This window comes from Ambystoma mexicanum, chromosome 6q (genome assembly GCF_040938575.1).
Source record: "Ambystoma mexicanum isolate Mex_15411 chromosome 6q, UKY_AmexF1_1, whole genome shotgun sequence".
In the NCBI taxonomy this organism is placed as follows: Eukaryota; Metazoa; Chordata; class Amphibia; order Caudata; family Ambystomatidae; genus Ambystoma; species Ambystoma mexicanum.
In genome coordinates, this window is record NC_090937.1 from 1,411,054,899 (window position 1) to 1,411,126,987 (window position 72,089).

At 46.2% G+C, this 72,089-nt stretch overlaps 1 protein-coding gene across 1 annotated transcript; it reads right to left on the minus strand.

The window, feature by feature from the left end:
- Positions 1-30,613: 30,613 nt before the first annotated feature.
- LOC138515343 (general transcription factor II-I repeat domain-containing protein 2-like) lies at positions 30,614-32,419 on the minus strand. Its single transcript, XM_069630226.1, has one exon. The coding sequence runs from the start codon at positions 32,417-32,419 to the stop codon at positions 30,614-30,616; it is 1,806 nt and encodes a 601-aa protein (XP_069486327.1).
- Positions 32,420-72,089: the final 39,670 nt, after the last annotated feature.

Genomic DNA, 72,089 nt, shown 5'->3' on the forward strand with positions numbered 1-72,089 from the left:
GTACAACCACATACAACACGGTTAGGCAAGAGTGGAGGTGGCTCAGCCTGCAACGACGAGTCTGCTGAATGCCAGCGTGAAAGAGCATCCGCCGTCGCCTGCTGACTGGCAGAACTGTATGTGATTGTGAATTGGAATTGGGAAAAGAAGAGATGCCACCATGCCTGTCTGGCCGTCAGACATTTAATTGACTGGAAAGCCAAAAGACTCAGATGATCGGAGTATACCGTAACCGAATGCTTAGCCCCCAGGAGATGATGTCTCCATTCCGTGAAAGCATCTCTGATAGCCAGTAATTCTCGTGCAGTAATGGTGTAATTTTCTTCATATGGTGACAGCTTCCTAGAAAAATAGGCAACAGGATGGGCATTACCTGATTCAGGACAGGTCTGCAAAAGAATGGCCCTGACGGCAATATCCGAGGCATCGGCTTCCACCACAAAGGGCAGTTCGCGGTTAAAGGGGTAGTCCAGCAAAAACATTTATTTAAAAAATAGATAGGCAACATTAAAAAAAAATACTAGCACTTTTTTTTTTAAACTTCCTATGTAAAATTTTGAGCTATTCAAGCTCAAAATTCGCAAAAGCAAGCACATGGGCGCATCCATTTTGTGAAATGGAGGCCCGCCTGTGCTGGCTTTTGCTTTTGCTTTTGCTTTAAAGCTGCGGTTTTATTTCTAAGTTTTCCGGGCTCCTCCAGCCTGGAAAATTTAGAAAAAAAACCGCATCTAGTGCTTATTTAAAAAAAAAAAAATAGCACTTACCGAGATTCAGCTGCAGCTTTCCTGCTCTGGTCTCCGGTCCCCGTCCTCCGCGTACAGCACCAATGAAGGAAAAGCCACTCAGCGGTAGCTTTTGTTTACTACAGCTGGCTGGCTTTTCCTTCATTAGTGCCGCAAAAGCCAAAGCCAGCACAGGCGGGCATCCATTTCACAAAATGGATGCGCCCATGTGCTTGCTTTTGCGAATCTTGAGCTTGAATAGCTCAAAATATTTTTATTTTTTTATTTTTTTTATTTGTATATAATCTTTATAGATTTTTTAACAAAATATCGAAGTGCTCGTAAAACATATCGAACTGTCCTGGGTGCCTGCGGGGCGAAAGAAGGTCTAAAAGAAGAAGAAGAATTGTTTCAAGGATGCCGGTGGAACATTGCATTAGATCTGCGTCGGGAGGAGCACGTTGAGAATGTGTTTCATGATGTTTATTGTAGCTAGCTGCCATGTCTGTTTATCACCGTCTAGCAATTTGTTCCAACACGATTCTTCGTCTTGAAGGGTGAAGTTTGAGAAAATGTCTTTCAGATAAGTGCGGCGAATGTGTGTCGTCGCAGGACAGTTCAGAAGTAGGTGTCGTATGGTTTCCTTGGCCGCGGCAGGATTGCAGAAACGGCAGCAGCTGGTCGAAGATAGCTGTCTAATCGCCAGGATTTCGTTGGTTTCCAGAAGATTCAGTCGGATTTTCAAGAAGTAGTTTCGCGCCAATCTGTTTGGGAATAGTTTCAGGTATGGTTGAATAGAATCTAGTTTCTTGGAAAACGGAGGAAGATGGCTAGTATGTTTATACTTGGTAGCAGTTTCGTTGGTATTGATCCAGTCCAGTTCTTTGATTTTTTTGGTGACTCTGACTGGATTGGTGATAAGTTCTTCCGTGTTGCAGGCGAGTGAGTCTAAGATGGTCAAGATTTTGGTTTCCCATCGAGAGAGCATTTGACAGGTACCGAGTCGAATTTCTTCGCTTATCAGTCGATAAGTGTATGGGGCGTTTTCTGTATGCATTTCCGGTCCAAAAAAACACTGTTGCAGTCGGTAGTTGATTTTAGAGATGACAGGGTAAGTTCGCGTCTGATTAGTGTTATCGGAGTTGTTTTTGGGAGACCAAGGACTGATCTCCAGAAGGTAGCTTCTAGTGTTGGCCACAGTTCTGGGGGGAGGTTCGGCATTGCGTCAACGCCATATGTCAAGGATGGTATGACTTTCTTTTTGTAGAAGTCTCGTACAGGGATGATTGAGAATCTGCCAAATTTGATGTCAATTGCTTTTCCTTGTGTGGCCAGTTTGGTAGTTTTTGCGTACAAGGCCTCTTGCATCGCTTTTTCTCTGAGCGAGCTGTCTAGGATAACTCCAAGATATTTGAAGCTGGAGACTTTCTCGATGGTAGTCGAGCCTAGTTTTCGAGGTAATGTGGCTTTCTTTTTTGAAAATTTCTCGATAACCATCATCTTTGTTTTTGATTAGTTGATTTCCAAGTTGTTTGCCATCATGTATTGTTGTAGGTTTGTGAGTTGGCGTTGTAGGCCTATTGGGGTGTTATCCAAAGGGATTAGGTCGTCAGCATAGAGAAGACGACTAATCTGGTCTCCTCCGAGTTTAGGGGGGAAAGCTCGGACCACATTTTCAGCTTCTTGAAAGTCGCCTAAGTAAGACCAAAACAGTGCCGGGGCCAGAGGGCAGCCCTGTTTAACACCTCTGGCCGTAGTTATTTCATCTGTTAGAGCTCCTTGTTGGTTGAGGCGTACCCGCATGGAAGTATTGGAGTAGAGAGCTCTGATTGGGTAGAGTATGTCAGGTGGACACTTCCATAGGTCGAGTTTCTGCCACAATCTGTCGCAATCCACTTTGTCGAACGCCTGTGTAAGGTCGACAAAGGTGAGGAATAGACGTGGACGTCCCTCCAAGATTTTGCTTTTGAGAGTGCTCAGTATTAAGATGTTGGCGTTTGTCCCCTAGTTCTTTTTAAAGCCAGTTTGTAGTTTGTCTTGGCACGGAGCTTCATTGGCCCAAGTGGTGAAGTGTTTTAGGAGTAGAAACCCAAACAACTTGCCTATTGGGTCGAGGAGGGCGATGGGGCGGTAGCTGACTGGGTCTGACCTGTTTCCCTTTTTGTAGATAGGCACTACATTTGCGCATGTCCACGATGGTGGGATGGATTTTGTGGCGGAGCAGCGTCTGAAGATTTGGCTCAGGAGAGGTGACCAGACTTTGGGATGGGATTTCAAGTCGAGGTTCGTGATGCCATCAGGGCCAGGAGCACATGATGGTTTTAACTTTTTGATTAAAGCTGTGATATCTTCAATGTTGTCCAAACAGATCCAAGGAGTGTCGTTGTTATCCGTCATAGGAGCTACGGTTGTGGTACTCTTAAAGAGGGTTCTGCAGTGAGCTTCCCATGCCGATTGGCCAATTCCATTTAATTGACATGGCCGGGCACCTGGCGTTGTTGAATGGAGCAGGGACCAAAAGTCTCTGGCATGGTTGCCAGTAATAGCCTTAAGGATATCTTCCGCATCTTGTTGGTAAAGCGTGTGGCGATGGCCCCTTAGCCAAGATTTGTAGGTTTTGACAGCGGCTTTGATGATGACGGAGGACTGTGGCAAATCGAGTTTCCAAGCTTGTCTTTTTGTTTTTCTCAGCTCCCTCTTTTTTTCGGCGATCAATTTGTCATAAGTATGTTTTTGGTCTGATGTAGTTGTCTTCTTTTTTCTTTGTGGGACTCTAAAGGTGGTCATTAGTGGTGTGTAGTCCACATATGTCCTAGGAGATTGACTGCTGCAGTCTATGTATAGTGCTGTTATAGTGGTTATTGCCTTTTCAGTTATCCTTGTTCCTTGCGTGGTAACTTCGATATCTGCGCTCATGGTGTGGTTAGACAGTGAATTTGAAGACCAAGTAGTTTCAAGGAGGTTATGGTCGCTTTCCCTTGTTTTGATCACTTTAAAAGAATTGGTGTGCAGTAATAAAGAGCGTGATACAAAGATATAATCAATTGTGGAATTAGATTTCGCTCTTTCCCAGGTTGGTAGTCTGTTTGGGTCGGAGAAAACTTGATCCAAGTTGTCGAAAGATCTGGACATCATAAGATTTTGCCATTTGATTGACCTCTGGTCAGTTGGTGGTTTTTTCAATTTAGACCCCTTTGCATTAACAGAGGATTGGCAGGTGATATTGAGGTCTCCACATAAAACTACGTGATCCGGTTGATGTGTGACTTGCGCTCAATCCAACTCTTGTTCAGTTATGCTGATAAATTTGGCGCATTCAATGGTGGCAGGGTTCCAGTAAATAGTGACGACTATTAATGTCTTCGTCAGTATTTTGTTCGATTTTCCATCTCTTGTTACCCAGTGTAGCTTTACCATCAATATGAAATGGTTTTCCTTTAGTTTTTGTGAATCGATTAGGACTCATCCACTGCGGATTGCAATCAGAAGACCCGATGTTGGGTGGCCTAAAGGCCCCTTCTTGGCCAACACTGTATGAATCTCGTAGCCATCAAGGACTGGAGGGTGAAGAAGCCATGTCTCTTGTAAACAGATAATATCGTTGTCAGTTAAGTTTGTGGAACCCGGTGCTGTTAAGTGAAGAAAACCTTGTGTGTTCCATGAACACATTTTTATTTGGTCTTGCCCGTTCGGGTTCCGACTGTCAGATGCGTTGCTGTAGATCATTTTCTCGAATGGCTATTTTTATTGGTTTGACTTCAGGGCTTTCGGCAGCCATGACCAAAGGGAGTGCAGAGACCAGCTTGGGGGTGGAGTTGCTGCCGCAAGGCGGAACTCGTTCTGGACTATCCTTTGAAGCTTTAGGTCTTCTTTTAGGTGTTTGGGTCTGGCGTGCGTCTCGGAAGCTTTTGTTATCTTGAGCGTTGGGTTTAGGTTATCAGATCTTTTAGCAGACCGAGTAATTTCTTGTTTCTGGGCCGCTTTGCTAGTACTCGGTTTTCGGTCCAGGGCGGTAGTATTGATTGATTTTTTCGGTGGAGAGCGAAGTTTTTGGCGTGAAGATCAAGGATAGTCAGTTACTTTTGTGTACTCCTGAGAATCTCTATTTTCTCGATGGTTGCGTGTTTTAATTTCTCTCGAGGATTCGGTGAGGTCGTAGCCCATTATTAGGAGTTCCTCAAGGGCAGATTTTAGGACGTTGTTTGTTGTTTGTGACGCTATATATAGGTGTGAGATCGCCCTAGAGCCTTGGTGGCTTGGGTCGACAATCTGGAGGTCGGCAGATTTCACTGAGCGGAGTTTCGGGATGTAACTGAATAAGTCAATGACTGCTCTTCTATTTAATGTCACTTCATCGTGGTTCCCAGGGATCTGCTCTAGTTTTAGTATCCATCGTATTTGAGGCTTTGTATGGTAGTTAGCAGTTTTAGATGTATAAGTCGTCCTCGGGACTTCCTTTGTGAGGGCTCTTGATGGAGATTTCTTTTGCTGGGCTTTTGGCCGGTAAGTATGAGGGCTGCTATGTGGTCTGTGGGCCCGTCTCGATGGCTGCCAATGAGGATGATTGTCGCGTTTTTCTCTCTCTTGTTTTTGAGGGTTGGGTCTAGGCGTTGCCGGGAACTCTCCGGATGGGTGGTCTTTTAAGTTGTGGCTGGTCATAATCACTCGCTGTCTTCGTTCTTCGAGAGTGAGGAAAGGGGATTCTATGGTCTCTATCTCTTTATTGGAGGTTCCTTGTGAGTGTGCAAGAATTATGGTGGAGTCAGAGGTTTCTTGCAGCTCCAGGTTAGAAGTTGTTGTTAGGTCTGAGATGTGTTGAGTAATGTTCATCATGTCCTCATTGTTTAGGAAAGCTTCAACCCCTCTAGGGGATTGATTAAGTGTCTCGCGCTCAGCCTTATTTGCCTCCTGTGTGTCTTTTGCTTTCCCTTTCAGTTTAGGTGGGATTGTGGAGCTTTTTTGGGCAGCTAAAGCTTTAGAACTAACTGGTTCTGGTTGATGGGAAATTGGTTCTAGTAATGAAGTTCCTTTTCATTTAAGGTTAGCTTCTTTCACTCCTTTGGGCGACCTGATTTTTTCTGTCGAAAGAGTTGATGTAACAGTTAGATCAATAAATGGAAGAGTTTGTGTACCTTCTGTGTTTGTTAGTGGTTTGTCTTGGGAAGTAAGACACATGGGCGGAGCCGATTGTTGAGGTAGAAGCGTAGTTGGTTCTTGGGTTGATTTGTTCTCAGCCACAAGAATCTTTGCTTCTAGAGCTGTAATGTAGCCCTCCTGAAAGGTTAATTTATTTAGCATTGACGTTTGAATCGATGTATGGTCTTTCATCGTATCTCCGATTGTTTCGTACAACTTGACAAATGGGTTAAGTGCTATCGATAGTGCTGACATCAGAGTGCATGTGTCAAGCTTTTTTGGCTGTGAGTCGTTCAAAGTTGTATAGCAGTGCGGGCCTGGTCTACCTCTTGTCGGAGATGGTGGGCGTTTAATTGGCATAGTTACAGATGATAGCCTTCTGGGGGGATGATCTGAAGAGTGTCTTCTTTGATTATTATAGTTTTCTAAGTTTGAGTAAAAGGGGTCTAAGGTTTACTCAAACTGGAGTCTGTTTTTAGATTTTGCAGGATGCTTGCTTCCAAGGTCCTTTTCCAGGGTTTGTGGGTTGGGTCTATGAGACTCTCCTGGTGACGGTGATGAGGGCTCAAGTGCCTGTTCTTTGTAGTTGACACTGTCACTTGGTCGATGTATTGAGTCGCAGTCGTGTGACAAATCTTGTGGCAGAGGTTGAGTAGAACTGATTATGGTAGGGCCGACTTGCTTCGGTGAGGTCGGACTATTTGAAAGAGATGTAGGTCTCTCTACCTCAAGTTGTTCTTGACTGTGAGTCTGTGGTTGGTTCTGTGCTCCGTGGTCGATGATGGTAGGGGTTTGTTGAGGAACCAGGATAGGAGCAGAGATTGACACCTTTACGATGTTAGCACTTGGCGTAGATGGTGTGTGGATGGGTGTTGATGGTAAAGCCGGGTTTCGGACGTACTGGGCCCCCGACTCTTCCGACATTATTTGTGTAATTATTGGAGTAACTTAGCCTGAAAAGTGCCATTTTGACGTGTCTATGTTGTAAACTAGCCTATTATCTTCTTTTGCAAGAGGAAGAGGAGATTTTCGTTGGGCTTGTATCAGCCTGCGATGCTTACAGGGTGGTGTAATTGCGTCTGCTGCCTCAGGGATTTCCGCGTCTGTCAGTTCTTTGCACTTCTCTTGAATGGCTTTAGAGTGCTTGTGGAAAAAGTCTGATAGTAATTTCAAAGGGCGTGGGGTTTTTTGAAGCCCTTTTTTGTGCCTTTAGGGCCCGCACGGGGCGTTTTGATGAGGTTGGCCTGTTTAAATAAGGATTTGACAGAGCTCGAAGATTTCACTTGTTTAGTTGTTGGGTCTTGAGCAGGGTTTTTCTTGGTAAGGTCTTCAACGGGCCAAGTTCTCTTTTTTTTGTATTCTCAGGTAGTATTGCCCTGGTTTCCTTGGGCAATAGTTAACTTAATGGAGTCGTCACACTTTAATCTTGGTTCGGATTGTCAGGTGGCAAATTGGTAGGATTTTCGCCATGGATTGTTGCTATTGCCGTAACTGCGGCGGCAGGTGGCGCAGCTGTTGTTTCACTTTCACTTGGAGGAGCCGGAGTCACGCATACGGCTCCCAGCCCGCTCTGGCACCCCTGCTCTCTCTCCTCGAGCTGGGGCCTCCCGAAGGGATCGGGCACCAGGACCTCTCTCTTCCCCGAAGGGAGAACAGATGTGTCACTCTCCGAGGTGGCCTCCTCCAGTTCCCCCGTCCTTAGGTCGGGTCTCGCCTGCTGCGGTACCGCCTGCCCGCTCAAAGCCGCCTCACCTCCGGGAGACCGCTGAGCTGCGGCCGCAGCAGGGATCGACCCGTCCTGCACCAGGGGAGCACCAGGTGGCGCGGGCACGGGACTCGCAGTGGCCCCCTCCGGGAGGCCGCTGAGTGCCGGCTACAGCTGAAGTAGCTGATACACGCCCCGATGGAAGGTCAGTCGGCTCGGCCGGAGGACTCAACGCGGCCCCCCCCTCGGGATGCCGCGGAGCTCCGGGAAGTGTCAGGCCGGCCTGCAGGGGAACGGCGGTTGCAACAGGCATGGAGGTCGGAGGAGGCTCAATGCCACGGGCAGCCGGGGCTGTGACATTTTCCACGGGTAAGTCAGCTTCGCATTGGTTTGGTAAATGTTTGTTGTTGAAGAAATGGAAAAGCTTTTCAGTGTCTTTTTTGTAGGGACACGAACGTTAGCTCTGTGACCTTTGCATTGTCCTTTTCCCAGGTGTGGTGGTAGATTGAGACCTGGACTCAGATGGATATGCCGGTCATCAGTTGTTTCAGTAGGAATAAAGGAAGGATGTTGAAAGTTTGTGTAGGTGTTGTAATTGTGTTTTTAGACAACGACTTTGCGTTACTTCTTAAACAGCGGCCTGTAGAATCTTCTGGATCCAAAAGCTGTAGCGTAGATGGCGAAAGGGCGGCCGAGCCCGTCTTGCCTGGCATGACTGCAAGATTGCCACTCACCGCCACTCCCCGTCCGCTCCGCGGAGTAGGTGAGGCTTTGTATTGTTGGGTGTAGCAGGAAACACACCTCCAACGATAGAACTGGAGAAAAGACTGGGTGGTGGGAGTAAACTGCAAGACTGCCACTCACCGCCACTCCGCATCCGCTCCGCGGTGTAGGTGAGGCTTTGTAGTGTTGGGTGTAGCAGGAAACACACCTCCAACGATAGAACTGGAGAAAAGACTGGGTGGTGGGAGTAAACTGCAAGACTGCCACTCACCGCCACTCCGCGTCCGCTCCGCGGAGTAGGTGAGGCTTTGTAGTGTTGGGTGTAGCAGGAAACACACCTCCAACGATAGAACTGGAGAAAAGACTGGGTGGTGGGAGTAAACTGCAAGACTGCCACTCACCGCCACTCCGCGTCCGCTCCGCGGAGTAGGTGAGGCTTTGTAGTGTTGGGTGTAGCAGGAAACACACCTCCAACGATAGAACTGGAGAAAAGACTGGGTGGTGGGAGTAAACTGCAAGACTGCCACTCACCGCCACTCCGCCTCAAAATTTTACATAGGAAGTTTAAAAAAAAAAGTGCTAGTATTTTTTTTTAATGTTGCCTATCTATTTTTTAAATAACATTTTTAGCTGGACTACCCCTTTAAGATGGTGTAATATAGACGCCGACGGAGAGGCAGCCTTCAGTGCATCAAACGCGGCCTGGACTTTTGGAGACCAGGCACATTTTTTCTTGGCACTAGCAAGAGCCGTGAGAGGAGAAGAAATTGCAGAAAAGGAATGAATGAACCGCATGTAAAAGTTTGCAAAACCCAAAGAATACTGTAATGCCTTCACGGTCTTCGGTGTGGGCCAGTCTGGCACCGCCCTTACTTTGGATTTACTCATACGGATACCGGAGTTAGTCAAATCGTACCCCAGGAACTCGACTTCAGATGGGTGAAACAAACACTTCTCCGCCTTAACAAAAAGGTGGTTCTTGCGAAGGCATTGCAGTACCGTACATACATGTTGTACATGCTCGAATGCAGATGTTGAGTAAATAAGGATGTCGTCCAGGTACACAACGATGTATTGATCCAAATTATTGTGGAAAATATCATTCATAAAGGCCTGAGAAGTGGCCGGGGCATTGCAGAGCCAGAACGGCATCACTAGGTATTTGTTAAGGCCGAACCTGGTTTTGAACGCTGTTTTCCACTCATCGTTCTTCCTAATGCGCACAAGATTGTAAGCGCCACGGAGATCCAACTTGGTGAAAATCCGTGAGGAACCCAGCTGATCAAGGAGGACGGATATAAGAGGCAATGGATATTGATTTCGTATGGTGACCACGTTAAATGCTCTATAGTTGATGTAAGGCCTCAAATCCCCTTCTTTTTTCGGAACAAAAAAGAGGGGAAAGGCCGCAGGAGACTTTGATGGACGTATGAATCCCATTTTTAGGGCTTTTTCAATGTATTCCTTGAGGACTTGATCATCTTTCTGTGTCAATCAATATACTCGATACTTTTGCCCCAGGTATAAGGTCAATAGGGCAATCGGAAACCCGGTGAGGGGTAGAGTCTCCGCTATGCACTTATCAAAGACGTCTTAAAAATCAGCATAGTCATGAGGTATGCAAACCGATGAAGCTGGTGAAACAGACCCAATCAAGGAAGTATTCACCAGGAGTGCTTGACAGGGTGTACCTGTGGAGATACCATTCATAAGTATACATTGACTATTGCAGGTGGCTGATGGGAATTGGATAGGACATAAGGCCCAGTCAATAACAGGATTGTGGTATTGAAGCCATGGAAGACCTAGGATAGCTTTGTACTGCAGAGCATTAATGATATTGAAAGCAATCTCTTCTGAATGCCCGTCCTGGGTACACATGGACATAGCAACGGTTCTCTGGGTAACTGGTCCATAAATAACGGCTGACCCGTCAACTGCATTAATGGCCTCAGGGTGGTCTTTGGGTACACAACTTTCCAAGTAACAGCATGCACAATGAATCCACAATCAATAAAGGCATCGCATTTGATAATAGCCATACCAAAGCACACAGATGTCCCTATTCAGCAAAATGAACAGATGCATATATGTGCAAGGTCACTGTTCAGTGCAGATATATGTCCATATACCAGCACGTCAGCAAAGTGCATATGAGGCTATGGTGTAAAAAGAACCCCAACATACATGCTACCACCTGCACCAGCCCAATAAATGTACATAGCCTTATGACTTGTAATGAACTGTGTGCAGGGCCCATAACATATCCATAAACAGCAGAGTGAATAGCACCCAGGCAAGTGTGCTACTTCTGGTCTAACACAGTGAACTCTTCCATTAATACCCCTCTATGTCTCACTTATCCTTGGAGCATAAAGAAAGAGGCACAGTAGCACCGTATTTGACCATATTCCTGAATCGTCATTGTAGAGAATTCATTCAGATTCATCTTAGTTTACACTAAAGAGGTTCTTCTGAGAGGTAGAGAGAAGGCCTTCTCTCGCTTTTGTAGAGACATTTACTGATTGACTGTACTACACCTTTACCCCCCGAGAGTGACTTATTTTAGGAAATGAATTGCTGATTTAAATTGTGATGATGGTGTTTCATTATGGATAAGATGTTTGGGTGCAGGTCAAATGTCTGTTGGAATAGCTGTATCAGGATATTTGCAAAGTTTAAAACTGTATTTTTAATGTTATTCATCTTGGGATTTTAAGGTATTTAGAAGAACTTTGTATATGAATTTTTGTATTTTTATAACAATGAAGTAGCGGTATGTTTTCATAGAGGGAGTTTGGTGATTTTAAAGGAATCCCTTTTGTATTGATTGATTTTATGTATACATATAATTGTTATGAACTATTAAAGGATATTAAAGTGAATATTGTAATTATGCTTCTTTGGTGTAATTAGTGAGTGATATGAATGTTTGATGTAGTATGGTTTATGTATTAGTGTATAAGTAGGTATTGTAAAGGTTTGATTAACCCAAACACAATAAAAATAAATTTAAAAAACAGTACCCAGAACTAGCCACTCCCCTAGTTCTGCACATGACCATTAGCATTATTGCTATGTTGAACTATGTGTACATATGCACAACATGCCACCACCACCATAAGGCCAGATAAGTGTGGAAGTGTTGATAGCTTCAGCTAGGTATACTGGAACACGCCAAGTCTACACGTCGCAGCCCCAGAGATGTTGGTGGCAGCCTGAGGAAGAGTGTGATGACATCAATGGACAAGTGTTCACACACTCATCCAAGGAAATACTGAGAGCAGCAACAACTTATTAGAAAAACACAAATAAGGCAAATTAGATCCTCAGCAACCATAAAACATTCACACTGGATCACAATGACGCAGTAGGACAGAGATCCACATCAAATGCATACATGCAACATTAAGGGGTACAATGGATAGGCGATGTGTCAAAGTACCGAGCCTATATCTGTGGGTAGTGGATGGGGTAATTAAAGGGCCAATGTACTACCACCCACTCCATATGGTAAATACCCTAAACCACCCAACCATGACCAAGCTCTGTAACAGAGAACTGTCACTGAGAACATGCCATATTCTGGTCCATTTAAAGGATGCCCCAAGGGGTAATGATGCTGCTCCCCACGAGTTTGCTGTGCTAATGTTACATCTTTGGACCAGTCTGTCGGACAAAGGAACAGTATGAATCTTACTGTAGCTAAAAGACTCCCAATGCCTGATTCAGTACAGTACAGTGATGCATAAATGCCACAGCAGTAGCAGTCTGAGGGCTTCTGCCTGGAAAATCATGAAACATGTATGTCCCTTCCAAGATTGCAGACAAGCTCTTTGAGTGCTTGGTCTGTTTCCCACGGACGTCGAGTGCAGTTACATTGCCATCAGGTATGCTGAGGCAAGAAAATCCAGTAACCAAATCACAGTCCCAAACCATTATTATCCACAATTCCACAGAGCGGAGGCTGTGGCAAAGGCAAGGATGAAGAAGGAAGGACTGTGGAGGACGAAGACTGGTTGGAGGTATGGAGAAGGAGGAAATAATACTAAGAGGCGGGTTAGAGGAAATTTGATGGAGTAATTTGGAAGGTGTTGTGAGGTGGCAGTTGGGAGAAGTTACAAGGAGGATGGTGTAGAAAATATTGGAGAAGTGGTGGTCTGGAATCATGAGGAGGAGGCAGATGCTACATAGGGCAATGGAGAGAACACCAGAAAAGAGACTGTCCAGAGTTGTGAGGAGTTTTGTAGGAGATGTGAGCAGCAAGGTGGAGGGACCACCAACAAGGGAGTTTTTGTGCATATCCAGAGGAAGGTGGAAAGGAGCGCAAATTAGGAGGCTGTAGAAACCATAAGAGAGAAAGAAGAGTGAACCACAAGAAGCATGTTAGAACTATTGCATTAGATGCTGAAGATAGAACCAAGGAGCTGTGGCCAATCGGAGGATGTTGTCCCTTCTACCCTAGGGGAGACCTTTCCCATGACGCCAGGGCAGTGCGTCCATAGTACAATAGTCCCCCTGGGGGTGGTGACCGAGGGAGGATCACATGGGGAAGGAATCCCCCTATGGGATTGGGAACGATCATCACCAGAGAATGCAATATCACCCTGCTTTACCATACCCAACCTCTTTCCCATCTCCAAATCCTCCTCCCCATTCTGGATAGAGCTAATATATATTGCTGTCAAGTTAGCCAAACTAACCTACATGACACCACTGAAAAAAACTGATAATACAAAGTGTTATGCATGTAGCTTTAAGGCTGATACTGTGACTAAGAAGGTGGCCAGGAGTACAAGGATCACTCGTGAGAAGCAAAGTGAGCCTTCTAGGATCCAAAGGCCAGTGATTGGCTCTAAGAAATACATCAGTCCGACACAGGAGTTCCAAGAGAGCCCAGGTTCAAAAGAAGCCGAATGCGAAGAAGGACCAGAGAGTGCTCGGAGAAACCAGGGAAGACATCACAATGCTGGTGAGCCCACGGTGGAGGGTTGGGATGCCAGCTTGTGATCTGAGAATGTAATCCTTACCGAAAGTGGGAAACAAAGTCCCACTGTTTGCATCCTAAGTGTTCCTCATAGTCGCAGTTATTCAGGAAGTTGTAAGTACAACTACACACGTATTAATAACATTAAAAGATAACCAGAAAGAGGAACTTGGAGAAATACAATACCCCCTTTTGTTCTTGATATTGATTAACATTGTGAGAGGCCAGACAGGAGAGTATACCAGGCGACCTGCAAGTCGGCGTCCCTCCATCAAAACACAAGTTAACATAAAGAAAGAAAGGCCTGACAGGAGAGTATACCAGGCCACCTTCAAGTCGTGGACTCACCCACAAAACACAAGTTAACCTAAAGAAAGAAAGTCCTGGCAGGAGAGTATATCAGGCACAGTGAAGGTACGAAGACGCAAGGGCAGATCCATGCCCCTGGGAGCTGTGTATGTGAAAAGACCTGGCAGGAGAATATTCCAGGTATGAAGAAGAACTTGGGGAAGTACCATACCGCCTTTTGTTCTTGATGAACATTGTCAGAGGCCTGGCTGGAGAGTGTACTAGGTCACCTGTGAGTCTGGGACTCTGTGAGAAACCGGAAGGTACTCTTACTTCTACTCCCCGGAGATCTTCTATTCAGGTGGCCAGGGAAGGGCCATCACTCTTGGATGCCAACCCTGGGGGTGGACTAGCGAGGGAGGATCACCTGGGTAGAGGGTCCTTAGGGATTGGGGAGAGAGTGCCAGGGGAAGAGACGCATTATCCCCCTTTTCTGACAACAATATCATTTACCCTCCCTCAGCTTTTGTAGGATATTGTCGTTCTTATCCTATTTCTCCCCCTAAAGTGAATTCCAGTACTGGAAAGAAGAAGATCATCCCAATGCCAAGAGTAATGCAGGTTACCTATGATGAGTGCCATTATAGAACTGGGAAGAAGAAGATCATCCCAAGAGTAATCCAGGTTACCTTTGAAGAGTACCATTTATAGCACTGTAACGAAGAAGAGGGAGATAGAGAGTTACAGATCTGAAGGTCAGGCACGTCCCAATAATTGGCCTGATTGTGGTCTGGCAAACAGGGAGCATTGTGCACTCCTGAAACAGGTGTTGAAAAAGAGAAGTGAAGCAGCAGCAGTAGGAAGGTCAGCACAGCTTGTGGAAAACCAGAGGAGAACGGGACGCTGAGACGCTAGAGGAAGACCCTGTGCAGTTAAGTGTCAATGCGTGGCATTGGAGCTGTGTCTCCATGAAGCCTGAGTACGAGAGCAAGAAGTGCTTGTTCCCCTGAATGGAGGAGTCCTTCAGGGTTATCTGAGGGCCAGGCGATAAGACCCTGGCCTCAAGTCCCAGAAAGTAGCTGACTACAAACAAGAACGCAGCAACCAGTGAGTTTCAAAGAGTTGTGTTGAAACACGGTGCACGTAAGCAAAGTGAAGACATTACAATGTATCAGGAGCGCTCGCATGCATTCCGCACATCTCTGAAATCCTCTGCATGAATTTCATTGAAAAGCGAAAACACTAGTTCATATCAGGAGTGCTCGTGTGCAGCCGGCACGTCTTCAAAAGACTCCAATTGAAATAAACTATTAAGACGCTGACAGTGTAAACGTGAAGCCGAGGGGAACTATCGAAGTGGGTGCAAAATACTGAATTAACAGACAGAGAGAGACTTCTAACTTAAAAGAGTTGCCAAGGTTACAGAAAGTGGGCAAGAACTACTGGTTGCGTGACCTATGTGGTTGGGTCGTGCATCTCATAAACTGCGCCTAAACCAGGGAGGTTCCAATTTATTCAGAAGGAGGCTAAAGCTTGGGGAAAGGGAACCCCTGGACCCTTTGTCATTTGTGTTATGAACTAAGGCAGGAAGCTAAGGGAAGAGCCCTGAGCACACCTGGAAGAACCCGGAATTCCCTTGGAACTGTGTTCATTGTGCATCCAGATTGGGGAAAGTTCCTGAGCGCCGTTGGAACTGTGGTCATTGTGCATCTAGCTTGGGAAAAGGCCCTGAGCTCTCTTGGAACTATATTCATGGTGCATCCGAAATTGAAGCTTGGGGAAGGGCAGCCCGGGCCTCTTGAGAACATTTTCCATTTGAACTGTATCCCGAATGTGAAAAAGGGAGCTAGAGATTGCTCCAGTCTTTTACTTTAAAACACTACTTTAATTTAGAATATCCCTACACTACATTAAGGTGTTGAATGTGAGGGCAAACATAGGTTGTGACATAGACAGACTTTTGGTTTTGGACGTTTAGGCACTGATGTTCCCTAGTTTCTTTAGGTAGGGCAATTTCTGCCATAGTTATAGGGCAAGTAAAGTGTTACACCCATCCTGATATTTTAATAAAGGTTTTTGAAACTGTTACGTTTGTTGTCTGTGTCATCTCTTGATACCATGCCTGTCTCACAAACGCTCACCCAAAATACAAGCTAACCTAAAGAAGGAAAGTCCTGACAGGAGAGTATACCAGGCACACTGAAGGTTGGAAGGTTCAAAGGCTCAAGGGAAGATCCATGCCCCTTGGAACTGTGTAGATGAAAGACCTGGCAGTAGAGCATACCAGGTATAATGCGAGTCTGTGACCCACAAACAATTGTGCTGAGGTTTACTGAAATATTAAGGAAAGTGTACATTGTTGATCCTTTTGAAAATGTAATGGAACTCAGGGGGCCAGAACAGAGAACCCCCCCCCCCCCCGAGAGTCTGACCTGTAAGAACTGAGAAGGTTTGAGGGAAGACCCATACCCCATGAGGCTGTACATTTGAAGAGAACAGAAAAAGATCATAGTGGAAGGGAGACTTTGATGAATCCAATGGAGTCATCACGGATTCTCCGCCGGTGACCTCCATCCATGTGGCCAGGGGACAGCAGCCTCTACCTGTTCCTGACCCTGGGGGTGGGTTAATGAGGCAGGATAACATGGGAGTAGACAACTACCGGGGCAATGTCATGACTTAATTGCACAAAACGTGGTATCACCCCTTTTCCCATAAGGAAGACCCTTTAATACCAATAGCCTTTTTCCTTGAGGAAAATCCTACAATACCCAAGACCCTTATGGCTTATTGTCAGCTACTTGTTCCCCTCCAAAGAGGAAGTAAATAAACCTCTTATTTGTATTTTTCTGGTCAAATACCCTCCTATGAGATAAACATACAAAGCTCAAACACAATGGGCCTCATTACGAGTGCGGCGGTCCAGAAACAAGCGTTCCAGTAAGTGTCTGGTACATTTGTTTCCAGCCGCCACACTACAAGTCTGCCTGCAGAGGCCGTTGCGTCCGGCAGGTCTGGCACTGCCTGGCGCAACGGCCCCTGCAGGCAGAGTTGTCACAGAATCACTGGCACCGTTAGCAATGGTGCCATTTCTTCCAAGTCCCCATCCCCATGGAGTCCTCCAAGTGAAGTCCTGACAGGAGGGTACACCAGGCGGTTGGCATTATACAAAGAGTCCTGGCAGGAGAGTAAACCAGGCTGTTGGAACTGTATACAAGGTCCTGGCAATTTTCAAAGCTTCCAGAGATGTGAAAGAAAGACTGTGTTTTCTAAACCCAGGAAAAATGTGTGTTAAAGAAAGACTGATACCGAAATTGCTGTTTAAATAGGAAACTTGTAAATCAAGGAGAGCCACAAAGGAACTGTCAGTAAAAGAGACATTTGCCATTCTCCTTAAGAATCCAGGGGAAGGGGCTCACCCTCTGGATCCAAGGACTTACACCTTGGAAAACATGTGTGCTGGAGTTATTCTATTTTTGTTTAGGAACACATTTTTATAGATGCCAGGTCATAAACATTTCCCTTATCACTTTGTTTTGTTTTGATGTGAGGGTCAGGATAGATTGTTTGGACACAAGGACGACTTTTAATTTGCGACATCCTGACAATGACAGATCCTTAATTTTGGCTTTTTGGTAGGGTCAGGGAGGTAGTTTCCCAACCTGTTTAAGCTGAATAAAAGTTTATAACCAAAATATGACCACTTTGTGTCCGGCTTTCATTTCTGCCCCCTCACAAGACCGCTTTCCTTTGTGGAGATTGTGGAACTTTTGGTTTGATGAAAAGAAATCATAGGGGAATGGAGACTCCTATCTGTTGTTGAGTTTGTGGAACTTTGTTTAGTAGCTGCACATTTTTATTTATTTATTTGTATTTGGTTTTTCCAAGAAAAACCTTAACAAAATTTAAAAATTAACATTGATCTAAGCAAAGACAATTTGTACAAAATTTCATAAATATGTTAATACATATATTCATCAAATCACACAAAATACTAAATAAAACAGCAGATAAAAGGCACTTAAATTGCAAAATACCTAAAATGTATAAAATATCCAGGAGAATAAGCAAAATGTAAAAGATTTTTTGATTACAAAATCTAAAAAAACATGCTTAAAACGTCATATCATTTATCAAATGAGCAAGAGACGTAATTTGATTACAGAACTCCTTTAAATAATTGGTCTGCATTTTCATTTCTGATATAAGATTTTCCCGTAAATTTACTATGGCTGAGACAACTGCATTAGGGTCCTCCTCTATCAGGACCGGTGAGCTAACTTGTTTATTTTATTTATTTGTTAACGTTTTAGTTTGTATTACAAACTTTTACATTATATTGTTTCTCTACATGAGTGGCATTCGTTCTAATTTCTTTCTTTAAAATGTGCAAGTTCCTTTAAAACATGATACATCTTAGTTTTTTTGTCAGGTTTCTTTTGTCACAATGACCGTCCAGAATTGAATATTCGTGATGATTTGTTTCCGATTTTTACCAGAGATTATTTGGTACAATGTATCTTCATCTCCACGGCTTATTCTCTGCGGGTTTAACATGCTAGTGTATTGGTTCCGTCGTTCTGATAGCGATGGACACTTCATTAGAATATAGTGTATTGTCTCTGTTTGGTCAGTTTCTTTGCAGAATCTGCAGAAATGTTCTTCATCTGTTATTTGTTTGGTTGCTGCCAAGTATTCTTTTGTGTGTAAGATGTTGAGACGAAGTCTGAGAAAAAGGTCTCGTATTGTTCTAGAGGGAAATATTTCTAAGTATGGAGGTAGTTTGTTAAGCGCTCTGGATTCTAGATCAGAGATTATGTTCATCTTGTACAAGGCTTTGTCCTGTATAGATTTTATCCAGTCGTTCTCTTTGACTTTTTGTTTTGCTTTCGTGGGTCTGTTTGTTAGCATCTCCGTTGTGATGCCATTTTGATTCAGGAGTAGTAAGCATTCCTCTTTCCATAGTTCTAGGATAGGTGAGATAGTTGTTTCCGTCGCATTAGTCAGAATCCTGATTGCCGGGATGTCCTTGTTACTGATGATCTTTCGGTATACATCCAATTGTTTCCAGCTTCTGAAGGAGTCTACGGATTGAAGTCCCAGTTCATGTCGAATTCTGGGCATCCGGAAGGATGAAGCGAGGCACAGTATTCTATGCCAGAATAGACCTTCCACCAAGGACCAGATATTGCAGGCAGGGTTGAGTAGCATCTCACTCCCATAAAAATGTATTGCACTAACTTTTTGCTTGTAAAAAGCTATGATGGGTTTCATAGTGTATTGTCCGTATTTCCTGGGGATGATCAGGCCTTGTCTGGCTTGAGTGAGTGCTCTGTTCCTTAAGTAGGTGGTCCGTGTCTGTTCGACATGGGATTGGCTGAGCCAGACGCCAAGATATTTCATCTCCTTGGTTACTGCAAGTTGTCCCACTAGATGTAAGCATAGTGAAGCGTTTTGCCTAGTAGAGCAGTGTCCCAGTGACATGACTTGAGTTTTTTCCACGTTCATTTTCATGTCGTTTTTTTAATGAAATTTTCGAGATTGTTCAGCCTTTTTTGAAGGCCAGATTACAATGTCGTCTGTATATAATATATATGGAACAGGTGTTGTATTGAGTCTCGGCGGGTTGTTTGAAGCGATTGTTTGATTTTCACTGATGTCAAAGAGGTAAAAGTTAAAGAGTGGCAGCCAGAGGGCATCCTTGTTTGAGGCCGTTGGTCGTATAAATCACGGAAGACAGGAGTCTGTCGTTGGTCAGCTGGCCTCTTATGAGGTGTTGCTGTAGAGCGCTCTGATGGGTTCCAGCAGCTCATTCGGACAGTTATGTTTTTGAAGTTTTTCCCACAGCTTGTCTGTATTGATACTGTCGAACACCATTTGCCCAGGCTTTGGGTTGTGTTTTAATGATGTTATTGCTTAAGTCATCAGGCCCGGGTGTTCAAAAGATGTTTAGCCGTCTGATGTGTAAGAGGATTTCATCGTAATCCCATTGTTTGTAGCAGGCTATGTTGTTAGTAGTGTCTATGTTAGTGCAATCAGCTTGATCCGAGGCTTTATTGTATAATGAGTGGAAGTGATCTGCCCACACATTTTCGGATACGTCCATGATCAGTCGCTGTAGATTGGGTTGAGTTGGGTTGAGTATTGACCACACGTCTCTAGCGATTCTCTTGTGCAAAGAATTTAACATGGATTCAGCGTCATTTTGAGCAATTATTGCTGTATTTCAGCTTGATGCTTTTCATTTTTCCCATTTTGTCAGGCAACTCCATTTTCCTGGCTGTTCTTAGAGATTTTCTTAGTTCTTTATTGGCAAGCGCAATTGTCTCGTTGTAGGCATGTGTGTGGGTTGTCTTGTGCGGGGGACCCTGTGCATTTTTCTAGAGATATGGTGCCAAAAGCTATTCATAGCTGATTTTCTCTTTATCTTCTCTCGGCGATGTTTTGAACATATCTTCTAATCCTCCCATCTTGTGTTCAGGTATGCATAGTCGATTGAGACTGGAGGTAACGGCTATTTTCAAATTGTTCATCTTGTCCAGGTGTTGGTGTATGGCACTCCATGTCATTATGAGTTTAGTATGGTCGCTGTGTTTGTCGACTTCGATTTTGAGTTTCAGGATATTGGGATGCAAATTTGGAGAGATATAGATGTAGTCGAGGTGGCCTCTCGAGTTACCACAATGCCAGGTCGGCCTGGCTGGTTTGTCTCCTGTGGTGTCTCTGTCGAAGATGGTAAGATTTTGCCTCCGTAGAGCGGCTAATCACAGTTTAGCTTTGAGATTCAAGTTGTCGCTGTTGATCTTGATCCCACTTTCCTCGAACAAGTGGAGATTGAGGGCCCCACATATAATTAATTGCAGATGTTTGTGCTTTATGTAGAGGTTATCAATGTGGGTTAATATCTCGTCTTGGAATCCCTCGTCTGGCGGCAATGATGGGCTCCAATAGATATTTAGAATAGCCAGGATGCACAGGTCTTTTGCTTTGTGCATTTTAAAGTTCTTGAGTTGGTTTGGCCTGAGAACGTTTTTTTTAAACCAGTGGTTTGGGGACAACATCTCAATGGGTTCGTAGTTGGCTTTGATTTTCCAAAACGTTAAGAGGCCGGATTGAGGTCAGCCTCTTGTTCCTGTTTTAGCTGGGGTCATGTGGCTCAAGTATCCGTCGCATATTGGAAATTCGGGAAGCCAAGTTTTTTGAAAACATATATTTTCATAGTTTGAGAAGTTGCTGCTCATGTTTTCAAACAAATATGCGGATCCTCTGGTGTTCCGAGAACAGAGGCTGAAGATCTTGGTTTGCACGTCTGTTGGCATTATAGGTAAGTTTGTCATTCTTGTTTGCAGTAAGAAAATATTCTCTATGTATGTTACTTTGGTTTCCTTGGTCCTGCCGCAGGATTTTCTGCTCCCATGTCACTTTATGCGTTATTTCGCAGTGGTCCGAGACTGAGTGGTTTTCCCATCTTCTGCCTATGTTCCCAGGCCTTGTCATTGGCTCTTTTATTCTGTTTCTGTTAATGGAGATATTCGCTGTGTCATTGCTGGGTTCGGCATTTGAAACCAAGCACCTTCATCTGAGTAGCTTGTTCCATAATTTTCATTGGTGTGTTGTGTGAGTTGAGTTCGATGGTTATGTCATCTGTTTTGTCGTTGTCTGGAAACTCAACCACTTTTATCTCTTCTGAGCGGATTCCTCGTAAGGCGGGGATGGCGTGAAGCAATCTCAACAGGTTTGTCCTGTTCAGGATTAGATCGTTTTGTGTTGGTTCTGGTCTGTAGATCTCAATTCTGTGTTTTATTTTTTTTTCTCGTGGATTAACGAATATTGGTAGTTTTATGTTTTTTTTGGGTTAGTGGAATTGTGACATCAGGTAGAGGAGTTTTGTTCTCGCGTCCGCTCTTGTGAAGCCCCTTTCACTCGCTAAGAACGATTTTCTGATTGGGATCGTGTGGATTCATGGTCCGCGCTGTGTCTGCCGAGTTTGTGCCCTATTGGCAGTGCTGACCAATCTCCTTCTTTGTCGGAGATTTCTTCGAATGAAAGTGTTTCGTTTTCGCTAATTTAGGTGTTTTTTTCTGTACTCTCGTCGACAATATATAGCGATGAGGTATCACTGGAGACATCAAGTAGCTGGGAGGCTGTTGTTTTTTCGGAAAGGTTTACGTTGTTTACTATTTGAGGTTCGAGAAGAGGTTTGTTGTGTGTAGTTACATTTACCAGCAATTCCAGGATTTCTTTGTCTGAGGTTGCCTGCTTCTTTGAATTAGTAGTTTTTTCTGTGGACCTGTTTGGCGGAGGATGTTTTGTATTTGTTTGAGCATTTGTTTTGATCGCTCTTGTTGTCACAGCTTTGCTCAGTGTTAGAGGTTTCGTAAGAAGGCGCGAGAACATTTCCTGGAAGGCTTGGTGCAGATTTTAGTTTTTCCCTGTACGTTATTGTTGCTCTTTCCATTGGTGGTCAGGAGATTTCTGGGCTGATCTAAAATTGGGAAAGTGTCTGTGGTTGTTCCTGTTTGTTGCATTTTTTCCTGTTCAAGGTTCCTGTTAGGACACAGTGCCGGTGGATCAATAATGATGTTGGTTTCTGTAGTTGTCCTGGTTGGAGCAAGTAGTATACCTGACATTGGGGTTTGTGCTACGTTTAAAGGTGTAGTGTTGGTAGTCGTTGCAGCATTTTCTGGCTTACCCCTGGTGGTTGGTTTGTGTAGGTTATTCTTTCTTGTGGTGTGTTCTTGATTGTTCGATTTTTCTTGTTGTTTTGCCAGGAGTAGGTTTGTTAGCATGGTAGTAATTTGCCCCTTTTCCCTTCGATCTTGCCTGGCGACATCGAATAAGCGGTTCTGCCAAGTACTACTGATTTCAACATCTGTGTCCATTCGAGTTTGTATTTTATTGGTCAATATCTCCATGTGTATTTGTTTTGTGTGGATCCTTGCAATTAGAATAGCTTGGTCGCGTATGGCCTCATTGATAGATTCATATAGTTTGATGAATGGTATTAAGGCCAGGATTGTAGCGGTAATCATTGTGCTTTGCAGTTCAGCCCTTCGTTGTTGGCAGTGGATTCGTGTATTCTTCCTTGGGGTTGTCACATAGGCATTTCGATGTCACCTCTTTTTCGTTGCTCATTTAATGTGAGGTTTGAGGTTCGTGTACAGTCGGTATTTGTTTGTGTGTTCTTTTGTGTTTCTCATTTTGCGTGAGCATTGCAGTGTTGTCTTGTGGGCTAGGGGTGATTATAGTTTTGTCAGGTTTGGGAGTAGAAGCTCTTTCGGGTTCACTGGGGATGTGCCTGGCGTGTGGAAGGTTTCCAAAGACCTCATTTCGCTTTTCTTGGTCATTCATTATCGACTCAATCTCGGTGATATCCAGGGAGAGTCTGGCGGCATGTTGTTGTTTCAATTTTGTTGAGAAAGGGCCGCAATTTGTGTTGTTCAGTTGTTGTATAGCGTAGTTTTGGAGGGCGCTTTTTTGTGCCATTAGAGGTGTGCTCATAGGGTATATTGTGTTGTAGGTTGCTGTTGTATTTTTTTTCTGGCTTTCCTTTTTAATGTCGAATGTTAATTGGCTCTTCATGATTTCTCCTGTTGTGCTGGTAGCACTGTAAAGTAGATTCAGCTTGGTTTCCTCGCTGTGTATCTTCTATGTTAAAATGAGATGGTGGGAGAGTCTCCAATAGTTCATCGCTGCTACTGTGTTTGCATCCGTTGTTGTCATATTTGTTGTATGGAGTTACTAAAGGGTGCGATTAACGTTTTCTGTGGTTGGTCTGGAGAGGCTCTTCTTGTGGGTTATTAGTTGCGATAGAAGTTGCTGTTGTTTGTTTTATGTCAGCATTTTTAGGGAGATTGTCGCTCAACAGAGGATTAATTTCCGCCTCTACGTCGTCTTGGGAGAGCATCACTTTCGTAGCAAGTTCATTAGCAGAGTTGTTTAGTTTCAAGTTCGATTTGCATCCAGAGGGGGGAGGTGTGTCGATGAAGGTTCAATGGCTTAACCATTATCCATGTTGGTCTGTTTCTTCCGTAGCTCTGAAATGTCACAGCTTTTTTTTTCTTGTCCAAGGTTGGTGGGACCTGGGGTGGCTTTGTGCTTGCCAATTGTAAAGGAAGAGTTCAAATTCATCATGTGGAACTTGCCCTTCTCCATTAGAAGATCGCTCTTCAAGGCATTGGGGTGCGATAGGAGTTTTGCATGTTGCCTGGTGCGTGAAGCCGGAAGAGCAGCTATGGTCTTGCAGTGGATTTAGAACAGGAGGAGGGAGAAGAGAAGGGGGAGGGAGATACCGGGGGATGGCAGATCAGATGAGTCGGGAATCAGAAGGGATAAAGGGAGGACTGGTAACAGCACAGGAATCAAGGTTCGAGTTGTGAGCGGGATCAAAGGGGAGGCCCCCCGCAGTCTCCCGCTCACGCTTCTGGCAGGCTGCAGATGCAAAGGTTCAAGAAGCGAGGTTCAGGGTGCGAGCGGGATCAAAGGGGAGGCCCCCCGCAGTTTCCTGCTCGCGCACTCGCTGCCGAAGCAGTATTAGCAGTGTTTTAACAGTGTTGAATATGTTCCAAAAAAGGCCCAAAGGAGGAAGGTTCAGGTTGCGAGCGGGATCAAAGAGGAAATCCCCCGCAGCTTCCCACTCATGCTGCAGACACAGTTTTAGCAGCATTGGTTTATTTCCGCTTACCGCGGTGGAAGAGAGGTAGGGAAACAGCGCCTGTCATTTCCGCACAGTTTTGCTTAAGCCTCCTGTTGGTGTCAGCAGAGCTTCCTGCTTCCCGCTTCACCGCACCTTGTGTACAAAAAGGTTTTTCATTGCTCGTAGTCCATGTAACTCGGGCCGCAGAACCTGCAGCGCCCAAAGACCAAAAGAGACTGCAGCCAGACTCAGCTGTCCAAGATCCCCAGTGTGGTTTTTTGTTGAGGCGAGCATGCAGGACCATCTACTGAGCAGAGGCGGACTGGACCGGATCACCACACTCACTCACGCCAGCCAGGTGGGCTAACATAGCATTGGGCATTAGATATGCTATTTTACTGTTCACCATTATCAACTGCGTGGGTTGACAAGGCCAGGAGAGTAATTTCTCGTATGATGAAGATGGGGAGAGGGTATTTAAGTAAGACCCGTTATTCCCATTGTTCAGATCTCGGTTACCGGAGTCTATCTACTTTATATTCTTGCCCATGATTTGATTCTCTCTCTCCTGTGGTAATCAACCCATTTCTATAACCGAGGGGGACTGATTCAATATACGTGTACACTTTCATAGGTTTGCCTTGCTTTCTCCATCTTGGCTCAAGTGCTCCCCTTGAAAATCCTGTATCGCCGTTATTTTGTCTGATGATGGTGGTAGAGGAAGTACCATTGCGCTGGCTATGCTGTTCCGCCGATTTGAGAAGATTAGGGAGGCTGTGAGTTTGTCAGCCATGCTATTCTGATGGTTTGAGAAGACTAATGGGGCTGTAAGTGTATCGGCAACGTTTTTTTTTTCTCATGCTGTTGTTGAATGGCAAGGTGCAAACTTTTTGAGTTTTCAAAAAGAAGAGAAAAGGAGGAGAGAGAAAAAAAGATATATAATAAAAAATATTAGACACTCTAGCTGCTGCTCACCTCCTCGCCCCCGAAACCTCCAAACAGCCGAACAGCACTCCCGAAGCACTCGCTGGATGAGTGCGTCCCCTCCTATTTGCTGCTTCCTGTTTCAGGGGTGGGGCTACGCTCTCAGTAAGATTGCGAACAAAAGAAAAATAGACATGCTGAATCCTAGTAAGCCAAAATGAAAAGACAGTCTATTATTATGTGTCCAATGCTGAAGTGTTTTTGAGCGTGTTGCTGTCAAATATCCTGGCGTTCCTCTAAACCTGGAGGAGTAGTAGTCCAAATGTTGGCGGGAGCTTGATAGATTCTTCTGGCCAAATGACGCTGAATAGCACTCCTGGAACACTCGCTGGATGCGCGCACGCTGGTCCATCCGCTCGCTCCTAATGTGCTGCTTCCTGTTTCGGGGGCGGTACTACGCTCTCAGTGAGATTGGGGACAAAAGAAAAATAGAAGTGCTGAATCCTGGAGGAGTAGTAGTCCAAATGCTGGTGGGAGCTTGATAGATTCTTTCTGCCGAACAACGGCGAACAGCACTCCTGGAGCACTCGCTGGATGCACATTCTTGACTCAAAGAATGGGGCTGGAACTTAATTACCTAGGAGCCAGTGGCTCCAAGACATTTTCCCTTTGCACATTATATTTAGTTTTAAGAAGTGAGGGTCAGGTTAGGAGTTGGACACAAGACAGAGAACTTTTCTTTTGGACATACTAACAAACTAAAGATTCATTAGTTTGTTTGGAAGAGACAGGGAACTGCTCTTAGTCATAGGGATAGCAAGGTATTTCCCCACCCCTTTTATTTTAATAAAGGTTTATAGCAACCAAAATGACAACCTTGTGTCTGCCTCTTACTGCTGATTCCTCACAGGTCCTACAACCATTCTGAGTTTTGCAGGACCTACTTGGATGACCGTTATTCATAGTAACACTTGGGAAGAACATTTAATGCATCTCTATAAGGTAACCAGAACTCTAAGAAAGGCTGGTCTTTCTGCCAACCTGGAACCATTTTCTGGGGACATTCCACTGTCAAGAATTAGTTTTTTTTCGCCAAAGGACTCCTGCAACCCCAAACCGAGAAGGTTAGAGCAGTACCGGAGACACCAATACCCAAAACCAAACAAGACCAAAGAGCCTTTCTCAGCTTGGTGCGGTATTACAGACAGTTCATACCAAACTATTCTTCCATCACTGCTTGCCTTACTGACAAATTAAGGAATGCAGAACACCAAAAACTTTAATGGGATAAGACCGAACAGGCCTGTTTCAACACGTTAAAATATATCTTTACTGCCCCGGTATTGAAAGTGCCCAACTTTACCAAAGAATGTATTCTTCAAACAGATGCCTCAGAGGTTTGCCTAGGAGCCGTTTTGTCCCAGGAATATGAGGGAATAGAGCATCCAATTCTGTACATAAGCAGGAAGCTCCCTAGGGAGAAGAATTATGCGATGATCGAACTGAAGGCTTGAGCCATAAAGTGGGCTTTAGGGTATTTAAAGCACTTTCTCACCGGTACGAGGTTACGGCTAATAACTGACTACTCACCCCTCATTTGGGTGAGTCTCCATAAAGATACGCACCCCAGAGATAGGCGCTGGTTGCTTGATCTCCGACCATATTGCTTTCGTGTTGAACACAGGAAGGGTAAGAAACAGGGCAATGTAGACTTTTTGTCCCAGTTTCCGGTTGGAGATGGGGAAACCAGTGGCATAAAGGGAAAGGTATGCGAAGAATCTGAGTATGTCGTTCCTTCTTCCCTAAGAGGAGAACATTCCCATGAGACCATGGTGGTGCATCCACAGTGCAATAATCCCCCTGGGGTGGTACACAGAGAGAGTATCACATGGGGAAGGAATCACCCTATAGGATTGGGGATGATCATCATCAGGGAATGCGGTATCACACGCTTTACCATACCCAACCCCTTTGCCATCTCCAAAGCCTCCTGCTCCCATTCTGTATAGAGATAATATATATTGCTGTCAAGCTAGTCAAACTAAACTACATGACAACACTGTAAAAACAGATGATACAAAGTATTATGCATGTAGCTTTAAGGCTGATACTGTGACAAAGAAGATGGCCAGGAGTACAAGGATCACTTGTAAGAAGCAAACCGAGCGGTCTAATTTCCAAAGGTCAGTGATTGGCTCTATGAAATACATCAGTTCGACACAGGAATTGCAAGATAGTCCAGGTTCAAGCTCAGGCTCAAACTGAAGCACCGGAGAGACGCGAGAGGGAGAGAGCCATACCCCAAAGAGGAATAGCAGGTGCTGTGCACGGACGCGAGGTGAAGTGCCTGAGAGACAGAACGCAGGTACCGCTAAGAAGGAAGCAAACAGGTACATGGGTTGCCTGGGGGCTGTGAGAGATCCGGGGAATCATTGGGGTGAGCTCTGGAACTGGAAAGAGAGGGTTTGGGACCCTGTATCAAATGTGCGACAGTTGTATACTTGGCAGGAGAGTGAACCAAATGGATGCAAAACAACCATGCAGGTCTGGGACCCACACCCAAAAGCAGGAGTGTCTGGGACCCTGATGAAAGAGAGGGTCTGGGACTCTGAAGGAAATGAGAGAGAGTTGTGTACTTGGCAGGAGAGTGAACAAAGTGGATACAACGCACCATTGCAAGTCTGGGATCCACATCCATTTGTGAAGGCAAAGTTTAAAGCAAAGAGGGTCTGGTACAGTGAGAGAAGAAAAGAGACAGTACAAGAGAAAACACTTGCTTGGCAGAGGAGCGAACCAAGCCGTGTAAAGTATTGATATTTCCAGTAACTTAAGATAAAAAGAAGTCTAGGGGAAAGGAGCACAGCCCTAGCATTTGGAATCTTGCATTTTGGAACATTATTTTGCATCACATTTTACTCCCAGCAAAACTGGGCACTTTTCCGTTGTTCGAAAACACAAAGAACACTTTTTACTTTGAGAATAGATCATCCTTGCACAGTTATCTTAGATTAATAGTGTTAGGGAAGGGATACGAGTAGGGTTTGGGATACAACAGTGACAGACTTTTTAGTTTCGGACTTCCTGACAATTTCACTAGTTTCCTTTGAGGCAGCGAATCCACTCATAGCTTTAGGGGTAGAGACCAATTTTTCCAACCCTTTCTAGTTAAAAAAAGTCTATACACAAAAACATGCCACCATTGTGTCCGAGCCTTACTTCTGCACTCTTACAGAGGCCTAGAAGCAGAGGCGGGTGAGAAAGAAGAATAGAGGGGGATAAAAAAAGGCTTTTTCAAAATAAGTCGATAGAGAATCATTACGGAAAGACAAGGTTAGGGTGTCAGAGGACAGATCGTTAGCAAACGAGATAACGTAGAGACTGGTCGAAGTGGGCTGGAGCGGTTGGGAGCGGTGCTCCTCTACTTTTTTGAAAATTAAGTTTTACTGTTCCTATACTTTTATTTTTAAAAGAAACGATTCCGGAATGGTTTTGTTTTAAAATAAAAGCGTAGGAAGAAGTTGAAACTTGCACTTTCAGTGCACTGCACGTTCCCTTAAACAACAGGCACATGTGTTTTGGGGTTTTTATTGTGCTTGAGGGGAGCATTGCGATGGGGTTTGTGGGGAGCGGGGGTATGCCAGTAGGGAGCATAGTCCCACTGCTGCTATTCGTACACTTCGAACACTTTGTAGAGAAGGCGAGATTGCATAGTTTGAAACTCTGGGATTTTGTCAGCCTTTGCCTATGCATAGCTCAACCCTTTGCACAGCTTAATGTGTAGGTGTGCTTGGAGCTGGAGATCCCCGGGAGTGGCCTCCTGCAGCATCAAGTACTAGAAGCAGCATATCAGAAACTGAGGAAGGAGTCAAGAAAGAAGCGTCAGGGATAATGAAAGCCCCAGGACTGTGAGGGAGTGTTAACCAACGGCTGTCGCTGGGAAGGGGCCCACGTTAAGACCTCTGAAACCAAGAACTGTTGAATACAAGAGAAGCCGCCATGACATTGTTGTTGAACATTTACATTGCCTTTAATCATGTATCTGTTCCAAACCTTAACCTGTACATTTCTCTAATAAACCATACTTAGTGTAGAACTCTGTTTCTGCTTGTTGAATCCGCTCAGCGTTGTGACAGTGGGCACAGACACAGCAGAATATGGAGAAGCTATGGCAATCACATGCATCAGAATTGCCAGTGTAATGGAGGTGGTTACACCTGCTGCTCCAGCAACTGGTGAAGACCCATAACACAATCTTACATGGAGCAAAAGTGGCAGAGCTAAGAGGGAAGGAGAGGGTCTGGCTCCCCAGTGCACCTGTGGCGCCTGCTTATCCATCACTGTGCATTGGCATTTCAGCCTGTATATGCATGTGGGAGGGTCCCACTTTGTGCAAGTCCTGCCTTCAACAGTCCTCCAGGCCCTGTAATTCAAGGAGACCACATAAATCAAGTATACATATGGTGTGGTTAGTGATTGGTGCCACAAATTTGGGGCCCCGGTTTGGCTTCTAGCTTGGCTCAACAATAGCTTGAAGACAATCCGTGTGTCTAAAAAAGAAATCAATACATTTGTTTTACTGACAGCATGAATCTAATATTTTATGCAACATTAAAAAGTTTAATTCACCATCATAGTGGTGTAAGGGCCCGTACTTCTCCTGTGTATGAATTGGAAGCTGCATTTTTTAATTGCTTTCTCTCTGTGTTCACGTAAAATATATGTGATGTATTTTATTATATATTTAATGACGAGCCCAGTTAGTCGAATAAGGCATATGGTTGGTGGACTTGCCGGAGCGGATGCTGGTTAGGTCTAATTGCCCCCCTAAAATCGCCATGACGAGGCTCGCCAGCATGTTATATGCTGACAAACTCACCATTTTTTACCCTACCTGTTCTGGGATCAGATCTATGCTAACGGAATTGGTCGGCCTATGCCAAGGAGAATGATCTACTAATGTAGAAAAGACGAAAACTATGTTGTTTAGACCTAGGAAAGTAAATGGAATGGTCTTGTTTAGGAACCATCGATTACGTGGGGCACTATCCTTATTGAGGCCTAGAAATGAGTGCCTATCGTCTATAAAAACTTCAAAGACACAAAGATCAGAAAGGCCAGACTGCTCTCCCATCTTTTGCGCAAGTTTGCAGTTCAGACAGCAGGTTACTCGCTTGAGAGCATACTAACCTGTATAAGCAATGCTTTTGTCCTGCCGTTCTTTACGGGTTGGAGGCATTTATCGTGAGAGATGTGACCTGGCTCAACCATATAGAGCAGTGGTCCTCAAACTTTTTAAACAGGGGGCCATGTTAACGGTCCCTCAGACCGTTGGAGGGCCGGACTATAGTTAAAAAAAAAATCTATGAACAAATACCTATGCACACTGCATATATCTTATTTTGAAGTGAAGAAACAAAACGGGAATAAATAAAATAAATACAATATTTAAAATGAAGAACAAGTAAAGTTAAATCAACAAACTTACCAGTATTTCAATGGGAACTATGGGCCTGCTTTTGGCTAACGAGATGGTCAATGTCCGGTTCCATATTTGTCACTGCTAGTCGTAACAAGTGATGCAAGTGTTCATCCGTTAGTCTAGATCTGGTTGGAGATTTCAGATGTTTCATTCTGGAAAAAGTCTGTTCACAGACATAAGTGCTGCCAAAGATGGTTGCCATTTTGAGTGCATGGTTCCTGAGATGAGGATATGTCTCGGAAGGGAGAGATGCATAGAAACTATGAAGGCTGCTTGACTTGAATGCGTCTTTCAGAAAGTCACAATTCTGCAGTTCAGCCAGTTCCATTTGGTAAATTGTATCCACATTTTCAATGTCAATAGAAAATGGGTTACGGAAAAGCTGTATGTCCTGTTCATGGAGATGAAGCTCTTTAAATCTAAATTGGAACTCCTTTTGCAATTTTTCTAGTGAATCCACACATGTTTTGTTTGGGAATGCAACCAATGGTTTTTCTGCTAACAGATTTTGAGTTGTGGGTAGATGGCAGAAGTTTTCCTCCTTCACTTGTTTGATGAGGAGGCCTAATTTTACTTCAAATGCTTTGACATGTGATTGCATATCACAGATGAGCTTCCCTTTTCCTTGAAGTTGCACATTGAAACTGTTGAGTAGCGCTGTTACATCTGTTAGAAAGGCAAGGTGCCATTTCCATTCTGCATCATTGAGCTCTGGTACTTCTTTGTTTTTTGAAAGAAGTAAAGCTGTAATCTGTGGAAGTAAGTCATAGAAACGTTTCAAAACTCTCCCTCGACTCAGCCAACGGACTTCTGTGTGGTACAGAACATCTCCATAGTCAGCATTTAGCTCAGACAGAAATTCCTGAAATTGTCTGTGCTTTAGTGCATGAGCTCTAATGAAGTTAACACAAGATACCACAATTGTCATAACAGAGTCAAACTTCAGTGATTTACTACACAGCGCTTGTTGGTGGATGAGGCAGTGTATGGCTATTGGATGAGAATAATTATGTTTGTCCATCTCTTGGTTAATGCGAGCAATTACTCCTTTCTTAGACCCCACCATGCTAGGAGCACCATCAGTTGTCACACTGGCTAGTTTAGCCCAGTCCAGCTCCAAACCATTCAAAGTTTGGCAAACCTTTTCATAGATATCCTCTCCTGTAGTTGTTCCTTTGATGCTTTGCAGTGCAGCAAGCTCTTCTGTGACTTCGAAATTGTCATTCGTCCCACGAATAAAAATTAAAAGTTGTGCAGAATCACGAACATCATTGCTTTCGTCAAGTGCCAAGGAAAAATAGGAAAGTTTTTTTGTCAGGTTTTGCAAATGCTGATACAGATTGTCTCCCATTTCTTCAATCCTCCGTGTAAGGGTAGGTCCTGAAAGACTCACTGTACTAAATAAATCGGCCTTCTCTGGACACATCTCTTTGGCAACAGAAAGAAGGCATTCTTTAACAAATTCTCCCTCCACAAATGGTCTGCCAGTGCGCGCTATTAGCTTGGCAACTTGAAAACTTGCTCTCAGTGATGAAATATTTAGCTGCTTCTGCTTCACAAAAGTATTTTGCTGAGCTGTCAATGTATTTTTCAGTTTTAATATTTTATCTTTTCTCACTTCTCCGACCAAACAATCATATTTATCTTTATGTTGAGTTTCATAGTGTCGACGCAAATTGTATTCTTTGAACACAGACACTATATTCTGGCATATCAGACACACAGCTCTTTCCTTGTACTGTATGGAAAAGTAATCATAAGTCCACTGTTCTTTGAATATCCTACACTCCGAGTCAATTTTTCTCTTTCTTGACATCATTGTTTCCTAGGGATTCCAAATTGCTATTAGTAAAATACCAATAAAAACAATATACCAGCAACATTCCCCCACATTAGGTGCAATATAGTCCCCCACATTAGGCTGGCAGTATAGTTCCCCCACATTAGGCTGGCAGTATAGTCCCCCACATTAGGTTGGCAGTATAGTTCCCCCCACATTAGGCTGGCAGTATGTTCCCCCACATTACGTTGACAGTATAGTTCCCCCCACATTACATTGACAGTATAGTTCCCCCCACATTGCGGGGCTTATGTACCGGGCATGGTATCGGGGACTCTAAACGAGTCCCCGATACCATAAAAATGCCTGGTATCAGTCCCGATACTGGTATCGGGACATCCCTTCTGACCACCGCTCCGGACATAGCAGGACCGGTGGTCAGAACACCAAAGGGACGCGCCGCTGGTAAACACTTACCTCCAGCGCGCGTCCTTTCTTCTCCGCTTCTCCGCCTCGGTTTCCATGGGCGTGCGCACGCATGGGACGTCAGTGACGTCGCTGCGTGTGCCTACTCCCAGCGGTCCCCGCGTTTTTAAAGTAAACGCGGGCCGCAGGGACTTCTCAGAGGCATCCTTGTGTTCCGAAAGCATCTTTCGGAAACACAAGGATGTCCTGAGGCTAAAACACCCGGCGGGCCGGGTAAATGCGCTCCGTGGACCGCATGTGGCCCGCGGGCTGTAGTTTGAGGACCACTGATATAGAGGGAGCCTTCTGGTGGAAAATGCTAAAACTTAGACCCTGTGTTTCTATGGAACTTTTGAGATTGGAGTTGGGGCTGGTCTGACTGGGTGGACAGGTAGAGTTTAAGCATGGGGAACTGTATTTAACATCTAAGGCTGCACTGGCGTGTCCCATCTTGAACGTGCTGGGATTAAACTGTGGCAGAGATCGTGTAAGCAGTGGCTGTACCTTCGATGACCTAAATAAGACTTTTAAGGCAATACATTAGTACGCTATATACTGGATGAATGTATAACAACAAAATCAAAATAAGGTTATCATGAATGAATAGTTTACCATAATGATGATTTTTATGGTTACGTAATCGATCAATCAATTGATACCATGGCATGTTTTGTACTTGTTAATATGTCGTAATGTTTCATTGAATTTTAGTAGATCATATGAATGTTTATATAAATAAGTTGTAAAAAAAATGTCTAATGACAAAATACAATAAATAAATAATAATGCAAAATAATAATAGGGTCTGTCTTGTGTTTCACACAATTTACTTGTTTTTATGGAAATGCCGTCCATCCAAGTACTCTCATTTCCCCACTGTGCAGCGATCAACCATGGTTAGCCGGTCAGTTAGCACATCTCTACTGAGCGCTCGCTGTGCACAGCCTGCCAACACAGGTTTGAATCCCGGCGGCCACACTCAGCATATTGCATCCTTCCAAGGTCGATAAATGGGCACCACACACCGTGGGCAATAATAAGCAGGGCTCAGATGCATGAGGGTTCTTAGCACTAATCAAATGCAAAATTATTATCATGGTGTTTACACACAAGCTTCTCACGAGCTCCCGCTCATAAGGGATTATGGCATGTTATTTCAACATTGGCAATCGCATGATAAAATATTCAAGGGGGATGATGCGTCCTGACGAAGACCCATACAATAATATGCCAAACGATCGAAATATGCGCCTTACTATTATTATTTAATGTTTTACAAAGCGCAGTACACCCAAGGCCCTCAGGGCGCACAAGGTGACGGACCAGAAACAGACAACATAATCGGTATCAGATCAAGGGAGGCGGGCAGGGATGAATCCGATGATTAAAAAGGTGTGTTTTCACTGCTCTTTTCAAGTTAGCAAGGCGTGGTATGTTACTTATACTTTGAGGGATCACATTCCAGAGGAAGGTCCACATACCTTGAAACTAGTGCCACCAAAGATCTTTAACTTATGCCTTGGGGCAACAAGCTTGTTGGTACAGTTAGATCGCAGGCTTCTCAATGTTGGGTCTTTTTGTATACGCTCCATAATTAGCGCTTTCTCTGATAACGACCAGCACTTGACACTGATGTCTGCACTTACCCATGCCCTTGCCACCAGCTGGCCGCACTTTTATTTATTGTCTTTATTTATTTTACTGTTATCCTATGCACTGCACTGCCCCTCATTCTCTCCCCCGCGCTTCTCCCCTTCTCCCTCCACTGCACTTGCACAATCTCAATGTCACCTGGCCTAGTAAGATCGTTGTCTCTTGTCGTCCCTCTGTTCCCCTCCCTTGCCTCGTCGCGCCTTGAAACACTTGTGTATAAGCGCGTTATAAATGCCATATCATATCATACACATTTGTGAGTGATGGTGAGAATTTTATGTGTGATGCAATGGCGAACTGGGAGCCAGTATGGAGCCAGCTATACAGTGTTGACACTGTATAGATGTAGGGTTGTCAATGAATTATCTATTTTTCAAATATGAAATGTAGTTTTAAACAGATGTTCCAGTGTGGTTTATGCGCCTTGATTAATACTTTCTGGGCTCATAGTGCATTATTATTTAGGCACAGCACTCACCCTTTTTCGCCACACTTCTCTATATCCCTGAATATGTAGTACTATATAGATTTTATTAAAAATAGTTGAAAGTGTGATGTTTCTTAAGAATAAATATATGAATTTAGAGTACATGTTTGACTGGACTACACTTTTTGTTTTTCATTGCTCACATTGAGTTGATTCTGTGCAGTATTATACCAGCTCCCCTTTTATTGTAAGGCTCATTATTACTTTTTCAGCAAAAATATCTTTAATATTCACACTATATCCTATTTAAGATTGTCAAAAATGTAGTCCCGAATTTACTTTCTAAAATAAAGTCTCTGTTATTCTTTTTGTACAGGCAGACCCATCATTATTTCATCACTCTGCTCCTAATGCAATATGACAAGAACAGTCTTGGAAAACCCAATAGGAAAGACCTTCCCACATATGTATGATGCAAACACAGCCTTTAATCATTTTCTTTCACCATAAATGTTTACAAATTATTCACAATATTAATGTATCGGTGTTAGTAAGTGAAAAAACATGTTATGAAAGAGATAAAGGCTTATAATCGTTAAAAGAACTAGTGGTATTGGCCAAAGATTCCAACTCCATAAATGAAGGGAAGATGTTTGGCATAACACAAGAAGCCTGGACATCGCCAGGGCAGGAAACAGGAAAACCAAGAATTAAAGGAGGAACCTAGGCTCTGATGCCCATCTGCTCATGCCCCAACCTCCTAAAGCAAATTTAATTTCTGCTCTTGGCAGAACATCTTTCTAGTCTGTAATCATGGGATTTCGGCAGGACTCCTCTATGCTTGCAACTATGTCCACCTCTACTCCCCTGGCATGTCCGATTACACCCTCCTCTTCATTGTAAAGCACTATGTTGCTTCCGAGCTAGGTTGGCGCCATGGAAAACCCATGCATACATTTGAGGCATTTAAATGGGCTGGCAGTTCTCCTTCACTGACAAGCAACCACTCCGCATTAAACGTCCAAATACTGGCATAGGTTAAATATTTAAAAACATCATAGCTACTATGTTTCATAGTTCTCAACCTTTCGCATAGGTATTTAGGGTGCTCAGCGGAAACTTCTCATTGAAACTGGGATTCAAACACATGGGGCCGGATGAAGATTTTGGAGGGATCCAGCACGACCCATGTCATTTATAAATGTGAAGGACAACGAGGGTCACTTTAGAGCAACGGTGTATGCTTGTGTGTGGCTGGCTCTACTAGGGTTGGCCCTGCCCTTTGTAGATCCACTTTATCGTGGGAGGTTACAAGGTAGGTCATAATTTGGCATGACTCCGATTTTGGGTAGGGAACAAACATGAACCCATCCGCATTGAAGAAGTGTGCTGCTCTGCAAAGCGTGCAAGAATCTGAATGGACAGTTTCCCAGACGACATCGACTGGTGGTCGGGAGTGGGCATTGGGGAGGGTGTAAAAGATTGACACATGAATGACCCTACAGTACGTTGTCAAAACCTGACATGTATGCATAAGCCCATTTACGAGGTTGTGATATAACCAGGAGTAGGACCCACGTGAAGGGACAGCTACCATGCTAAACAGAATTTAAACTTGCCATGGACAAACAAGAGGATGCAACCTCGGCTCAAAGGATTCCAGCTATGTAACCTGTGTGGGCTAGCTGTGTTCCAAAACACACAACTCCACCCTTACATTAAACTGTACTCAGTGCAGGGAACCAAATACAATTCGGAAGTATTATACACACTTTTTGCTTTAGATGCCGAGTAAAAATTATTTCTAGGGAGAGAAAAATGGCCACACCAATTTTTGTATTCTAATGAAAGGTTGCCTTTCTGGAGTCCAAACGTCTATCTTGTGTCACTGGTCTGCTTGCACCACGAATGCGAACATATCCGTGAAGTTGGGGGTGGGGTGTGAAAGCTCCTATATCTTTCATTTTCTGTTTTTGTTCAGGGTATTTTGCTGTCCATTTTTTGTTGGGAGTATTTGTCTCTTTTTAAGGAGTAAAAGTGCCCAGTACACTGATTATCTGAAGAACCTGTGGGTTTTGAATATGATTTGGTTGTCTTTTCCTTTTCCTGCAGGGGGCGCTATCACCTAAAATGACATAATTTCAACATTTTAAAAACCTTAGCAGTCACATATGACAATGGCATTTACAACTATGGTATCAACTTTTGTTTACATGCTATTTGCCACAACGCATTTCAGCTAGCGACGTGCACATTTTTAGTACACGTATTTCTCTTCTCTGAAACACTCTACATACAGATCCAAAAACTCTACTTTTTGTTGAAATTAGTTTTTATTGTTTGCTTTTTACTTTGTTTGCTACAGCTGTAGACACAAAAGAGCAGAAGGTAATATAGTTTCACCATACACTGATTCTCTTTATTCCAGAAAATGTGATATTCATTTGGGTCTGGTTCGTAGTATCATTCAGATAACGATAGTGTTCATCACACAACATTTACTGCACAACACCTACTGCTAAAGCGTTTACCAGGACACTGTGGGGGCATTTTAAACAGTAAAGAAGGAGTGGATAATACTCAGTGCGCCTACCCCTGGTTGTTTAGTACTCGTGAACGCGTTTAGTAGGATGTCTGGCCTGGCAGCAGAACCCAGCAATGACTGTTATCCACTAGTCAGTCAGTGAATAAAGTACAAAGCGTGGCTATCTTGAGTTGCTTGCACCTTGCACCTAGCTCTTAGGTTAAAGTAGGAGTTCCCGCAAAGTGAAATTTATTACATAGTATTTTATTGGTCCTAAAACAAAGTGAGTTTACAATTATTTACAAAGTGCCAACATACTCCATTCTGAGGCAGGTGCAATTGTTTCGCCCTTCCCCAGGCTTTCTCAAGGCAGTTACAGTAATAATGTAAATGGCATAGTATCGTGTGTGTGTGTGTGTGTGTGTGTGTGTGTGTGTGTGTGTGTGTGTGTGTGTGTGTGTGTGTGTGTGTGTGTGTGTGTGTGTGTGTGTGTGTGTGTGTGTGTGTGTGTGTGTGTGTGTGTGTGTGTGTGAGAGAGAGATTCAAATAGTACAATCCTGCATAATTACAACACAAAAATACATGTCCCATGTTTTAAAAGGTCAATATCATTTTAATCATGCATACACATTTCCATACATAATTACACATTCTAGTCTGAGCAACTAGGGTTCAACGTCTGAGAATAGTATCTCTATAGAAATTCAGGTTGAATACTGTCCTTTTACCACTTTTAAGATTCTAAAGGTAGTTTCTAAATGTGTTCTTGTATAATAAACAGAGATAATCGGGATGGGGAGATCCAAAACCAGAGACAAGTAGGTGCTAAACGTGTGTGTTTATTGTATAATCACACAGAAAGTGGTACGTGACTGCACAATTTATTTTACATTACTTCCGATAAGCACGAAAGGTGTTTTAGAGAGGACGGACAGAGTGGGTCACGCAGTGGTGACACAGGTGGGTGCAAACCTCTGGAATATCGAGGTCAGCATTACATTGAAAATACAAGTTTCCTCGCATATCGAGGAACAAAAACACAAGGTGCACACAACAATCTTGAAAGTGAACAGGTACAGGTAGTGATGCAGTTGTGATGAATGGTTCGACACAGGGGGTGACACAGGGTGTGTTTCGGCCAAAAAAGTGGCTGGGAAGTCGCCGTCTTTATGCTGGCCTTCGTCAGGAAAGAGGCACCAGTGGTGGTGCTGTCCGTGGTGTCTGCCGCCGGAGGGGAGCAGGTGGGTGCTGTCGGGGAAGCCGCGAGGAGTGCGGGTTGACCGGTGCGGTGTATGGCACAAGGTGGAGGGCTATGATTGCCTTCGAGCCAACGTGGTCAAGAGTCTCACGAAGCAGGAGTGGGGCGTAAATATACCCAAGTTGTGGTCTGGGTGGTACGCTGCCGTGCTGAACGTAGACTGGTGGGAGCCGGATGAGCCCGTCCGACTCATCCGGCTCCCACCAGTCTACGTTCAGCACGGCAGCGTACCACCCAGACCACAACTTGGGTATATTTACGCCCCACTCCTGCTTCGTGAGACTCTTGACCACGTTGGCTCGAAGGCAATCATAGCCCTCCACCTTGTGCCATACACCGCACCGGTCAACCCGCACTCCTCGCGGCTTCCCCGACAGCACCCACCTGCTCCCCTCCGGCGGCAGACACCACGGACAGCACCACCACTGGTGCCTCTTTCCTGACGAAGGCCAGCATAAAGACGGCGACTTCCCAGCCACTTTTTTGGCCGAAACACACCCTGTGTCACCCCCTGTGTCGAACCATTCATCACAACTGCATCACTACCTGTACCTGTTCACTTTCAAGATTGTTGTGTGCACCTTGTGTTTTTGTTCCTCGATATGCGAGGAAACTTGTATTTTCAATGTAATGCTGACCTCGATATTCCAGAGGTTTGCACCCACCTGTGTCACCACTGCGTGACCCACTCTGTCCGTCCTCTCTAAAACACCTTTCGTGCTTATCGGAAGTAATGTAAAATAAATTGTGCAGTCACGTACCACTTTCTGTGTGATTATACAATAAACACACACGTTTAGCACCTACTTGTCTCTGGTTTTGGATCTCCCCATCCCGATTATCTCTGTTTATTATACGTATACCCACCTGGGTAAATCGGGACCTAGCCAGGTGCCCTAAAGATTTAAATAAATGTGTTCTTGTACCTTATAGTGCTGGTTAGCCGAGTTTCCACAGAGTACCAGCATTGTAAGTTTGACATCGATTTCTTGTGTTTAGTTGAATCACTGGGTCTCATTGATTGTTTAGTTTGTCATCTTCATTCTAGTTGCAGAAGTTCATCTACACATTGCATCTTCAGTTATTAGTATGGTGTGTGCTGGGGTCTCCCTCCTATAGTTCTTTTCTTAATGTCCCTCTTAATGGGGGGGTCTTGTAAATAGTGCTTTGTCCTTTTTCGGGCTGGTTTTCTTTCAGGATGGCAGCGTTCCTCTGGGAGCAAGGGAGCTTTGATAATGTATCTTCCGATATATTATCTTTCTTCTGCTTGCTTCGAATTGACACTGAGTACAACCACACATAAGCAAAGGGTTCGATTGCAATTCAAATTCCCTTTTACTATGTCCATTTCTTTCTCCCTCTCATGCAGGTCATTTTCAGTTACACGCTCTGAGTGTTCGCCGGTACCCCCCGGTGTAACTGTTCCTCTCAAGAGGATTTACCGCTTCTGCAGGTGCTGATATCTTCTCTCGCGTTTGGACGGGGAAGGTTTCACGCTTCTCTCTCTCTCCACGGTCTCCTTTCCTTTGCTTGCCGGACCTTTATGGCTTTCTCCCGACACGCCTGCTGTCCGATTGGTTTTGGTAGGCGAACTGCTCCTCCGTTACATCTGTGAACACACAGGAGTTCTCTACCTGCACCTGGCATTTCTGCAGCGCCTCTCAGGTCCACAGTTCCTTCTTCACTCTTGCGGCGAGCCGCTTGACTCCACCATGCCGGTTCTGGCTTTTCGACTCCCTGTTCCGTGCAGAGGGGTGTGACTCTTCGCTTGCCAGTCGCCACAGCAGCTGCCCTTCATTTTCTGTTTGGGCTGAATATATTTCCCAGGCACAGGTGTGCTCTGGGAAACACTAGAATGCTCACTAGGTTCACAGTCTCTCGTTTTTCACATTGCTCGATCCTTCCTCTTCTTTATCTCAGTATTTCGTGAATTCTGGGAACAGAAGGCCATTGTAAATGTTTGACTCATGGAACTTGGATGAGCATTTCCAAAAGGTCTTGATGGTAAATCATCTTTGATAGATTGATAAATGGAATTGAAAAAGGTAATTTCATCAGACTGACAAGTGTGGTACACAGATTTAACTAGAGGGGGTTCCCTGTTCTTCATGGGAAAATGAGTGGAAACATGACAGTAAGCATTGAGGGTCTCGGACACGAGAGGATTATTCTGATGGAAAAATGGGGGATACCATGTCTCACCCAATGGAGTTCATCTCCCTGGAGGATGTCTTCTCCCACGTGGTCCTCCCTCATATTGCCACCACAGGGTCAGTATCAGGTAGCGGCTGCCGTCCCCTGGCCACACGAGAGGAGGTTACCGCTGGGAGTTTTGTGATGACTCCACCGGATTCATTACACACCATTCCTAACAAAGTCCATGCCACATATACATGTTTGTAAAGCACACGTTGGTCTGGGGAGACAAAACTAGCTGCTGCATGCTGCTGGTTTCAAGCTAACCAGGCCCTCCTACTCTAGAATCCGGAGCTAAATAGCTCCTAGCATTTTGTAACCCTGCACAAGCATACACACACGAACTATATTAAATCGTATCTTCTGCCCCGTTCTTGATGTTTCTCACTGCGTCAGCTCCCATGAAGCACGAACAGGAACCAGGAAGCAAAGAGTACTTTTTGGTTTCTGCACATGTGTACAGGAGCTGAAGCTCTTAAGACGCAGTGCCCCAATCAGTTTATATGTGCAGGGAGGTGCTGGAGCGCCCCCTCGCACAAACAAATGTGCAGTTCCGTAGCCTTATTCCCAAATGTGCCATGCAAGGCTGAGGAAGGAAACCCGCCCAGGCCTTTTATAGTCCATTAGACATGCATGCTGGGGAACAGAAATGGCGAAAGGTGAACAATGTTACATTTATGAGTCCTGGAAGTTGTTCAACAACTACCCTCACCCCATATATGTTGAAACACTTCTGCAGGCCACTTGGAGAAGAAACACAGCCCCAGTAAGGTCACATGGGTGAGTGTAGGGTGTCGTCCTCTGTGTATGCCCAGGTTAAGATTGCGCATGTCGATGCAGATCTTTCATCCCCTTTCATTCATTTTCTGCATGATGACTACAGGAAATACCCATGGTGTGATTCCAGGCAGCCGCTCGATGATTCCATTATGTTCCAGGTTCTGCAGCTCCATTTCGACTTAAGCTGGAGGTGAAGTGCCATAGGGCCACTGGCTGTATGCTCCAATTGGTACAGAGGTAGAGCAGAGTAATTTTCTAGCACCCGACACATTTGAATAAAAAGGTGAAGGCTGATAGGAGGGACGCTACATCTTCCTAGTAAACACCACTGGCAAACTGCACCAGGTTTTAGGCTTTGATTGCATTTCAGCTGAGTAATGTGTCTTTATCCAACGAAGCATGTGGAATCTTGCCAGTATTGAGGATGACATATACAAAATGGGTGAAGTGAATATGGCTTTGACGGGCAGGGGACATGAGTCCCCATACGTATAGATTCAAGAAGTCAACAGTTGGAGCACAGGCATTGGTAGGAGTTTGGTAACATTCTTACATCACATTCACAGATGCTCCTGTGTCCACTATGACAGGCATCTCTCTGTTTACTGTTAGTGTTTGGCAGCTAGGCAGATGTTTAGAGGTAGACTAAAAACCAACCTAACAGCAGCATTCTGGGCTACCTGAAGACAATGTAATTGACTTTCTGGGGCACCCAACATAAGAGTGCCGCAATAGTCCTCTTTCTCTGCATCCCCTAGCTGTTCCTGTTCGCTCATTGTGCAAAGGTGACCTCCGAGTGGGTCTCAGCCATATGGGAGGTCGTTCCAGAGATGGCCAGCTCTTAATTGCATGGATATCTATTTCTATAGCGCACCTAGCCCAGAGGCAACTGGGTGCATTTCTTGAACGGTTACAGTATACAGTAACATAATAAACAAATATGCAGAGCAGATACAATAATATCAGGAAAATTAACACAAGAACATACTATACATGGCTGCTAGCAATGCAAGGAGAGAAGTTTGCAAACATTTTTTCCTAATAGGTAGTGGTCAGAGGAAAGCAGAGAACAGTGGGAGGCTGGGCAGTTTAGAAGCTAGTGGTGCTGGGGTGGTCTAGCGAATGAAGCCAGACTTTGGCCATACTCTTAAAGGCGTGGAAGGAGGTTTCAGCTTTGATGAAGTTAGGCAATGAGTTCCACAGTTTAGTGGCAAGGACAGGGAAGCTGGATCCGCCTGATTTCTGGAGCTTGTATGTGGGTATAGCTAGACAGTGTGTCTGGGCGGCTCTTAATGGGCGGTTCGAAGTGTGGTGGTTGAAGCGGGAGCACAGATAGCTAGGTGCTTGGTTGGCCAGTCATTTATGCGTCAAAGCAAGTGTTTTCAGAGAGACTCTTTGAGATACAGAGAGCCAATGTAAGCTCCGTCTTGTGTCTGGAATATGCTGGTTCCTAGGGATGTTTACTGCAGCTCTAATGGCATTATTCTGAGTGACTTGGAGCTTGTTGAAGTTGTGTTGACTAGTTCCATTGCACTAGTCAATTTTCGACATGATCAAAGTTGTGGCCAGTGTGGTGCAGTTGGCTGTGGTGAGGAAGGGGCGACAGGCTGTGATAAGCTTACACGTATAAGCGGAGGCAGAGATTAATGCATTCGTTTGTCTGGTTAGTGATAGCGTTGAGTCGAGGTAAATACCTAAAGTTTTAGTATCGTTGGAAACTTTAATGGTGTTACCATTGATGACGATCGCTTTGAAAGCGGGGTCAAGTCTGTTAAGTCTGAGATGGGAGCCAAGGATGACTAGCTCAGTCTTTTCATCGTTGAGACAAAGTTCGTGTTGGGCCATCCAGGCCTGGATGACCTGGTAGATGGAATTCACAGCATTGGTGTCAGCAGTGTGGTCACCCGTAATGGGAATGAGTATCTGGGTGTCATCGGCGTAGTTGGTGTAGATGACACCCAGATAATCTAAAATTTCAAACAGGGGTTTTGTAAACACATTATAGAGTGTAGGGGACACACATAATCCCTGGGGGACTACACACGGGACTGGCGAGGGTTCAGCTGCCGCAGAGGGTGAGAAGACCTGCATGGATCTGTTATCTAGAAAAGAGTTTATCTAAGAAGTAGTTTTGTCTGAGAAGTGTGCAGTCAGTTTGAGGTGTTGGCAGAGGATTTGGTGGTTAACCAGATCAAACGCTGCCGATAGGTCAAGTAGTAATAGTAGAGCAAGTTTAACGTTGTCTTTGAGGTCCTCAATTTGTGTTTTTAGGTCAATAAGAGCAGTTTCTGTTCCGTGTTTCGGCTGGAAACCCGATTGTCTAAGACCCAAGAGATTATTGACTTCAAGGTAATTTTGGATCTGCAGATAGGCTGCACGGTCTAGGATTTTGAGCAAAAAGGCACAGTAGTTATTGGGCCTCATTACGACCCAGGCTTTAGCGCCATGGTTGATGTTGGATTCCGCCATGGTGAATGGCGGAATTACCGCCCCATTCCAAGGTTGGCGGGGCGGTAATTCCCCATTCACCATTGGCCCTTCCCCATTCCCATTCTTGCCCCCATAGGGCTCAATGGGAATGGGGAAGGCGGTAATTACGCCACCGCAAATTGCGGTACCGTAATTACCTCCAAGGTCCCTTTGCGGGTCCCTTCCTTAACGGCTGGTAAAACCAGCCGTTATGGTAGGGACCCGCAAAGGGACCTCGTAATAATTCTTTTGTCTTTCATTTTAGTTTGGAGTGTAGCAATTTTTCCCAGTAACGCTTTTTGAATGTTGGTACACCATGTGCTGTCTTTAGTACAAGTGTCCAATGGGGCTGAAGGGGTTTCCAATTCTTTTAGAATCTTAAAGAGCTCCTTGGTGTTGGATTCAGCTTGTAGAATTCTCTCGCTATAAGAGTCTTTTTTGGCCTGAAGAATGGCGCTTTCATAGTTTAAAGATTCTAAGAATAAGCAAGATTTGTTAGCATCAGAAGGGTTACTTTTCCAATGGGCTTCAGCGTTACGTTTATCTTTGCGTAGCGCCCCCAGATTAGGTGTAAACCAAGAGTTGAGATGGGCACGTGGTTTTGGTTTTCTGGATTTGACGGGAGCAATGGAGTCCAATGCTTTCAGCATAGTCTGGTTATATGAGTCCACAAGGACAGTAGGGTCAGTACATGATGATGTCAGGCTGTGTAGTGCTGGGAGGAGAAGTGGGAGCAGTTTTTCGCGGGTGATGTCTCTCTTATTTCTTGTGCAGATTGCAGGCGCAATGTCCTGAATAGGACAGTGGTTGTTAGCTGAGATGTTAAACGTGAACAGGTGATGATCAGCCCACGCACATGGTTGGTTAGATTCAACTTTGGTATTGCAGTTTGATTCAACTAACCAGTCAAGAGTTTTACCCTTGTTATGGGTAGGTTCCAAGATGTGATGCGAGAAGCCTAGGTTAGTCAGGGTGTTAGCGATATCCGAGGCTGTATGGTCATTAGGGCCTTGGAAGCCAAGATTGAAGTCTCCTAATAAGACAATTTGAGACTGAGTTTTAGTTTTGTCTGATATGATGGACATAATGTCTTCCGTGAACGTGGATAAAGGTCCTGGGGGCCTGTAGATAAGGTGTAGCGTGATAGTTTGGTTGGGGAAGTGGCGAGTTTTACAGATAATAATTCTGCTGAGGGGAACTGAAGGCTGTGAGTGATCTAAGGCTGATAGAGTTTTTGTGGATGAAGGCGATGCCACCTTCTTTGGTTTGAGTGGACATGCAGTCTTTTCTGATGATAGAATAGCCCTTAGGGACGGCCAAGGAATGTAATGGTCCAGATGCTGCATGGAGCCATATTTCTGTGACAGCTAGGAAATCCAAGTCACACGTGGTGATCAAGTCGGCGATGTCCAGCGCATGGGCAGGAAGGGATCTGGCGTTGATTAGAGTGCCTTTGATCAGAGTTTCCTTTTGATGTGTGTGTACTGTGTGTGGTTTTAGTATTCTTCCTGCTAGTAGGCAATGTATTGTTGGTGGGTAAGGTGAGAGGTGAGGGATGGCGGGCTGTGTGAGTAAGTTTAGAGCCAAGTCTGAGGTTTCTAGCAGGTAAGGTACATGGGTGGTTGGGAGTGGGTTTGGAGGCAAAGTGTTCTAGCCACAAGGCTGGAGAGTTAAGGTATGGGTTGCTAGGCGGTGGTAAAGGTGCTGAGGTAGTATCGTTACATGACCGCGGTAGTAGTCAGTCTAGCACTGAGTGGTTGTTCTCTCAAATTGAGGGGCATGTTAAGTCCTGAGAGAGCATATGATGGGTGTTTAGTGAATGTAGATCTCACAATTCGTGTGGGTAGAGGAGGTAAAGACCAATGTTTGCGGAAGTATATGTAAGTACCCCGATCAGGATTAGGGAAAGTAATGTGCGATATGTGGTAGTATGTAAGGTGCATAGTGACGTAGGGGGAAGTTAAGTAAGAGAGCAGCACAGATATAATGATGTCACAATACCCACTGATGTCATAGGCACTACCAAGTGCGGTATTAAAGGTGTGACAATGTAATTAAGCAACGGCACAAGGCGATAGTAAAGTTAACGTTTAGGCCAATCTGATCGTGTCTCAAGTCAGGCCATGAGCACGAAGTTTGCGCATATAGATTGGTAACCGAGATGGACAGGCAGAGCAACAGCTATGCAGTACATTACGATGAGAATTGGTGACACCAGGTTACCAACGTAGCACATATGACATAGGGTAAACTAAAAATAAAGGGTTTATAGTGATAGCATCCAATGCAAAAGCATCGAATGCAAAAGCCTCGAAAAAAAATGCATCTAAAAAATGCATTTTATTTCTAATTGTTTTAATAGGGGGGGTCCCCCTCTAACCCTTGTTTTTTACCCCTTAAAACCTATTTTAATAAAAATGAAACTTTACTTACAAAATTTTTCGAGGCTTTTTAATTTGATGCATTGTATTCGATGGAATCACTGGATACCAAATAAAGGTCCACATTTAATAGGAGACATCGCCTAGGACAGGGTGAAAGAGCCTTGCTGGGCCGTGAGTCATAGAAAAGTAACCAATTCAGAGTGGATTGTAATGGCAGTTCTAGGTAATTCTAAAATGCAACGGTGTGACAGGACAGCAGCATGTAAAAGATTGTGTGAAGGTGTGGTGATTAGAACAATAGGATAAGCATAGGAAATGACACAATGGTAGCGAGAGCTCCAGCACGTAACATAGTTATACAGTAAAAAATCACATTAATCACATTGAGTTTGTAACATAGTAAAGCAGATGGTGCAAGTACAAGCATTAGGTGCGTAATGGCAGTATGACATGCTAAGGTCTACAAGGGGGTTCAGCAATAAACATGGCAGGGGTGGTCGGAATGATCCCTTGAAGCAGTGAAACAAACGGGTGTGGCAAATAGGTACGCATGGGAGATTCAGCACTTATTGAATAGGGCCAGAGCATATATAAGCAGGTGAATCATTAGACAAAGTCAATGGAATTCGGCAACCGGAGTTCATAGTCTTACCGCGAGGATGCGGGATTGTAAGTCTTAATGTAGATTAAGATCGTGGGGTGGGCCAGATGTAGAACTTGGTGTCCCTCAGGCCCTCCCAGCTCCAACAGGAGCCTTTTTAACTGAGCCTTCTTTCGTGGCTGCGCTCGCCTGCAGGCGAGGCGTGATTAGAGGAAGAAGGAAGCTGTAACTAATCTGGTTACTTCTCGTGCAAAGAGGGTGTGTGGCACTACCTGAAGCTAGAAAAGCCCAATTCGGCAGCCATCTTTTGACGAAGTACACCTCGTGGCAAGTAATAGAGGTGGCTTCGTATATTAAGAGGTGGTAGTGGGCAATAGGAAATAAAAAGTTAGCAATGCGATCCTCTGTTCCTTAGTTATATGTTGCAGATAATTATTCAGTCATCATGGCAGAATGCATCATATCCAAAAGGTGCTACAAGGCAGACGGGAATTATGCCCAGAGCTTACCTTAACTTTGTGTGGAGGTCTCCAGTGTTGCAGCTGCTCCTGCAGCATGCAATAATGCAGGGCGAGCTCCTCATCGGGTGGAGGAGGACTGATCGAACGAGGCTCGGGACAAGAGCCTTTTTTCCTAAGCCTTAGATTGTGGCTGGTGCTCGCCTACCGGCGAGGCGTGATTGGAGGAAGAAGGAAGCTGTAACCAATTTGGTTACTTCTCGTGCAAAGAGGGTGTTTGGCACTACCTGAAGCTAGAAAAGCCCAATGCGGTGGCCATCTTTTGACGAAGTACACCTCGTGGCAAGTAATGGAGGTGGCTTTGTATATTAAGAGATGGTAGTGGGCAATATGAAATTAAAAGTTAGCAATGCGATCATCTGTTCCTTAGTTATATGTTGCAGATAATTATTCAGTCGTCGTGGAAGAATGCATCAGATCCAAAAGGTGCTACAGGGCAGACGGGAATTATGCCCAGAGCTTTACCTGTACCGCGTTTGGAGGTCTCCAGGGTTGCAGCTGCTCCTGCAGCATGTACACCCGGGCCCACCTGGATGGGAGGCCCGGGGACGTAAGCTGGGAGGTGGGGGATTTGTGTGAAGTCCGGTGGGGCAGCGCCTGTTTGGCGCTGCCCCACTTAGCATGCACATGGTGGGGTCGGGCTGCTGGGTCCCGTAACAATGGGAACCCAGACAGCGCGTCTCCAAGACAGGAGGGTGAGGTGAGAGGGGCAGGTGACAACCGGTAGTCACTGCCCCTTGTCACCTTGCCCTCCATACTTCAAAGGCCCCCCCTTCCCATCCTGCGGATGCTGAGCGGGGGCCTTTTGAAGTTCAAGGAAAGGGCCGCCTTGCCCCCAGGCCGAATTTTGCCTTTATCTGGCGGGGGCAAGGTGGCCCTTCTCATGCTTCCTCCCCGTCAGCCACGAACAGCAGCAGGACGGCTGCAGGTTTGGCAAAGCGCTGAACGCATTGGAAAAAGAGACGCTTCCCGGCTGCAGAGGAGTCCTCTAATTCTTGCGGTCCCCTAACTCCGGCTTCAAAGGTTCTCCGCTGCGCATTGCGCGCTACGCCACCAGCACCACAGCCCTCAACGGAGCTTGAAACAGCAACAAGAAGTCGGAGGCCAACGGGCGGCTACTGCCGGAACAAAGAGTCACACCGGGGAATCCTTCCACAAACGGCACATTTTTTCGCGTGCGGCAAGGCGTGCTCGCAGGCCCGGAAAGTCCTAATACTGGCTAACTTTACCACCGCGCAGTGTGAAGGATAAAAGGGCCAGCTGGGGGCACATGCAGTCCGAAGGAAGAAGTGGACCTTAATAGTGACAACCAGCTGAGGGCATAAAAATCCAGCGCACCACCAGGGGCGCTTGGAAGGACAGACTCCCCCCCCGGCCCCTCGGACACAGCTGCAACCGTGACAGCAGCGCTCGGGCTACCGCGGCAACGCTTCCCAAACAGAAGGAATCAGGCAGCCCGCGTCTGGAGCAGAAAGTGCAAAAAGCTCCAGTTTGGAAGCAGGTCGACACAGAGCTCCCTCGAAAGAGGAAAAACTTGAACAGCACGAGGAACTTTTCGTTACATAATATGGAACAATCCCACATTGGCACATTATCACGTTTTTGAAGGCAGCTCAGCAGAAGGTGAGCACTTTACACTCTGGGGGTGTTCAACGCGGCGAAAACAACAAGCCGAGCTGTGGGAATAAAAGGCTTTGCATTACTCCCGGTACCCTGACCAATCCACCACAGAGCAGGTGCACTGTGGTTTTGACAGGCCATCTCTTTACAAAACACGGCACCGGCAAGCGTCTGAAGAGAACGCCTACAGTGCACAACTCTTCTGGAAGCGCAAAACATTTTTTGGAAGCAGGAAGTCACGGAGCAATAATTTTAACTTAACACTGGTGCCTTAAAGAAGAAGAAAGGCGCCTTACATCACATTGTGGTGCGATACCCGTGGCAGCATTGATCAGAGCGAGCACCCAGGGGCACGGCAGACCAAGTGGGCAACACAAGGACGGTCCACTGCAAGCCGGCACGCAGAGACCCAAAGAGGCAAGAGATGGCCAATGCCTTATCCCTGAAAGAAACATTACTCCTGGAATGGGCCAAAGCAGCGGAAGCAGTCCATGGCATGGACGTGGTGCAGGAAAGAATGGCAGAGCTCGCATCCACCAGCCTCAATGATGATGACGCAGAGGCAATAGAAGATGAGGTCGACGGCGATGAGGAGCCAGCAGAAAGGGATCAGCCAGCTAGGAAGAAGCAGCGCCTTGACGTCCGCAGCATGCCCGCCTCTTCAGACACCCACCCAGGCACCAAAAGAAAAGCAAAATCAGGTACTATGAAAAGCAATGATTTGGGACCTATGCTTGAACAATTTTTAAAATGGCATAAGGGTGCAGGTGCTGGGAAAAAGAAGAGGCACAGGGATGACTCGAGCAGCTCCAGCAGCGAGAGTGACAGCACAGACACAGGGTCGGAATCTGGGGGCGAGGATGACCAGGGCCACCTTAAAGCATGGGTTGGGCCTAGCAATGATGTACTGTCTCCAATCCCACATATGACTAAATATGGGAGGCGCACTGCTGGCAAAAGTGTAAATAAAAGCCTAAAAAAGACCATTGCATGGCACATTGAGTGGAAAATTAAGAGAAAGATTTGGAAAAAGCAATTTATTGACATTTTTTGCCTACTGGAATATGAAGAATTAGGTTTTGGCATTTCAAAAAGGGATAAGAAAGAGGAAGAAAAAGAGAGAGCAAAGAGGCCCACACTGGAGAAGAATATTCAGAACTGGGAGGCCTCTTTTCAAATCCTATCCACAATAATTCTAGAAAAATTCCCAGAAGAGGGCACTGCACTGATTGCCTACCACCACAGAATTTTGGAGATTCACAATACCTTTGGGGGGGAGTCTTGGCTGAACTATGATAGAGGGCCTCATTACAACTCAGGCGGTAAGGGGTTTACGGCGCCGTAAACAGCTTTTAGCAGGTGTTAAAATCCATGGCGCTAAGGGACCATGTTGTTAATTAACGCCTTCCCCACCTCCCATTATGCCCTATGGGGCAAAAATGGGAATGGGGAAGGGTAAATGGGGATTGGGGACTTACCGCCCCGCCGACCTCGGAATGGGGCGGTAAATCCGCCTACCACCATGGCGTAAACGTAGTTTACGCCATGGTGGTAAAGTCACGGCCCAGGCGGTAACTTACCGCCTGGGTCGTAATGAGGCCCAGAGAGTTCAGGAAGGAAATGCAGAGATTCCCTGACCTGGGCTGGGAGGAGGAAGACCCTAAATTGTATCTTTTTCATGTATTAAAAGAAAACTCAGCTAGGAGCGCCCAAAGCAGCAAGGACCATGAGCATCAGTATAATAGAAGGGGTAGAAACAGGCAACATAACCAGCGCAGGCCCCAACAAGACAGTATAAATACTAACAAAAACAAACCCCCCTTTCGAAGACCACCCCCAGGGGGGCAAAAAACAGGGCATAATCAGGGGCAGTCCGGTAACCGCAGCAAGGGGGGGGCCAAAGGAAGCACACCGGGGGCCTGCTGGTACTTCAACAGAGGGTCATGTAACAAGGGCTCCGAGTGCAGATACAAGCACCAATGCAGCACATGCAGTGGTGGCCACAGCAGCAACAACTGCACAAAAGCCTCTCCTTCCAGGCCCAGCCCAAAAGTCACTGAGGGCAAAAATATGAACTAGCTATAGATTAGGGGCCTCACCAATAAAAATTGACCAACTGCTAAAAATGTTAGAGAACTACCCTGACCCAGCAGCTAGAGCATCATCCCTGGCTCAGGGTTTCAAAGATGGCTTCCGGATCCCATTCAAGGGCCAGGGATCTCCCACCATACCCAAGAACCTACAATCTGCCTCATCCCTAGCTACCATAATAAGCGAAAAAATTGATAAAGAGCTACAACTAGGGAGGATTGAGGGCCCCTTCCAGCACCCCCCCTTCACTGAGTTTTTATGCTCCCCCCTGGGCATTGTGCCCAAAAAAGAGTCGGGGGAGTTCAGGATGATCCATCATTTATCACACCCACCCGGTAGCTCTTTCAATGACGGCATCCCTGCCACGGAGGCCGCTGTCTCTTACAGCTGCGTGCAAGATGCTGTCGACCTAGTAAAACTGTCAGGTAGACACGCTCTCATGGCAAAAGCGGACATTAAGTCAGCTTTCAGGCTGCTGCCCGTGCACAAGAGCACCTACCAGTGGCTGTGTTTACATTTTGACAATAAATTCTATTTTGACAAATGCCTTCCCATGGGCTGCGCCATCGCGTGTGCCTATTTTGAACAGTTCAGTTCTTTCTTACAGTGGGCGTTCCAACAGGCCATGCCCAGAGCCAGAACGGTACACTATTTGGATGATTTCTTCTTCACTGGCCCAGCAGGGTCTCTCCTATGCAGCTCATCCCTAAAAACATTCAGTGAAACCATGCAGGAATTAGGGGTTCCCCTGGCACCCGAGAAAACTGTAGGACCCACCTCCACCCTGTCATTTCTAGGAATAGAGATTGACTCTTCCATGGGGGAGTGCCGCCTGCCCAGGGACAAAATAGAGGACCTTCTTCAGACAATAAGGCGGATGACAGGCAGGGACAAGGCAACGCTGCGTGAAATACAGTCCCTTGCTGGGAAGCTGAACTTTGCCACCAGAATCATGCCCCAAGGCCGGGTTTTTCACAGGAGCCTGGAACTAAAAATGAGGGGGGTTACAAAGCCACACCACCACATCAGATTGGGCAAGGAGATAACACAAGACCTGGCCATGTGGGAAGCATTTCTTAACAACTTCAATGGCCAAGTGATATGGCGCAAACCCATGAATGGGGCAGACAAAAGGTCCCTGTTCACGGATGCGGCTGGCAGCAGAGGCTTTGGGATATGTTTTGGTAACAAGTGGTGCGCCGGCCACTGGCCGCCCTGCTGGCAGCAGAGGGGCTGGACCAGGAACATCACATTGCTAGAGATATTCCCCATATGGCTGGCACTCTACCTATGGGGGGACCTGTGGCCAACACAGAACTGGTCACATGGTCAGACAACATGGCGGTTGTACACATTTTAAACAAGGGTGCTGCCTCCTGCCCTCCGGTGCTAAAAGTGTTGAGAGAAATGACGAAAGTCACCCTGGAAAATAACATTGTAATAATTGGGCGGCACATTGCAGGCAAAGATAATAAGGCGCTGACGCTCTGTCCCGTTTTCAGTTCTCCACTTTCAAGGCACTAAACCCACAGGCAGAAGCCAGGAGGACAGCAGTTCCAGAAGAGGTTTGGGCCATCATGGACACACCCAAGGCAGCCCCCGCCAGCCAGCCGGTCACAACTCTTCCCTGAGATGCCCGCGCCCAGCTCTACCCTCACCCCCGGGCCCGGACAAAAGGGGTTGCCTTTCCCGGCACCACACTCCTACAGGTGAGCCGAAAGGTGTCTTAGGGGAACTGGCCAAAAAGGCACTGGCACAGAAAACTGCCAAAATGTACAATAAGTGCTTGACTGATTTTGGAAGGATCACAAAAGTCACCAACATCAGGGATATACAGGAGTGCCATGTCAATGACTTTATGGAGTGGGCTTTCAAACAAAGCAAAAAGAAGGCATGGGCTTCATCCCATCTGGCAGCAGTTTCATATTACACTAGATTAGCGGGGGCACCCGACCCCACCCACGGCGCACTAACCAGATATGCACTCAAGGGTTGGTCCAAAATGGAAGGGGTCAAGACAGACACCAGGCGCCCCCTCAATTTTGCTAAATTAAAAATTCTGCTAGACACCCTCCCTGCAGTATGCAACAATGCCTACGAGACCTCACTATTTAGAGCTGCCTTCACACTAAACTACTTTGGGGCGTTCAGGATCAGCGAGATAGCCTCCAAAAACACAGGATCAGAGGAAGGGCTGGATATAGGCGACATCCACCTGGGGAAGGATTCCATGGCTGTGAAACTGTGTAGGTCCAAAACTGACCAGGTAGGAAAAGGGAGGATCATCAACCTGTACTGCATTGAGGAAACAGAATATTGCCCCATTTGCACCACCAAGGCATTCATGAACAAGCGCCCCAGTCGGGGGGGCAATTATTCACACACAAAAATGGGTCTGCCCTCAGTAGATTCCAGGTGAGGTCTGTCCTCAAGAAGACTATAATAGCTATAGGATGGAACCCTACTGAGTTTGGATCCCACTCCTTCAGGATAGGAGCAGCCACTTCAGCCTGGATGGGGGGGCTGCAAGAGAAAGCCATAAAAGGGATTGGGGGTTGGAGATCGGGGGCTTACAAAAGATACATCAGGAAAGACTTGATCTAATAGTATCCTCCATCTCCCCCCCTCCCCATTTTCTTCTATAACACAGGCTACCCCCCGTCCCAGACGGCCTGGATCGTGGGTCACTCTTTCATTACCAGGGCCAGCAGATGGCTGGAGGAAACCCAGGACGGCATGCATTTCCAGGACACCATCACCTACTGGTGGGGCAAGCCGGGCATGCGCTGGGGAGACCTACACGACAAATTGGCTGGCCTACTGGGGGCCTGCTCACCTCCTCCCGATTTTCTCATCATCCACTTCGGGGGCAATGACTTGCCTCAGCTGGGCAGGAAGCTTCTCCTGGCCGAAATCTGCACCTCCCTCAGATCCCTGGCACACATGCTAAGACTTCGAACAGAAGTGATGATGTCAGAAATCATCCCTCGCCAACATTGGCATGGGGCGGAGTGCAACAAAGCCATGGAGATTTCTAGGCGCAAACTGAACAAAGCTGTGGCCAATTTCTGCCTTTTCTCAGGCCTCAAATTTATTAAGCATGGGATCTCGGTACACAACCAGGCCATGTTCTGCAGTGACGGGGTTCACCTGTCCATTGAAGGTATGGACATCTTCACCAGGAATATTTTCTGGACCCTTGCAGCCAGAGGCTGTACTTAATCTATAATCCCTTATTTTGGGGGGACCTGGGAGACGCCGGTCAGCATCCCCTCAGGGTGGCGGCGGGGAGCAGCCTCGAGCGGCCCCTAATTGGGATTAGGGCCCCCTGCTCACCTGTTCCCTCTGTCCCCAAAATATTGTATTGTTATTCCTTATGTGATGTTATGGCTGGTTTTTCTTTCGCACCATGGCTGGTACTAAAATAAAGCTTGTGGCCAAAGTTTTTTCCACCTCACATCCTGGTCGTCAGTCTCCTCATTCGTGCAACTGTCATTTCTGTATTGCCTGTCCTGTCACACTTGTCATCCATCCATGTCACTCGCATGCCACTCCCCAGCACAAAAACACTTCCAGGCTTATACACCCGGGCCCACCCGGATGGGAGGCCCGGGGACATAAGCTGGGAGGTGGGGGATTTGTGTGAAGTCCGGTGGGGCAGCGCCTGTTTGGCGCTGCCCCACTTAGCATGCACATGGTGGGGTCGGGCTGCTGGGTCCCGTAACAATGGGAACCCAGACAGCGCGTCTCCAAGACAGGAGGGTGAGGTGAGAGGGGCAGGTGACAACCGGTAGTCACTGCCCCTTGTCTCCTTGCCCTCCATACTTCAAAGGCCCCCCCTTCCCATACTGCGGATGCTGAGCGGGGGCCTTTTGAAGTTCAAGGAAAGGGCCGCCTTGCCCCCAGGCCGAATTTTGCCTTTATCTGGCGGGGGCAAGGTGGCCCTTCTCATGCTTCCTCCCCGTCAGCCACGAACAGCAGCAGGACGGCTGCAGGTCTAAAAAACCATCCCTCCCACCCTGCAAATAACTGTAGGGAAAGGCTGTATCGAGGGCCAGATAGAAGATGGAACACAATCATATCATTAGGGGAGGCTAAAACGCCTCACTTTATAAAATAAACATCAAAATTCAACTCCAAGAAGGGCCTCCTTCTAAAATACCGGGGGGTCTTTTATCTATTAGTTAATATGCTAGGAAAATACAGTTATAGAAGACCCAGGCGCTCAGAATCCACCAGAGAACATCAATACAGGTGGGAGCTCTAGGGGTTTTACAAAACTGAAAAGGAGAGAGGAACTTGAGCAGAAAAATGTACTAGTAAGCCTCAAGTATCCACCTCCATGCATGCAGAAGGGGGGTCCCACCACAAGTGGATCAGGAGCAGGGTAAGTTCCTAGTAAGGCTCCGGAACCCACCCCCTCACAATTTTTATGCAAGATAAGCGCACTGGGGTACGCAAGTGGATCGTGGGCAGGGGAAGTTCCCAGCTATGCCCGTAGAACCCACCCCAGCGGCGGAATAGTACAACACAAGCACTGAAGGGGTTTCACACAAGTGGATCAAGAGCAGGGGAAAACTCTAGTAAGGCTCTCTTTTTGAACCCTTTCCAGCTGTAAAAACAGGCAGTCCTAAGCGCCGAGGGGGTCTCACAACGCAAGTGGATCGGGAGCAGGGAAAAAACCTAGTAAGGCTCTTTGAACCCACCCCGGCTGTAAAAACATGCAGCTTTAAGCGCTGAGGGGGTTTCACAAGGCAAGTGGATCGGGAGCGGGGTAAAACCCAGTAAGGCTCTTTGAACCCACCCCGGCTGTAAAAACAAGCAGCCTAATGCGTGGAAGGGGTCTCGTAGCACAAGTGGATCAGGAGCAGGGAAGACCCTAGTAAGGCTCCTAGAACCCACCCCCGATGAAACAACTAGCCCGCAAACGTAGCGTGGGGGCTTCAAAAACTCAAGTGGATCATGTGTGTAATAAGTGCCAAATTCATCTCCAAAGAGTGGACCAAGAGGCTAAAACACCTCCATCCATGGAAAAGTACAAAACACATGACCAAAAAAATCAAAATGGCTCTAAGAACACATCCCGCGGAGGATTAAGTGAAAGGCTTCACAAGGGGGGGTTTTGTTCTATCAAGAAATACGGATCAAGAGCCATAACTTCAGCGAAAATCACCCTGTGAGCAAGAGAGGGCGCAAGTGCTAAACCCGGTCAGGTTGGACATCAATAAATGGCACACAAGCGCACACCTCCCCACCTCACATGGAAAGGACAAGAGAAAGTAGGATGAACCTGCTTCAAAGACAAACAATTATGAACATGTCACAGCTCACACGCTGTGGCCAAACAATTGTCACAAGCTTTCATATGAATGGCGGCGGGGAGCAGCCTCGAGCGGCCCCTAATTGGGATTAGGGCCCCCTGCTCACCTGTTCCCTCTGTCCCCAAAATATTGTATTGTTATTCCTTATGTGATGTTATGGCTGGTTTTTCTTTCGCACCATGGCTGGTACTAAAATAAAGCTTGTGGCCAAAGTTTTTTCCACCTCACATCCTGGTCGTCAGTCTCCTCATTCGTGCAACTGTCATTTCTGTATTGCCTGTCCTGTCACACTTGTCATCCATCCATGTCACTCGCATGCCACTCCCCAGCACAAAAACACTTCCAGACTTATACACCCGGGCCCACCCGGATGGGAGGCCCGGGGACATAAGCTGGGAGGTGGGGGATTTGTGTGAAGTCCGGTGGGGCAGCGCCTGTTTGGCGCTGCCCCACTTAGCATGCACATGGTGGGGTCGGGCTGCTGGGTCCCGTAACAATGGGAACCCAGACAGCGCGTCTCCAAGACAGGAGGGTGAGGTGAGAGGGGCAGGTGACAACCGGTAGTCACTGCCCCTTGTCTCCTTGCCCTCCATACTTCAAAGGCCCCCCCTTCCCATCCTGCGGATGCTGAGCGGGGGCCTTTTGAAGTTCAAGGAAAGGGCCGCCTTGCCCCCAGGCCGAATTTTGCCTTTATCTGGCGGGGGCAAGGTGGCCCTTCTCATGCTTCCTCCCCGTCAGCCACGAACAGCAGCAGGACGGCTGCAGGTCTAAAAAACCATCCCTCCCACCCTGCAAATAACTGTAGGGAAAGGCTGTATCGAGGGCCAGATAGAAGATGGAACACAATCATATCATTAGGGGAGGCTAAAACGCCTCACTTTATAAAATAAACATCAAAATTCAACTCCAAGAAGGGCCTCCTTCTAAAATACCGGGGGGTCTTTTATCTATTAGTTAATATGCTAGGAAAATACAGTTATAGAAGACCCAGGCGCTCAGAATCCACCAGAGAACATCAATACAGGTGGGAGCTCTAGGGGTTTTACAAAACTGAAAAGGAGAGAGGAACTTGAGCAGAAAAATGTACTAGTAAGCCTCAAGTATCCACCTCCATGCATGCAGAAGGGGGGTCCCACCACAAGTGGATCAGGAGCAGGGTAAGTTCCTAGTAAGGCTCCGGAACCCACCCCCTCACAATTTTTATGCAAGATAAGCGCACTGGGGTACGCAAGTGGATCGTGGGCAGGGGAAGTTCCCAGCTATGCCCGTAGAACCCACCCCAGCGGCGGAATAGTACAACACAAGCACTGAAGGGGTTTCACACAAGTGGATCAAGAGCAGGGGAAAACTCTAGTAAGGCTCTCTTTTTGAACCCTTTCCAGCTGTAAAAACAGGCAGTCCTAAGCGCCGAGGGGGTCTCACAACGCAAGTGGATCGGGAGCAGGGAAAAAACCTAGTAAGGCTCTTTGAACCCACCCCGGCTGTAAAAACATGCAGCTTTAAGCGCTGAGGGGGTTTCACAAGGCAAGTGGATCGGGAGCGGGGTAAAACCCAGTAAGGCTCTTTGAACCCACCCCGGCTGTAAAAACAAGCAGCCTAATGCGTGGAAGGGGTCTCGTAGCACAAGTGGATCAGGAGCAGGGAAGACCCTAGTAAGGCTCCTAGAACCCACCCCCGATGAAACAACTAGCCCGCAAACGTAGCGTGGGGGCTTCAAAAACTCAAGTGGATCATGTGTGTAATAAGTGCCAAATTCATCTCCAAAGAGTGGACCAAGAGGCTAAAACACCTCCATCCATGGAAAAGTACAAAACACATGACCAAAAAAATCAAAATGGCTCTAAGAACACATCCCGCAGAGGATTAAGTGAAAGGCTTCACAAGGGGGGGTTTTGTTCTATCAAGAAATACGGATCAAGAGCCATAACTTCAGCGAAAATCACCCTGTGAGCAAGAGAGGGCGCAAGTGCTAAACCCGGTCAGGTTGGACATCAATAAATGGCACACAAGCGCACACCTCCCCACCTCACATGGAAAGGACAAGAGAAAGTAGGATGAACCTGCTTCAAAGACAAACAATTATGAACATGTCACAGCTCACACGCTGTGGCCAAACAATTGTCACAAGCTTTCATATGAATGGCGGCGGGGAGCAGCCTCGAGCGGCCCCTAATTGGGATTAGGGCCCCCTGCTCACCTGTTCCCTCTGTCCCCAAAATATTGTATTGTTATTCCTTATGTGATGTTATGGCTGGTTTTTCTTTCGCACCATGGCTGGTACTAAAATAAAGCTTGTGGCCAAAGTTTTTTCCACCTCACATCCTGGTCGTCAGTCTCCTCATTCGTGCAACTGTCATTTCTGTATTGCCTGTCCTGTCACACTTGTCATCCATCCATGTCACTCGCATGCCACTCCCCAGCACAAAAACACTTCCAGGCTTACAATAATGCTGGATGAGCTCCTGCACGGGTGGAGGAGGACTGATCGAATGAGACTCAGGACAGTGGCCTTTTTTCCTGAGCCTTCGTTCGTGGCTGGCGCTCGCCTGCCGGCGAGGAGTGATTGGAGGAAGAAGTAGGCTGTAACCAATCCAGTTACTTCTCGTGCAAAGAGGGTGTTTGGCACTACCTGAAGCTAGAAAAGCCCAATGCGGCGGCCATCTTTTGACTAAGTACACCTCGTGGCAAGTAATGGAGGTGACTTCGTATATTAAGAGGTGGTAGTGGGTAATATGAAATAAAAAGTTAGCAATGCGATCTTCTGTTCCTTAGTTATATGTTGCAGATAATTATTCAGTCGTCGTGGCAGAATGCATCAGATCCAAAATGTGCTACAGGGCAGACGGGAATTATGCCCAGAGCTTACCTTTACTTCGTGTGGAGGTCTCCAGGGTTGCAGCTGCTCCTGCAGCATGCAATAATGCTGGGCGAGCTCCTGCTCGGGTGGAGAAGGACTGATCGAACGAGGCTCGGGACAGTAGCCTTTTTTCCTGAGCCTTTGTTCATGGCCGGCGCTCGCCTGCCAGCGAGGTGTGATTGGAGGAAGAAGGAAGCTCTAACCAATCCGGTTACTTCTCGTGCAAAGAGGGTGTTTGGCACTACCTGAAGCTAGAAAAGCCCAATGCCGCAGCCATCTTTTGACGAAATACACCTTGTGGCAAGTTATGGAGGTGGCTTTGTATATTAAGAGGTGGTAATGGGCCTTATATAAAATAAAAAGTTAGCAATGCGATCCTCTGTTCCTTAGTTATATGTTTCAGATAATTATTCAGTCGTCGTGGCAGAATGCATAAGATCCAGAAGGTGCTACAGGGCAGATGGGAATCATTCCCAGAGCTTACCTTTACTTTGTGTGGAGGTCTCCAGGGTTGCAGCTGCTCCTGCAGCATGCAATAATGCTGGGCGAGCTCCTGCTCGGGTGGAGGAGGACTGATCGAACGAGGCTCGGGACAAGAGCCTTTTTTCCTAAGCCTTAGATCGTGGCTGGTGCTCTCCTACCGGCGAGGCGTGATTGGAGGAAGAAGGAAGCTGTAACCAATCCGGTTACTTCTCGTGCAAAGAGAGTGTTTGGCACTACCTGGAGCTAGAAAAGACCAATGCGGTGGCCATCTTTTGACGAAGTACACCTCGTGGCAAGTAATGGAGGTGGCTTTGTATATTAAAAGGTGGTAGTGGGCAATATGAAATAAAAAGTTAGCAATGCGATCCTCTGTTCCTTAGTTATATGTTGCAGATAATTATTCACTCGTCGTGGCAGAATGCATCAGATCCAAATGGTGCTACAGGGCAGACGGGAATTATGCCCAGAGCTTTACCTTTACTTCGTGTGGAGGTCTCCAGGGTTGCAGCTGCTCCTGCAGCATGCAATAATGCTGGGGGGCGAGCTCCTGCTCGGGTGGAGAAGGACTGATCGAACGAGGCTCGGGACAAGAGCCTATTTTCCTGAGCCTTTGTTCGTGGCCGGCGCTCGCCTGCCAGCGAGGTGTGATTGGAGGAAGAAGGAAGCTCTCACCAATCCGGTTACTTCTCGTGCAAAGAGAGTGTTTGGCACTACCTGAAGGTAGAAAAGCCCAATGCAGCGGCCATCTTTTGACGAAATACATCTCGTGGCAAGTTAAAGAGGTGGCTTTGTATATTAAGAGGTGGTAATAGGCAATATGAAATAAAAAGTTAGCAATGCGATCCTCTGTTCCTTAGTCATATGTTGCAGATAATTATTCAGTCGTCGTGGCAGAATGCATCAGATCCAAAAGGTGCTACAGGGCAGATGGGAATTATGCCCAGAGCTTACCTTTACTTTGTGTGGAGGTCTCCAGGGTTGCAGCTGCTCCTGCAGCATGCAATAATGCTGGGCGAGCTCCTGCTCGGGTGGAGGAGGACTGATGAAACGAGGCTTGGTACATGAGCCTTTTTTCCTGAGCCTTCGTACGTGGCTGGCACTCGACTGCCGGAAGAAGGAAGATGTAACCAATTTGGTTACTTCTCGTGCAAAGAGGGTGTTTGGCACTACCTGAAGCTAGAAAAGCCCAATGCGGTGGCCATCTTTTGACGAAGTACACCTCGTGGCAAGTAATGGAGGTGGCTTTGTATATTAAGAGGTGGTAGTGGGCAATATGAAATTAAAAGTTAGCAATGCGATCATCTGTTCCCTAGTTATATGTTGCAGATAATTATTCAGTCGTCGTGGAAGAATGCATCAGATCCAAAAGGTGCTACAGGGCAGACAGGAATTATGCCCAGAGCTTTACCTGTACCGCGTTTGGAGGTCTCCAGGGTTGCAGCTGCTCCTGCAGCATGCAATAATGCTGGATGAGCTCCTGCACGGGTGGAGGAGGACTGATCGAATGAGACTCAGGACAGTGGCCTTTTTTCCTGAGCCTTCGTTCGTAGTGATTGGAGGAAGAAGGAGGCTGTAACCAATCCAGTTACTTCTCGTCCAAAGAGGGTGTTTGGCACTACCTGAAGCTAGAAAAGCCCAATGCGGCGGCCATCTTTTGACTAAGTACACCTCGTGGCAAGTAATGGAGGTGACTTCGTATATTAAGAGGTGGTAGTGGGCAATATGAAATAAAAAGTTAGCAATGCGATCCTCTGTTCCTTAGTTATATGTTGCAGATAATTATTCAGTCGTCGTGGCAGAATGCATCAGATCCAAAATGTGCTACAGGGCAGATGGGAATTATGCCCAGAGCTTACCATTACTTCGTGTGGAGGTCTCCAGGGTTGCAGCTGCTCCTGCAGCATGCAATAATGCTGGGCGAGCTCCTGCTCGGGTGGAGAAGGACTGATCGAACGAGGCTCGGGACAGTACCCTTTTTTCTGAGCCTTTGTTCATGGCCGGCGCTCGCCTGCCAGCGAGGTGTGATTGGAGGAAGAAGGAAGCTCTAACCAATCCGGTTACTTCTCGTGCAAAGAGGGTGTTTGGCACTACCTGAAGCTAGAAAAGCCCAATGCCGCAGCCATCTTTTAACGAAATACACCTTGTGGCAAGTGATGGAGGTGGCTTTGTATATTAAGAGGTGGTAATGGGCCTTATATAAAATAAAAAGTTAGCAATGCTATCCTCTGTTCCTTAGTTATATGTTGCAGATAATTATTCAGTCGTCGTGGCAGAATGCATAAGATCCAGAAGGTGCTACAGGGCAGATGGGAATTATGCCCAGAGCTTACCTTTACTTTGTGTGGAGGTCTCCAGGGTTGCAGCTGCTCCTGCAGCATGCAATAATGCTGGGCGAGCTCCTGCTCGGGTGGAGGAGGACTGATCGAACGAGGCTCGGGACAAGAGCCTTTTTTCCTAAGCCTTAGATCGTGGCTGGTGCTCTCCTACCGGCGAGGCGTGATTGGAGGAAGAAGGAAGCTGTAACCAATCCGGTTACTTCTCGTGCAAAGAGGGTGTTTGGCACTACCTGAAGCTAGAAAAGCCCAATGCCGCAGCCATCTTTTAACAAAATACACCTTGTGGCAAGTGATGGAGGTGGCTTTGTATATTAAGAGGTGGTAATGGGCCTTATATAAAATAAAAAGTTAGCAATGCGATCCTCTGTTCCTTAGTTATATGTTGCAGATAATTATTCAGTCGTCGTGGCAGAATGCATAAGATCCAGAAGGTGCTACAGGGCAGATGGGAATTATGCCCAGAGCTTACCTTTACTTTGTGTGGAGGTCTCCAGGGTTGCAGCTGCTCCTGCAGCATGCAATAATGCTGGGCGAGCTCCTGCTCGGGTGGAGGAGGACTGATCGAACGAGGCTCGGGACAAGAGCCTTTTTTCCTAAGCCTTAGATCGTGGCTGGTGCTCTCCTACCGGCGAGGCGTGATTGGAGGAAGAAGGAAGCTGTAACCAATCCGGTTACTTCTCGTGCAAAGAGAGTGTTTGGCACTACCTGGAGCTAGAAAAGACCAATGCGGTGGCCATCTTTTGACAAAGTACACCTCGTGGCAAGTAATGGAGGTGGCTTTGTATATTAAAAGGTGGTAGTGGGCAATATGAAATAAAAAGTTAGCAATGCGATCCTCTGTTCCTTAGTTATATGTCGCAGATAATTATTCACTCGTCGTGGCAGAATGCATCAGATCCAAATGGTGCTACAGGGCAGACGGGAATTATGCCCAGAGCTTTACCTTTACTTCGTGTGGGGGTCTCCAGGGTTGCAGCTGCTCCTGCAGCATGCAATAATGCTGGGCGAGCTCCTGCTCGGGTGGAGAAGGACTGATCGAACGAGGCTCGGGACAAGAGCCTATTTTCCTGAGCCTTTGTTCGTGGCCGGCGCTCGCCTGCTAGCGAGGTGTGATTGGACGAAGAAGGAAGCTCTAACCAATCCGGTTACTTCTCGTGCAAAGAGAGTGTTTGGCACTACCTGAAGGTAGAAAAGCCCAATGCAGCGGCCATCTTTTGACGAAATACATCTCATGGCAAGTTATAGAGGTGGCTTTGTATATTAAGAGGTGGTAATAGGCAATATGAAATAAAAAGTTAGCAATGCGATCCTCTGTTCCTTAGTCATATGTTGCAGATAATTATTCAGTCGTCGTGGCAGAATGCATCAGATCCAAAAGGTGCTACAGGGCAGATGGGAATTATGCCCAGAGTTTACCTTTACTTTGTGTGGAGGTCTCCAGGGTTGCAGCTGCTCCTGCAGCATGCAATAATGCTGGGCGAGCTCCTGCTCGGGTGGAGGAGGACTGATCAAACGAGGCTTGGTACATGAGCCTTTTTTCCTGAGCCTTCGTACGTGGCCGGCACTCGACTGCCGGAAGAAGGAAGCTGTAACCAATCCGGTTATTTCTCATGCAAAGAGGGTGTTTGACACTACCTGAAGCTAGAAAAGCCCAATGCGGCGGCCATCCTTTGACAAAGTACACCTCGTGGCAAGTAATGGAGGTGACTTTGTATATTAAGAGGTGGTAATGGGCAATATGAAATAAAAAGTTAGCAATGCGATCCTCTGTTCCTTAGTTATATGTTGCAGATAATTATTCAGTCATCGTGGCAGAATGCATCATATCCAAAAGGTGCTAGAGGGCAGACGGGAATTATGCCCAGAGCTTACCTTTACTTCGTGTGGAGGTCTCCAGGGTTGTAGCTGCTCTTGCAGCATGCAATAATGCTGGGCGAGCTCCTGCTCGGGTGGAGGAGGACTGATCAAATGAGGCTCGGGACAGGAGCCTTTTTTCCTGAGCCTTCGTTCTGGGTTGCTGCTCGCCTGCCGGCGAGGCGTGATTGGAGGAAGAAGGAAGCTGTAACCAATCCGGTTATTTCGCGTGCAAAGAGGGTGTTTGGCACTACTTGAAGCTAGAAAAGCCAATGCGGTGGCCATCTTTGGACAAAGTACACCTCGTGGCAAGTAATGGAGGTGGCTTTGTATATTAAGAGGTCGTAGTGGGCAATATGAAATAAAAAGTTAGCAATGCGATCCTCAGTTCATTAGTTATATGTTGTAGATAATTATTCAGTCGTCGTGGCAGAATGCATCAGATCCAAAAGGTGCTACAGGGCAGACGGGAATTATGCCCAGAGCTTACCTTTACTTCATGTGGAGGTCTCCAGGGTTGCAGCTGCTCCTGCAGCATGCAATAATGCAGGGCGAGCTCCTGCTCGGGCGGAGGAGGACTGATCGAACGAGGCTCGGGACAAGAGCCTTTTTTCCTAAGCCTTGGTTCGTGGCTGGTGCTCGCCTGCCGGCGAGGCGTGATTGGAGGAAGAAGGAAGCTGTAACCAACCCGGTTACTTCTCGTACAAAGAGGGTGTTTGGCACTACCTGAAGCTAGAAAAGCCCAATGCGGCGGCCATCTTTTGACAAAGTACACCTTTTGGCAAGTAATGGATGTAGCTTTGTATATTAAGAGGTGGTAGTGGGCAATATGAAATAAAAAGTTAGCAATGCCATCGTCTGTTCCTTAGTTATATGTTGCAGATAATTATTCAGTCGTCGTGGCAGAATACATCAGATCCAAAAGGTGCTACAGGGCATACAAGAATTATGCCCAGAGCTTACCTTTACTTCGTGTGGAGGTCTCCAGGGTTGCAGCTGCTCCTGCAGCATGCAATAATGCTGGGCGAGCTCATGCTCGGGTGGAGGAGGTCAGTTTAATTTTTATAACCCGCTAAATTGCCCAATGGCCTCAGAGAGCACAATGAACCAAAACAAACAGTACAAACAAGGAGAGATCAAGAAGCTGAATAAGACGGGAGGAGATTAAAGTTAATCTGGGTCGAGATTAAAGAGATGCTTCGCACGCGAGTCAGCCAGTTCAGGATATGCCTAAATTATATACCAGGTTCCCTTAAAATGAGTTTCTGCAGTTTGCCTGAGGCACAGCCATGGATAACTTGTGCTCTGATTTAGCCGCCCTTAATGGACATGTAAGCTCCAGAGTATGGAGACGCGTGTTGTAAGCATCCATGGGTTCTTTAATATTTTGGATGGCTTGATGGGAGTGCTAACGGTGTCTGTCTGAATCCAAACCCTAGAATAATTGTAGGCTCTACCCACTCCAGCACTTACAATTCATAGTCCACAATTACCAGCGGACTAATGTAGGCGGTCAGAGCGGTGTGTACTTCGTCAAAGAAATCTTGTATAGGCAACGTCTTGAAAGGTCTGTGGGTAGCATCTCCAGTCAGGTACAACAGTGAATTTTTAGTCATGTCATCATCTTCCCTAGAAGCCATGAAATAAAGTTGTATCCTCTCAAGCAATAGGGCCCAACAGCGCCTGTAGTAGTAGGCATCACCGAGCGTCAAATTCACCAGGATGAGTGATGCAAGTATTCGGATTCCCCATTCTAGGAAATGTGGTGGCCAAGTGCTGAGCACCATAGGATCTGCTGGTAACACTGTGCACCGAGGATTATGGTGTCAGCAAGGAGGTAATGTGAGGTTCATCGTGTTGCCTGGTGGTATCCATCATGGGTACTTTGGAAAGAAGGTACAGTGCACGTGCTACATTTGGTCGCAGGCCAGCTACTGTGACTCTAGCTGGTGCAGAGCATTGGTTCAGAGTAGATGTTGGGCCTGTTATGTGGTCTTAGTGGGCCTGGGCATCTCCCTGGAGGCATTGGAGTCTGCCTTCAAAGGATATGTCTCTAGATGATAATGCTGTCGCCTGTAGCCCCAGGACATGCATACTGTCATGAGGCGCTGGTCTGTGTGGCAGTGCCGGAGATGGATTTCTTTAGTGACTCGTGTTTCCCCCAAAATGGCGGCTAGGAACATGGAGCACATTGCAGTATACCAATTGCAGGATTTGCATTAGGCCCCGCCCCCTGACGCTGCAAAGACTCAAACAGAGCCTCATCCAAGGGATCAGCGCGTAGCTACTCAGTATAGCAAGCACTTTGTGAGCTCGCTAATCTTACATTCCTGTTTTCTTTACTTATAATCATATACTCTGGGCCTCATTACGACCCAGGTGTGGAGGTCCATGGTGCTATTAGCACCATGGTCCATGCCGGTGTCCGCCATGGCGGAATGGGGAATTACCACCCCATTCCGAGGTTGGTGGGGCGGTAATTCCCCATGCCGCCATGGCCCTTCCCCAATCCCGTTTTTGCCCCATAGGGCTCAATGGGAATGGGGAAGGCGCTAATAACGGTACCGCAAATTGCAGTACCGTTATTAGCACCAAAGTCCCTTTGCGGGTCCCTACTTTAACGGCTGGTAAAACCAGCCGTTAAGGTCGGGTCCCGCAAAGGGACCTCGTAATTAGGCGCTAATAGCTTAACGGCGCCTCAGCCTTTTGCGGCGCCGTTAATCCATTAGCGCCTGGGTCGTAATGAGGCCCTCTGTCTTACTAACATTCGATCCTGTATTTCAGATCGCATCCGTTCTATTGTGCGAATCGCACACCTTCCTACGCCTTCCTTCTGTTACTTCGTGTCCAAAGTAGGAAGTTTGTTTACCCGATGCCTAGGTAACCCAATTCCAAAGAGACGCCATTTAATCCTTTTCCTTTCGCCTTCCCTTATCAGATTTACCGCAGCATTTTCCCCCTCTCCGTGCTGAACATTACTCGCAGTATACTCGATACCTGGCTCCTTCTTATTGCAGCTACTCGGACCTGGAATAAACATATCCGAGCAACATCCCTCGACTTCATACAAGCCACACCGGCAGCACCTTCCCGTTGAAGACCTCCAGCACCGGACAGCAGATACTCGCAGGCTTTTACTCCCCAGAGGGTTTCCGTGGGGTCTCTGTCCCTTCTTTGCTATTCTTAGCGGGAAGGAACAGGGTAACTAGGAGAGCTCTCAACTCTTCTCAGACTGCATCTGACCAGGTTAGTCCTGTATCCTTTGCTGTAAACTGTCCTCCATTGTTCAAGCATTACAGATAGCTATGCCCCAATAAAAACACCTAATACTACATTTAGTATTATACAGCAGAGGAGTCAGTCACTATCATGGAGTAGCAAATGCAGAAGTTAATGTCCTTGGATACCCTGATAGTATTGGCATCAATGATGAAAGATTTGAACGCTGAGTGTAATCTATTGAGTCTATGGTGGGAGCCTAGGATGAGAAGCTCTGTCTTCTCATCGTTAAGGCAAAGCCAGTGTTGTGCCATCCAGGCCTGGATGACCACATAGACATCGTTAAGGGCTTTAGAGTCAGATGTGTGGTCACCCGTGATCGGAATGAGTATTTGGGTGTCGTCTGCGTAGTTCGTGTAGGTGACACCCAAATAGTCGAGAATATCGAAGAGAGGCTTCGTCAACACGTTAGTGTCGGTGAATTGCAGGATCCTTGAGGGACTCCACACCGGACTGGGGAGGGTTCAGCGGAAACCAAGGGGGAGAAGATCCTCATGGATCTATTTGCCAAAAAGGAACTGATCCATGTTGTGGCTTTGTCTGAGAAATGGGTGGCAGTTTTAAGATGATGGCATAAAATTTGATGGTTAACCAAATGAAATGCCGCCGAAAGGTCAAGCAATAGTAAGAGGGCCAACTTGCTTTTGTCTTTAAGGTCATCTACTTACGTTTTTAAATCGATCAGGGCGGTTTCTGTTGCGTGCTTCGGTCGGAAGCCTGATTGTCTGAGACCTAGGAGTTTATTAGATTCTAGATCATCTTGGATCTGCAGATAGGCAGCACGGTCCAGTATTTTAAGAAGAAAGGGGACGGTCGTGATAGGCCTGTAATTGGTTGGGTTGCTGGGGTCGAAAGAGGGTTTTTGGAGTAGGGGGATGACCCACACATCCTTAAGGTTATCAGGGACGATGCATGTGTTGAAGGACGCATTTATGTAGGCAGTGATGAACAATGCCAATTCATAGGTAGCCTCCTTAATGATAGGGGCTGCGCACGTGTCACCTTGACAGTTTGATGGTTTAAGTTTACAGATGATGTTTTGCACCTCATTGATGGATAGCAAAGTAAAACTAAAAGGTCTGTGGGTGTGTAAGGGCAGGATGGTGTTGCCGGTGGGGTTACTGTACTGCGAGTCAGTCAGTAGGCTGCTTTTTTTGGCATTGATTTTAGTTTGAAGTGTGGAGATTTTGTCGAGAAGTGCTTTTTATATATTTGAGCACCATGACCAGACCCCGCAGAGTATCTCATTAAACCACAAGGAGTGGGGAGAACTCCTTCACCCGAGGAACCGATACAACTAGGAGTTGCACGGGGTCCTTTATCACCCGAGGAACGTACAAGGAGAATGATGGGGCTCTGTATGTATTGCGGGGCTAGTGATCATTTGGTCCGAAACTGTCCAGTTGCTCCCCCTAGGAAATCAGGAAATGTCAACACCCGGCCGTAGAGGGAACCACGGTACGGGTTGATTTTAGTCACATTTGCATGGGGTAAGACACAAACCACAGAAGTACCAGCCCTCATAGATAGTGGGGCCACAGGCAATTTCATTGATAACAAATAGGCAAAGTCCCATAACATTCCACGTTCTGCCAAGGCTATTTCCATCCTAGTGGAAAGTGTGGACGGAAGCCGTTGACCTCCGGACCAATTTCGAGAACACTGCCTCTCCTTGTGACCATGTCCTCCGACTCAGAAGAAATCTGTTTGGATATTATAAATGCAGGTCACTATCCTGTTATTCTGGGGTTACCATGGTTGAGGGAACACAACCCTTTTATCAATTGGTCAGCCAGTCCGATTTTCTTGGGTTCTGAGCACTGTTTAAATAATTGTCTCTCTCAAGGAGCTTTAGGATTTTATGCTCCTTCTACCCCAGGACCCATTCTACAAGACAACACAGTTCTCCATCAAATACAAGGGATACCAGCTCAATACACCCAACATCAAGACGTTTTTACCATTATGGAATATTCCGAACTCCCACAACACTGCAGAGATGACTGTTCCTTATATCTAATACCAGACCAGCCTATTCCCTTTTGCAGGATGTATATTGTGTCTGCCAGTGAGAAAGAAGTCCTTAAAGTCTATCTCCAGAAGAATCTTAAAAATGGGCTTATTACCAAATCCACGGCTCCAGCCGGGGCATCACTATTTTATATCCCTAAGAAAAATACCACTGAGCTCCGTCCACGTATAGATTTCCGTGGACTCAATCAGATCACCATTCCTGATAGATACCCGATGCCTCTCATCCCGGACATCCTGGAGGCCATTAAGGGATCTGTTATTTACACCAAGCTTGATCTCTGAGGAGCTTACCACCTGATCAGAATAAAAGCCATGGACGAATGAAAGACCACGTTCTGTACTCCGTTTGGTCATTTCGAATACCAAGTAATGCCATTCAGACTCTCCAACGCCCCAGCGATATTTAAGAGGTTAATGGACCATCTATTTTCTGACATTGTATTACAATTTGTTATAGTATATCTGGATGATATATTGGTGTTCTCATATGATCCTGATTTACATACCCATCACGTTCTGGAAGTTTTGCACCGACTCAAAACCAATCACATCTTCTGCAAACTTGAAAAATGCTAATTTAACCAAAGCCAAGTATCGTATTTAGGTTATGTACTGTCTAAAGAAGGCATTTCTATGAACCCTTTAAAAATGGCAGCAGTATTGGAGTGGACTCCGTTAAATACAGTCAAAGATATCCAGAGGTTTTTGGGCTTTGCAAATTTCTACAGGCGCTTTATTCCAGGGTTCTCGGATATCATACGCCCTCTTACGCATCTCCTGTAGAAGTGGATTCATTTTAAATGGTCAGTCCTCGCCCAAAAAGCCATTGACGATTTGAAAAGAAGATTTACCTCTGCCCTTATTCTATGTTCCTCTGATCAGAGCAAAACAATAAATTGTCGAATCGGAACGCTTCACACTTCGCTTTGGGGGAACTGCTTCTTCAAGAGAATGATCAGGGGGAGGAGTGTCCGGTTGCTTACCTTTCTAAGGGCCTCATTACGACCCCAGCGCTAAACCATGGTGCTATTAGCACCATGGTCCATGCCGGGGTCCGCCATGGTGAATGGCGGAATTACCGCCCCATTCCAAGGTTGGCAGAGCGGTAATTCCCCATTCACCATGGGCCCTTCCCCATTCCCATTTTTGCCCCATAGGGCAAAACCAGCCGTTAAGGTCGGGTCCCGCAAAGGGACCTCGTAATTAGGCGCTAAGTGTTTAACGGCGTCGCAGCCTTTTACGGCGCCGTTAAACACTTAGCGCCTGGGTCATAATGAGGCCCTAAGACTCTAACTTCCTCATAGATTAATTATACTGTTCTTGAGAAGGATTTTTTGGCCATAAAAAGAGCATTTGAGGAGTGGAGGCACCTTCTACTGGGTCCAGTTTTCCAGTTGAGGTGTGAACTGATCACCATAACCTCAGTGCTCTTCAGTATGCTCAGACACGCAATAGCCGTCAAGCACGGTGGGCCAATTTTTTCTCACCCTACAACATTGTGTTCCGGTTTATCCCAGGCAGAAACAACCTCCAAGCTGATGCACTCTCTCGAAAGGAGACTTCATCCATGTCCAGGTTTTGTCCAGAACCCATCTTCCCAAAGCCAAAGTCTATACATGTCATACAAGATTTACTAAAACGTATTGAAACCGCATCCCAGTTTCTGGAAACTGAAAACCCTGCTTTAATCCTCACACACGATTGGTGAAGGATCAAGGATGTTATTTCCAAGACCAAAGGGTCTTTGTTCCCACCGAGTCTCTTCAGAAAGGAGTCCTTTGTCTATGCCATGACTCTGTCGCTGCCGGTCATAGAGTTATAGCCAACACGACTGAACTAACAGCTTTTGCTGGCCCTCTCTACTTAGTGATGTGAAGGATTACATTTCTTCATGTGTGGTCTGTCTACAAACCAAGACTTAGCGCAGATCCCAAGGGGCTTTGGTCAAAATGCCACTGCTGGAACGGCCGTGGCAGATTATCTCCACTGATTTTATAGTGGATCTACCTCCCTCTCAAGCGGCCACTACCATAACTATTGACTATTGACCAACATGGCGAGCTTTGTTCCACTGCCAGGTGTACCCTCTGCTTCCCGTATGGCATGTGTATTCATTGAACACATTTTTTCCAAGCATGGATTCCCAGATACCATCATCTCCGACAAGGGTAGTCAGTATACCTCTCGCACTTTAAGTTTAGGATATCATCCCCAGACAAACGGTCAGACCGAGCGTCTAAATCAGACCCTGAAGGGGTGTCTACGATGCTTCATTTCAGTGCCTCAAGCCAACTGGGTGGAACTGCTTCCTTTAGCAGAATTTGCTTATAACAATGCATCTCATACCTCCCTGCAAAAAAGTCCTTTTTACTGTAGTTACGGCTTTCATCCCTCCTGTTTTCCGACTGCGTGGCCAGTCACATTGTCCTTCCCTGATGTGGACTCTTTGATTGCTCGTATACAACATGGTCATAAGGCTGCCATGGTGACCCTCCAGGCGGCACAAGAGCGTGTCAAGTTCTTTGCTGATCGTCATCGTTCCCTGAAAACTGACATTTT

Coding starts and splice junctions, on each gene's coding strand:
- LOC138515343 (XM_069630226.1), bottom strand. CDS start 32,419: ATGATGTCAAGAAAGAGAAAAATTGACTCGGAGTGTAGGATATTCAAA.